The 72089-nt window shown below is 48.4% G+C and overlaps 2 long non-coding RNA genes across 2 annotated transcripts; both read right to left on the bottom strand.

Annotated features, from left to right (window-relative positions):
* Positions 1 to 54331: 54331 nt before the first annotated feature.
* LOC121152149 lies at positions 54332 to 64311 on the bottom strand. The gene is made up of 3 exons (XR_005883244.1): positions 64225 to 64311; positions 55640 to 55774; positions 54332 to 55332 (listed from the first exon to the last, which is right to left on the bottom strand). It is a non-coding gene; the product is annotated as an uncharacterized LOC121152149 (long non-coding RNA).
* Positions 64312 to 64354: 43 nt separating this feature from the next.
* On the bottom strand, positions 64355 to 69969 carry LOC121152148. Its single transcript, XR_005883243.1, has 3 exons — positions 69890 to 69969; positions 67711 to 67773; positions 64355 to 64813 (listed from the first exon to the last, which is right to left on the bottom strand). It is a non-coding gene; the product is annotated as an uncharacterized LOC121152148 (long non-coding RNA).
* Between the last annotated feature and the right edge of the window lie 2120 nt (positions 69970 to 72089).

Raw genomic sequence — 72089 nt, 5'->3', positions numbered from 1 at the left:
AAAAAGTCACAAAATCAAATCCATTGAACATCTATTAGGCGTCACATTCCTCTCCAGACACTTTATTGGTGGCATTATATCCTCAGCATCATGTTACAAAATGAGAACTATTTTTCCTTTTTTTTTTCAATGTGGAGAGCTGATGTTCAGTGGAGTTAAAGAAGCCAGATCAACATGCCTGAGTGTATGTAGTTGGTTTTGTCAGGTTCCCAAGTCACACGGTGTTTTCGTAAGTAACCAATGTTTTCCTCCTTAGGAGTCACGGGCAGTGTGCTGCAGCATGAAGTTGCTGGAATGGACCCGAGGCTTCCCCACTGTCTGCATTTGGGTTTGGTGCTTATTCAATCTGCTCATCCTTCTCCCTGAGAGGTGGACCTTCCGCCCTCTGTAGACAGCCTGGTGACAACAAAGTTACATGGGTTCTCAGTGCAACTGGTAGAACTGCTGCTTCAGGCAGTAGGCTGAGATTGGAGGTCAGGACAAGGAAATGATTCTGCTGACCCACCTCCTGCGGTCTCCTTGACCCAGCTCCATGGCAGATGTTCAGATGTCAGTGGTGTACATCCTGCTCAGCACGATCCATCCTGGAGTACGAACCCTGTGGGAAATTCTCTCTCTTGCGAGTACCCTTACTTGTATAGACCTTACTTGTATCAACTTACTCTGACATCCACTTCAGGTCCTGGTGCCAGCTGCTAAGTCCACCTCCTTCCTGACGCAGATCCTGGGAAGCAGCAGGTGGTGGTTCAGGAAACTGGGTTCTCGCTACCCATGTGGGCGATCTGGATTGAGTTCTAGGCTTCTGGCTTCAGCACCAGCTGTTCATGCATCTGGAGAGTGAGCCAGTGCATTGGAGTTCTGCCACTGTGTCTCACAAATCAAAAAGAAATGGGTTTTAAAATCCACATGTACACAGCAAGAACATAGACACATCGATGACGTTATCGAAGGCCTCCCTCCCACCCTCCCAATTTTCATCAGATTGTACTTCTCTATCTATGTAACTCCCTTCGCCCCAAACCAGAGGGAGAGGTAGTGGCAGCAATACCCCACCTGCTTTGTGATGGAGCATGAAGATAATAAGCTCCTTTCACAAAAACTAATGTCTCTCCGTTTGGCTTATGGAGTACATCAGGCGGTGAAGCCCAATGCATAAGCCTGGCAACCATGCCGACTTTGAAGTTGAGTATTTGTGAGATTTGAGAATTTGAAACAAATTTGAGAATTTGAAACAAATGCTCAAAGAGTTTGTGACTTGACTGAAGGAGCTCGCACAGTAGCAATCAGTCTGTCTGGTCCTGGATCAATATTCTTTCATAAATGCTAAAGCTGAGTGTTGAAGCACACACACACTGAGAACTCTTTTATTATTCTGAGTGAAATTTTCCTTAGTGGAGATTTTGCTGTATCTCAAAAAACAAAAAAAAAAAAACCTGTGTGTGCTTGGCTTAAAGACAACTTGGTCTGCAATGAGTACACCTACTCTGGCTTTGCTTTGATTAGCTATCCCATAATCACACATAATCATTTATTTTTTATATAAACTTATTTGAATAACTAAATGGAGTAATAGTGGAGAAGGGAAAGATAACATATCTTGCACCTACTGGTTCACTCCCTTCAATGCCTGCCACAGTGGTGTGGGACCAGGCTGAAACCAGGAGCCAGGGGACTCCCAGAAGAGTGGCACTTGGGAAATCCTTCTCAGGTGTATTAGCAGGAAGCTTGATTGTGAGCTGAGTCTAACACTCCCAACCCCAGGCACCCTCACAGCAAGTAGGGCCCTGTGCTCCCCAAGGACCCATGCCTGGGATGCTCAAAACACAGCCCTGGGCTGGCAGGACCAGGTCAGGTGTCCAGGAAGAAGCTCTTCTTGTTTCACAGGAGCACTTACCAGGACATGCACGGGGGCAGCTGGGGCATCTTGATCACGAAGGCTGCACGTTGGCAGCCATCCTCCAAGGGTACTGAGGTCTGAAGTGACAGCCATGGCCTCCTCCAGTCATAGCAGCAGCTCTGGGGCCGTGATGAAATTCCACCAGTGTCAGCTCTCTGTAAGTCAGGGTGTGCAATCACAGAGACCAACACCTCTGCAAGGTGGCTGATGTCAAATGCAGCCTTCCAGTAGCCCAGCCTGGTGCTCCTTCTGCTCCTGCCACAGAGCAAGGAGCCTCCTTTCAGTGATGACCTTGAGGGAATGGCAAAACTCTTCAACTTCATGATGACCTGAACCAGAACGAGAGGCCAGTCAGCCATGTGGTCACTGCTAAAGACAGCCCAGGATCCCAGCTCAGTCCCTTTGAGCAGAGGCACGAAGAGGTGAGGTAGCAACCCATGAGGTCCAAGTCACACAGCCTGCGAACCTCCTGAGACAGGCAGCTGGCCCTGGATTAGCACTCATACATGGTTGGTGACTGCCTGCCTCTTGGGCCTTACAGGCACACACTCCCCAGAAAGGTGGGCTACTGACACGCACCCCTCTCGTACCCTGATTTAGCCCTGCAAGCTTCAGCCTCAAACCCCATTCCATGCTCCCAGTCCAGGCCCAGAAAGACTCAGCCCAGCCTGTGAGTCTCCTGACAGTGGTGGTGCCAGGTTGGCATCAAATCCCTCCATTTGCTGATCTGCAGCTGCATGGCACAGAGCTCCTGTTGTAGAAAGTGCCACATGAAAGCCAGGTTGCAGCCACTGACTCCACCATTCACAGAGCTGGTGTCATCGTGGAGGCCCCAAGCAGTAGTCTATAAGCCTGCTATAGGTGTCACAGGTGCCAGCCCAGCTGGAAGGATGAAGTATGGGCCACATGGGAGCATACCCAGAAGCTAAGATCATCTCAGTTCATGGCCGCCCAGAGGAGCCCAGGGCAGGAGTAGGGCCAAGGGGTGGAGTGGTTGGATACCACTCATTGTCTCTGGTACCCTGCCCTCTGTCCTGGTTCTTCAGGGAGCCACTAGGAGACGTGACAGGGAGTATAGTTAGCAAGAGCAACGAGTGCAGGTAGTGGGGAAGATAGGGCAGGGTTAGGATTAGGGATAGTGATAACACGAGGAATAGGGTAAGGTTAGAGTTAGGGCTAGTAATAGCAAAAATGGAAGTGTTTTGTTTTAAAAGACAGATGGATTTGAATGGCTGAGCAAGAGCAAGGGATACTGCAGCAACTGGTGTACTCTCCAGATGGTTCCAGCTGATGGGACTGGGCCAGGCTGAAGCTCTGAGGAGTCTCCTGTTCTGGTGCAGGCACAGGCTCTAGGACCACCTCATGCTGTCTTCCAGGCCATGACAGCAAGCCCCAGGGACACCAATAGGGACATGGCCTCCTGGGATGACTACAACAGGAAAGCTGCTTCCTGGGGTATTATCCAGGTGGGAAGGATCCCAGTCAGGTGAACCACCTCTGGCTTCCCTCCCTGAGCAGTGGTGCAGCTGGGCTAGCTGCCTGAGGTGGGCCTGGCTTGCTTGTCAGACCATCTCCTGTTTCAGAGTGACCTTAAGACCCATGGCAATGGGACTCCCTGCCGTGGATAACAGACCTCAGAGACCCAATGTGTCCACTTTATCTCAGGGCACAACTTCCCCAACACATGATCCCGGCCACACACAGGAAGGAGCAGAAGTTGGTCTGCAGACCTCCTCCTGCCCCAGGCTCAGGTCCTCCAATCGCCTCTCACCCCATGTTCCCGCCTCCAGCCTTTGGGCTGCACAGTCAGCAGTTCCACAGAAAGGTGGGCAAGCTATGTTGTTGGAGCATGGCGCCTTGTCCTTGGGACTCTGCGGTTGTGCACTCGACTACCTGCTACTGGTGTACTGGCTGCTTCCCAACCAGGAAGATGCCTTTCACCGCTGCCTCTTCCTTTATGCTGCTGGGAGCCACCCTGCTGTGCCAAAATGCTAGGTGGGTCCTCCTTCATTCCTTCTCTGCCGGTCTCGCTGGTCCATGCCTGCCCCAAAGCCCGACTTTTGGATGGGTGCCTGTGGCTCTTAGATGTTTGCCATTTGACAGCCATCTTTGCGCTTATGACTTGGTTAGCCCACTCAGTCATACGTGCCAGATACAATTCAGCTTCTGGATTTTAAATTTCACTTATTCAAAGGCAGAGAAGGAGAGAAGGAATCCCCCTTGCTGCTTATCGCCTCAAAGGTCCATCGCAGCTGAGGGTTAAGCCGAAGCCAAGACAGTCTGTTCTCCACAATGTCCTCACATTGGTACCCCCGTAGTGCTGGTCTTAAAGTCCCCACATTGTCCTCTGGTGCTGGTTCCCATAAGGTCCCCACATTGTCCCCTAGTGCTGGTCCCCACAAAGTTCATATATGGTCCTCTAGTGCTGGTCCCCACAAGGTCCCCACAACTTCCTCTGGTGCTATTCCTACAAGGTTCCCCATGGTCCCCCAGTGTTAGTCTCCACATGCCCCCTGGTGCTGGTCCTCACAAGGTTCCCCCATGGTCCCCTGGTACTGGTGCCCACATTGTCCCCTGGTGCTGGTCCACACAAGGTCCCCACATGGTACCCTAGTCCTGGTCCCCACAAAAATCACCACGTTTTCCCCTTGTGTTGGTCCCCACAAGGTTTCCACATGGTGCCCTTGAACTATTCCCTACAAGGTCCCCACATGGTCTTCTAGTGCTGGTCCCCTCATGGTGCCCTGGTGATGGTCCACACAAGGTTCCTCCATGATCCCCTGGTGCTGGAAGCATCACCTGTACCTTGCAGGTGCCTTAGCAGTGAGCTGTTTGGAACAGGGCTGGAATTCCCAGTCACCCTCTGACATGGGGCTGACCTGAATCCCAGCTGGTGAATGTTAAAAGCTTCCTCTTTGTTTCAAAATTTCCCTCCTGAAAAGAAGCTCCCCAAAAGAGCAACTTTCTTTTTCTTTTTAAAATAAGTGTCTCTAATGCAAAATAGAGGCTTAACTAGTTGTACACTAACCCAAGCCCTAAGCCTAATCCTAAACCCTTAGTCTATCCTTAAACCCTTAGTCTAACCCTAAACTGGAAGAAGCCTACTCTAAGCCCTAAGGCTAACCCTAAACCCTAAGAAGCCCAACCCTAAACCTAACCCTGCGCTGTGGGGTTTTAAAGAAGTCAGCCTCTGGGAGCCATGATCTTGGGGATTCCTGAGCTCTTAGAACACTGTAAACCCACTCCCCATGAGGTTTGAAAGCTGTTAGGACCCTGCTCACTCTCGACACTCTCAGTGCTTGCTTTGCAGCACCCCAAGCAGGACATAGTAAGTCATTCAGTGGGGGAGGTAGCCATGGGGCAGAGAGAGAGAATCAGAGACAGAGCAAAGAGAGAGAGCATGAGGACAGAGAGAACAAAGGGAAGAGGCATCTTTCTAGCCTTCAGGTGGGTCTAGCCAGGTCAGGAATTGGCAGATGCAGCTCTCAGTGGACACCAGGGAGAAGTGCCTCGGCAGGTTGGTGGAGTACTGCTCCAACCTGAAGGTCACTGAACTTACTAGGGAAGAGGACTTAACCTGGCCGAGACCTAAGAGATTCACGGTAGTACCCAATGCACAGGTATTCAAGTGGACCAAGAGCCAAGGGACTTAAGGTAATGCTGGATCCAGAGTGGTGGGGTCAGTCTTGGGGTCACTGTTTGAGTCTCTCCTTAAACTCAGGACATGGGACATGAAGGCACAGGGAGTTCCAAAGCTATTGGAATAGTGGAACCCAAACACCATTGCATTCCAGTGCAGGGGGAACCCTGGGCAGAAAACATTACATGAAGTCTGTAATTGCTCAAGACTCAGCCAGTTGCATGCTATGGGATTCCACAGCTGTCCAAACATTTGAGACTAGAACTGTGGGTCTTGAAGAAATCTTCATTATCATGTGTCATGGTGGAGATGGCTTTTGGTCAAGCCTGTTGGGAGTTCTGTGCCCCTCCTGGATGTTGTTTCCCAATTTTTTCTCCTGATTAGGGAAATTTTCCTTTATTATTTTATTAAATACATTTTTCAACTCAGCTTCTCTTTCTGCACCATCTGGTACTCCCATAATTCTTATATTTGGCCTTTTTAATTCTTGATTTTTTTTTTTTTTTAGTTTGACCCAGCTCTGCTTCCAGCTTTTTGATTGTTTCCCTGTTGTGACAAGGACTGTCTGCTAATTCTGAGATTCCTTCTTCTGCCACATTCATTCTAGTGTTGAGAGGCTGTCCACTGAATCTTTAATTTGGTCTGTTGCATCCTGCATTTCCAATAATTTGGCTTAATTTTTTTTCGGTGTTGCTATTTCCTGTATGACATATTACTTAAACTTCTTGAACTCCTTTATTATGTGCTTCTCATTGTTGATAACAAGCTTTATAACAAGTGTTTTGAATTCTGTATTCCCCACTTTCTCGATGTCTTCCTCAGTTAACTCTGAGGTTGGTAAAATCGCTTGCTCCTTTGCAGGGGAGTCTTCAATAATTTTCATTGTGACTTTGTCTCTTCTTTTCCTCTTGGTCATTGTACTTCTGGTTATCAGACTCTCTCCTTGTGGCAGGTTTCCAAATTGTGTCACCCACAGGTCTGCAGTTTGATTTTACTTACTGTGATTGGTACCTGGTTTTTGGTTTACAGTCACTTGTACCACTCCCTCCAGCGAGTTTCAGGTCTGAGTTCTTATGTTAGATTTACACCATGGTCTCTGTAGCCCCAACTCCTGGCTCACCACTCTACCTCCTGTGATACTGTGCCGAGGTTGCACCATTGTCTCTACAACCTTTCTTCCACTTCCAGTGGAGCAGGTCCCAGGATTAGGGAGACACCAGGTGTCCTATATAGATAGGTTGTTGGTGATACTGGGCTTTCCAGAACCTGTTGTTCTAGGATCACACGGACCTATTTTGACCCCTACAATTCCAAAGTTGGTATTATTTTCCCTGCAGGACCTGGGCAATGCAATGAGCTCAGTGAGTTTGCTCCCAGTTCGGCGCATGCACAGCTCACTGTTGTCCCTGCAGTGTTAAAGCCTTTGCCATGCTGTACAAAATGCCTCCTGATGTGCCATTACTAGAGGTCTTGATCTGCTGGCCATCAGGTCACAGGGCTATTCAGACCTACCTTGTGCGGAACCTGTAGGATGCCACATTGTTGCAATTCAGTGAGCCAGAAATGAGTTCACTCCCAGCTCAGTTCATGAACAGTCCTGTCTCTTAGCCATTGTCACTTTAAACAAAATGACACCCAGTTCAGCTCTAGGGGGCAGGCTGGGCTGTGAAATCCACCCTGTTCCCACATTGCCCATCCAGGACTTGCTGCTCTGTCTCTGCTCCTCGTCAAATCAAATAGAGCAACAGGACGAGCAGTTCTTTGTCTGGGTTCACCTCCTGAGCTCCCTGTTAACATTTCTTCCCTCCTTGTTGCTGGTGGAGTTCCAGCTGCTGGTACAATTCATTCACTGAATGCCACTAGTATATCAGATACCACAACACCGACCATTGTGTCCACTGCTTTCCTGTGTCTGTCAGTGTCCAAGTGCCTCTCTGCTGTTGTTCTGTCCTCTCCTATTTCCTGGAATGTACCTTCTCTGCTTCACACTGGCTAATGTTTCTCTGTCTGTTTAAACATGTCCTCACCCTATTCTGCCATCTTGATTCTCCCTCTCTTCATTTCTTAAACCAGTGCAATCAAAGCACTCTTTGGATATCTTTGGGGCCCAATCTCATTCCCACATTCCCCGTGGTGGCTCAGTATGTTGAACTAGGTATCCACCATCACGCCCATCTGCCATACATTTGCTGATAGACTATCCACAGTTGTTACAATCAATGTGTGGTCTAGTAGGTATTTAAAAGTGTGAAATTCTGTTTTGTGTTGCTATGGCAAAATCTCCAAGAAACTGATTTGGCTCATGACTCTGAAGGTGGGGGGCTCACATAACCTGGTGCTAGCCTCTCATAACAGCTCCACAGCTATGGCACAGCAGGGGCAATGACCTCACTCAAAGACAACATTCTCCCTTCATCTGATAATTCTAAGCCTTTGGAATGACGACTTCACTTCTTTTTATTTTGCTTATTATCTTTGAGCACTTAAAGAGCTCTTTCTGCATACATTTGTCTAAATCCGTATGTCTCTCCCACGATTGCCAATTGTGTTGGCAATCTACTTCCTCAGGTGCCTCTGCTGATGGTTGCTCACAATGCTGGGCTCTCATGTGTTCAGAAATTCAGGTGTAGCAGCCTCCTCCTGGAAGCCTTTCCCCTGTGAATACTTGTCTTAGCGGGTTGAGGAGAACCTGTTAACCTTGATCTTCTCAGGACCTAGAGATCCCCAGCCTCACACAGTAATAATGGCTCAGTTTGGATTCTACCTTGCAGTGGATACAGCCCGTTTAGGAACAGGTGCAGACCTGGCACGAGTCTCATCCATGAACCTCCTCTTCTGCCCAGCTGCAAAAAGGCAGCCTGGAATCTGGCTGCAGCTCTGGGGGGGGGTAGTGGGCAGTGTTCTCTCAGCCCCCACCAGCAACTGGCAGCTGCACCAGGCCCGAGCCAGTGGCAGACACCCAGCTTGGACCCCTGCCATGCAGTGTTTCCTCTGTCAGTCCCTGAGGGTCCCCATTATCTCTTTAGCTTCAGCCGTGAGCTCCGCCATTGCTTAGTAAATGTGTCTGGTTCTATGCTGCAGGCAGAGGCTTAGCCTACTACACCATGGTGCTGACCCCTTTAAGGTTTTATACAAGTATGTATATAAAGATAATTATCAATCAATTTAATAACATACAAATTTATCCGTATCTTTGCAAAATGGCAGATTTCCAGATTGGTCTGTGCTGTTTTTCTTTCAGCCTTCTCCACTGGCCTTTGCCATTTTATATGTGATGGGAGGGTGGCATGATGGGACAATTTGCAAATCCTTTTCTTCAAACCAGCAGCACCCTGTATGGGAGCCAGTTGGTATCCACCTGCTGCACTCCCCATCCAGCTCCCTGCTTGTGGCCTGGGAAAGCAGTGGAGGATGGCCCAAAACCTTGGGAGCCTGCACCCAAGTGGAAGACTCAGAAGAAGTTCCTGGCTCCTGGCTTCAGATTAGCTCAGCTCCAGCAGTTGTGGCCATTTGAGGAGTGAACCAATAAATAAAAGATCTTTCTGTCTCCTTCTCTCTGTAAATCTGCCTCTCCAATAAAAATAAAATTAAAAAATTTTTTTAAAATAAACTTGTGATGATGATGATGATGATGACAATGATTTCCTGTATTTTTCAGCATTTGTGTTAATACCTGGGAGTGGGTGGCCAATTCACACTTAATTCTGGGTTCTTTGGAAAGACTGACCCTGCACTGCTCATCCACAGCAGCAGGGGGCAGCATTGGCAAAGGTTTCCTCAAAGTTAATCTACTGGATCCTATTGTCAAGCTAGGATGCTGGGCTGTTTGCCATTATCTGTACCAGCAGCATCAGGACACAAAAAACAAATGATGGACTTATGACTGTTTATGAAGGACTACACTATTGTAATAATATGGGAAACATGGGGAGTGTGTGGGAGAAATTACACAGTCTGTAGAATTGAACCCTTAAGAGTAAAAATAAAATAGAGTAAAAAAATTATTATTTTTTTTTTTTGCTTCTTTAATAAATTTTTTTTTTTTATTGTTGCTTACACTGTATTATGTAGTACAGTTTTATAGGCGCTGGGGATTCCCCCCACCCCTCCCCATACCCCTCCCCCCATGGTGGATTCCTCCACCTTGTTGCATAACCATAGTTCAAGTTCAGTTGAGATTCATTGCTTGAAAACACATGCCTAGCATAAAGTTCAGCGTCTTATTGTCCAGATAAGTTCAGTGGCCTCCTGGGGAGACCTTCTATGGTCTGAAGATAGGTCTAACAGAGTAAAGATCCGGTCGGTTAAAAGCCCCAACAAGGCCTCAGTTTCAATATACAACATTATGGAATTAATTGACATAGTAATGGGTAAACAATATGTTAAGAATAATGCGAGTTCCATTCTTCGAAACATCTGGGTTGAGACAGTATCAATGACAGGTTCAAAAAAATAACAAACAACCAAACAAAAAATTACAGGTTAAATCAAGGCAAACATGTGGTATCTAATCTTTTGGGATTCACTCATTTCCCTTAGCATTATAGTTTCCAGTTGTGCCCATTTAGCCACAAAGAACTGCATTTTGTTTTTTTTAATAGCTGAGTAGTATTCCATGGAGTAGATGAACCAAAGCTTTCTTATCCAATCTTCTGCTGATGGGCATTTCGGTTGCTTCCATGTTTTTGCAATTACTGATTGTGCTGCAATGAACATAGGGATGCATGTTGGTTTGTCGTAAAACAGGTGTTTTGGATATATTCCTAGGAGTGCTATTGCTGGGTCATATGGCATGCAGATTCCGAGTTGTTTGAGTGTTCTCCAGACTGATTTCCATAAAGGCTGTACCAATTTGCAGCTCCACCAGCAGTGGAGTAGGGTTCCCTTTTCCCCGCATCCTCGCCAGCAAGCGTCGTTGGTGTTCTTGTTTATGTGGGCCAATCTTACTGGTGTTAGGTGGTACCTCATCGATGTTTTAATTTGGATTTCCCTTATTGCTAGGGAGCTGGAACATTTTTTCATATGTTTGTTTGCCATTTGGACTTGTTCCTTTGTGAAATGTTTGCCCATTTCCCGTGCCCATTTCTTGAGTGGCTTGTTCGTTTTGGTTTTTTGGTTGTTTTGAAGTTCTTTGTATATCCTGGAAATTAGCCCCCTATCGCCTATATCGTGTGCAAAGATCTTCTCCCACTCTGTGGGTTGCTTTTTTACTTTGTTGATTGTTTCCCTTGCTGTACAGAAGCTTCTTAGTTTGATGAGGTCCCATTTGTTTATTCTGTTCTCAACTGCTATTGCTTTTGGTGTCCTTCTTAGAAAGTCGGAACCTACTCCTAGGTCTTGCAGTGTATTTCCTACATTTTCTTGCAAGAGTTTGAAGGTTTCTGGATGTAGGTTTAGGTCTTTTATCCATGTAGATTGGATCTTAGTGTATGGTGATAGATGTGGGTCTATCCTTTTGTTTCTACAGGCTATCAGCCAGTTGTCCCAACAACATTTACTAAAGAGGCCTTCCCACTTGCTTGAGCTATCATTGGTCTTTTTGTCAAAGATTAATTGGCTGTATTTGTGTGGGTTCCCTTTTGGTGCTTCTATTCTATTCCATTGATCTTCCTTTCTGTCTTTGTGCCAGTACCAGGCTGTTTTGATAACCACTGCTCTATAGTATGTCCAGAGGTCCGGGATTGTGATTCCCCCTGCTAACCTCTTATTTTTCAGGATGGTTCTAGCTATTCGTGGTTTTTTGTGTTTCCAGATGAACTTTTGAATCATTGTATCCAGTTCCGTGAAGAATGTTTTGGGCAATTTGATTGGAATTGCGTTGAAAATGTATATTGCTTGTGGTAGTATAGACATTTTAATGATATTGATTTTGCCTATCCAGGAGCACGGGATGTTATTCCATCTTTTGAGGTCTTGTTCAATTTCCTTTTTAAATAGTTTGTAGTTTTCTTCGAATAGGTCTCCTACGCTTTTGGTTAGATTTATTCCCAAGTACTTCATACTTCTCTCTGCTATTTTGAATGGTATCCTGTTGGTTAGATCTTCTTCCATCTTGGTGTTATTTGCGTACACTATGGCTGTTGATTTTCGTTCGTTAATTTTGTACCCTGCCACTCTGCCAAACTCTCGTATAAGTTCTAGCAGTTTCTGTATTGAGTCTCCTGGTTTTTCTATGTATAGGATTATGTCATCTGCATATAGTGAAAGCTTGACTTCTTCGTTTCCTATACGTATGCCTTTAATTTCTTTTTCTTGTCTTATGGCCTCTGCAAGTACCTCTAGGACTATGTTGAATAGCAGTGGTGATAGCGGGCACCCTTGTCTTGTTCCAGATCTCAGTGGGAAGGGTTCTAGCTTTTCTCCATTCAGTATGATACTGGCGTTGGGTTTTTCATAAATTGCTTTAATTATGTTGTGGATTTTCCCATCTATGCCTACTTTGGCTAGAGTTTTTAGCATGAAGAGGTGTTGGATTTTGTCGAAAGCTTTTTCTGCATCTATTGAAACTATTATGTGGTTCTTGTTTTGCAGTTTTTGGATATGGTTTATAACATTTATGGATTTCCGAATGTTGAACCATCCCTGCATTCCAGGGATGAATCCTACTTGATCCGGATGAATGATCTGTCTGATGATTTTTTGAATTCTATTGGCTAGGATTTTGTTGAGAATTTTAGCATCAATGTTCATCAGAGAGATAGGTCTGTAGTTTTCCTTCTCTGATGGTTCTCTGTCCGGTTTTGGGATTAAGGTGATGTTGGCTTCATAGAATGAGTTTGGGAGGGTTGCTTCCTCCTCTATTGTTTTGAAGAGCTTGTAGAGGATTGGGGTTAGTTCTGTTCGGAATGTTTTGTAGAATTCTGTAGTGAAGCCGTCTGGGCCTGGGCTTTTTTTCGTTGGGAGATCCTTGATGACTGTTTCAATCTCTACCTCGGTTATGGGTTTATTTAATTCTGCAGTTGCCTCCGGACTGAGTTTTGGTACGTGGTGGGAGTCCAAGAACTTTTCTATTTCTTGGTGGTCCTCAAATTTGTGGGAGTACAGTTCTTTGTAGTAATTTCTAATTATTTTCTTAATGATTGCAGTGTCTGTTGTTATGTTGCCTTTTTCATCTTTAATGCTATTGATTCTCACTTTCTCTTGTTTTTTTTTGGTCAATCGGGCCAGTGGAGTGTCTATTTTGTTTATTTTCTCAAAAAACCAACTTTTTGATTTGTTGATTTTATGTATAGTTTTTTTGATTTCTATTTGGTTTATCTCCTCCCTTGTTTTGATGATTTCTTGTTTCCTATTGTGCGTGGGACTCTTCTGCTGCTGTTTTTCCAGATCCTGGAGGTGTGAGGTTAGTTCCTGTATTTGGCGTCTTTCTTGGGCCTTGACATGTGCTCCGATTGCGATGAATCTACCTCGTAGCACTGCTTTGGCGGTGTCCCACAAGTTTTGGAGTGTTGTATCAGAGTTTTCATTGGTTTCCATAAATTTTTTGATCTCATCTTTGATTTCTTCTCTGACCCAATGTTCGTTTAATAGCATATTGTTCAATTTCCAAGAGTGCCTATACTTCCTGGGGAGTTTTGAGTTGTTGATTTCCAGTTTCATCCCATGGTGGTCTGAGAGGGTACATGGTATGATACTAATGTTTTGGAAGTTGTTTAGATTCGCTTTATGTCCTATCATGTGGTCGATTCTGGAGAAGGTGCCATGTACCGCTGAGAAGAATGTATAGTCTGTGGCCTTAGGATAAAAAGTTCTATATATGTCTACTAAGTCCAGTTGTTCTATTGTTTGTGTGAGCTCTGTTGTTTCTTTGTTGAGTTTTTGTTTCGTAGACCGGTCCATTGTTGTTAGAGGTGTGTTGAGATCGCCCACAAGAATTGTCCGGGTGTCTATGTCTTCCCTTAAGTCTGTAAGTAATTGCTTTACGTAACTAGGTGCATTAAGATTCGGTGCATAAACATTAATGATGGTGATTGCTTCTTGATGGATCATTCCCTTCACCAGTATAAAATGGCCTTCCCTGTCTCTTTTGATGTTAGTTAGAATGAAATCTATCTCGTCTGAAATTAGGATAGCTACCCCAGCTTTTTTTCCTCGTCCATTAGCGTGAAATATCTTTTTCCATCCCTTCACTTTCAGTTTCTTTGCATCCTTTCTGGTTAGATGCGTTTCTTGTAGGCAACAGATGGTTGGGTCTTGTTTGATGATCCATTCTATTAATCTCTGTCTTTTGATTGGTGAATTTAGACCATTTGTGTTGAGAGTTAAAATTGAGAGTTTGCAATTTTGCCTTGCCATGTGATTGTGTTGTGTGTGTGTTGTTGCCTATGTAGTTGTCTTGTTTGTGCAGCTTTTAGTTTGGAGACCTTCTTATTTGCCATCTTTGTTTGTGATTTGCCTCCTTTTTGTCCGGGACTAGCGCATTTCTAAGGAGACTTTGCAGAGCTGGTTTTGTGTAGACATATTCTTCTAGTTTTTCTTTGCTATTGAAGTATCTGATCTCGTTCTCATATACAAATGAGATCTTTGCTGGGTAGATTATTTTTGGTTGACAGTTGTTTTGTTTCAGGACTTGGAAGATCTTTGTCCATTCTCTCCTTGCTTGTAGGGTCTCTTCGGAGAAGTCAGCAGTGATTCTGATGGGTTTTCCCCTGTATGTGATCTTTTCTCTACTTCGTACTTGTCTCAGGATTCCTTCTTTGTCTTCATTGGAGTAGAACCTGAGCACCGTGTGTCTGGGTGAAGATCTCTTTGGGTCATGTCTGTTGGGAGTTCTCTGTCCATCCTGTATGCGGGGTGGATTCGTGTTCCAAGTGTTTTGGAAGTTTTCCTGTATAATTTCATCAAGCACTGCTTGCATCCCAGATTCTCTTTCTACTCCCTCAGGGAGGCCGATGATCCGAATATTCAGTTTTCTAAGGTAATCCTTCATCTCTTGCATCATTTTATTAGTTTTGCTGAGGTTTGTCTCCAGCTGTTTAATTCGCTGGGCACTTTCATTTTGTGTGTCTTCTGTTTCAGAGATCCTTTCCTCTGCCGCATTTATTCTGTTGATGAGGCTTTCAATCTTATTCTCTTGGGCATCCAGTTTGGTTTTGATTTGTTGTATTTCGGTGATTATGCGGTTCTGGTAGTCTTCCAGCTTTGTGTCCACGTCTCTGAGAAATTTTAGCATTATTTTCATCAATTCCTTTGCTGGTAACACGTCCATGTCTTCATCTCGCATCGCCGATATTGATAATGGCTTTTGGCCCATGTTTGGTGGGGTGCTGGCTCTTTCATCTGGAGCACAGCTCTTTCTGGTGGTTTTTCCCATTGCGTTGGTGAATTCTGGTGGGGCAAATGAACCCGTGTGTTGAGGGGCTGTCAGATGCTTTCCTGTAGAGATTGGAGCCTGCAGACGTGGTGTTGTCGAGCGTGGTAATTTTCAAGGCACCGTTGGTGCGTTCTCAGGGCCCGGGGCTGTAGAGCACCACCTTGGGGGCCCAGTGGCTTCCAGGCACACTCTGGGCACCTCTTCTACAGGTGTGACACCCCAGGGCGTGGAGGGATGGAGGCGCTCTCTGGGTGTGCCCCCTGCACGGGAATCCGCAGGACTTAGAAGGTTTTATGTGCTTTCTCCCTGCGTTCTCCGTGTCAGGGACTGCCAGGTTTTTCAGAGCCCACCTGGTGCGTCTCCCACACACGGGACTGTGGGTGAGGCACTTTCCAGGCGTGGCTCTTGTGCAGTGAATCCACCACTCGTGGTGTGTGGATGTTCAGAGCCCCTGTTCCTGTGTGGCTCTCTCACACCGGCCCTTAGCGGAGGAGTGGCCCAGGCGCCCTGTTATAATTTCACGGCAGGTTCGCACCGTGTCAGTGTGATGCAGGAGTTTTCAGAGCTCTCCTGGTGGGACGCCCACGCTCAGAACTGCAGGGTGGGGGGCGAGAGGTGAGCAGTTCACCCTATGGGAGTGGTACCTGCGTGTCGGGGACACACAGCACTACACTTCCCAAAGCTGGGCAGAGCTCTTCTGACACCTGACACCTGCGCTGTGGAGGCGGCTGCTGCAGGCGGGGCCGCCTAGTCCGCTCGGCGCAGCCGCTCGGCGCGGCGACCAGGGTCTTCCTGATGTTATCTCACTTCCACCAGGCAGGATGTGGAGGACTCCAGATCCTCGCCAGCAGCCTCTGCGCACCGAGACGCACTGGCCCCCCCAGTGTAGGAACACCTGAGGCGCCCCCCCGGGGCCCCCTCTGCCACCAACACCACTGCACGCAGTTCCCAAGGCACAAACCCAACAGTTTCAGTCCGTCTGCCCCGCGTTCTCAGAGGCTAAAACCTCGGCAGGGGTCTAGGAATGCGGAGGCTGCCACGTCAACCCCCCGGCTCACCAAACGTTCCGCCGCTGCAGTCTGCCTCCACCGCTGCCGAAGGCCTCCCGCCGGTGACGATCCGCCCGATCTCCCCGCCTCCGGGCTGTCCGCGTCTCCCGTCAGGCTGTTTTCAAAAGTGACTCAGCAGGTCTGGAGTGGGATGTCGGTTTCTCTACCTTTGCCCTGCTCCGTTCTCGCTGTTCTTCCGAGTTGTGTGGATCTTTTTGGCTCCACACTGTCCCAGGGAGCCTCACGGACCTCTCCCTGCGATTCCCTGCTGTTCCTCTTTGCTGCTTCTGTGACTTTCTATCCCTCTTTCACTGGAGACTCCCTCACAGCCTTCCTCCTACGTCGGCCATCTTCTTTCCGAGCCCGAGTAAAAAAATTATTCGTAGAAGCCCCTGGATGGAAGAGTGAGTTTCAAAATGTACAACAGAAACACTCAGTGACTGTGTGAGCAGTCACCTGATGACCTGAGAAAGTTCAAACTCTGCTTAAGCATGAAGGAAGTGATTAAAAGCACGAGGGTCAGGCCAAAGCCACCGCTGCAAGGTGGTGGCTGAGTCCTTGGCTTCTCCAGGCCCAGAAACAACCTTCCCTCAGGGTGAGTAGCCATGAGGGAAACTTGGGAGCTGGATTAATGTCCTAAATCCTCCTTGCTGCCAAAAGCTGGTGGCAGGACAAGTCAGGGTGGATTCAGATCTTGGGGCTGGGGGCGGTCTGAAACCCCCCGCAGGGTGGCAGCTGTGGGAGGTGCCCCTGCCAGGCAGAATCCAACTGGGGACTCAGGCCAAAGCCACAGCTGCAAGGCAGTGGCTTAGTCCATGGCTCTGGGAGGCCACTGCACCAAATGGTGCCAGGCTCTGCCTGCTGGCTACCCTGCAGCAAGCTCTAGGTGTTTTATGATATGAAATAGCTTCTTAAGGACACCCATGAATAAGGCCAGCTTTAGTGTAGGTGAGACATGAATTCCTGGTGATTCCCAGGAACAGGGGCATGAAACTTTAGGGCAAGAGTGGGACTGAGACCTGAAGGTTTGGAGGTGAGCGCCCATAAGATCTATTTGAGCCAGACTGAAACACCAGCCAAATTAGGAATCCTGAGAATGGCTATTAGCATAGAGTTCACTGACAGGCACACACCAGTCCACAGCAAAGCTATGGACGGGGGCCTGTCTAGCTGGGCAGCATCACATGACTGGGTGGTGGAACAGGGGACTGGTCACATTAGGCAGGGTCAAGACACTTACCAGCAAGTGACAGAATTTGGTCCGGGAGTAAGTTGTATAGGGAAAATGTGGACCTAACCCTGTGGAAATACAAGTCCTGCAGGTTAGCTCAAAAGCTGGGTGGCAAGGGGCTAAGCTAGGAGTGACCACGGCACCTGCCACCACTTACAGGTAAAGGAGCCAATAGCATTCTGGGCAGGTCAAGGCAGCAACACCCGAAGGAGCATCCTAAAACAGGATGTGGAGTGGGCCAAGCTGCAACTGGAAGGGGACAGACTGGGCAGGGCCAAACAAATTTCACCTCAAAATAAGAAAGATTAGAAATCAGGATGGACACATGTCATTCCAACCCAGGTTCTTACAACATCTGGTCTACAGGAGGCAGGGATACTATGCCACAGCATTGAAGGCAAAGGCTGAGACAGGTGAGGGGAACACCTGTGGGCCTCATGTGAGCTAGATCGGGGAAGGGCCTGGTTGGGCTGACTGTTCCAAATGGTGCAAGCAAAATTAGAGTGGGCAAGTGTTGGTAGGGCTTTACACATCATCAGATGGCAGAGACTGGCACCGGGGGCAAATTCTGTTAAGTCAAATGCCAGAACCACCTGGACAGTGCACAATCCAGAAGTTGGAGTGGCCTAATAGGGAAATAGTGGGCACCTCCCTCATGGGTAAGTACTCCCACTGGAGAGCACGAAAACCAGGACAGGGTCAGGGTTGCTAATCACAAGGGCTCCTGCCAGTATGTGTGTGGGCTGGATAGTGGGCTGGTTGGGTCGAACTAGGCTTCAATGCCCACTGATAAGTACCAGAGCTCAATGGGAGGAGGGACAGACTGAACAAACCTGCAGTACATACTCGCATACATGGGAACTAGGGAAGGGAGCAGGACTGGTGGGGGTTTTGGGAAGTTGCCCCAGCTGGGCTGCAGCTCCCACTGGCTTGCGTGAGGACCGAGTATGAAGTGGGGAGGCTTGAGATGGACCACAATACCCATTGGTCCAAGTGGATGACAAGGCTGGAAACAGAACTGACCCAGCAGAGACCAGTCACATTAAGCAGGGCCATGACATTAACAAATACGCTAGAGAACCATACCTGGGGGAAGATTCTGTGGGGGATGTGTGGGCCAAACCCTATGGAAATTCTAGCCCCACAGGTTACTTCAAGAGATGGAGTCGTAGTGGACTAAGCTAGGTGTGACCAGGGAGCCTGCCATTGACCACAGATTGGAGAACTAACGGCAGTCTGGACTAGTTGGGGCAGAGGCGCTTGAGTGTGCATTCTGAGGGTGGTGTGTGGTGGGTCGGACTGCAATGTTCACCAGTTGATGCAAAGCCAAGGGGAGGGTTGGACTGCACTGGGCACTGGCCTAAAGCCCAGTGGCATGTATGAGAACTGGGTCTAGAGGGGATCAGGGGAAGAAACTTGGGAAGCTCCCCTGGTGAGTTATAGTTCAAACTGGTGAATAGGTGGTCCGGACCTGGGGATTGGACAGGCTGGCCCATGTAGCACCAATGGCTCATCAACGTATGAAAAGGTGATGGAACAGGTGCACGGGGCAGTACTGAGCAAACCTTAGCCCACAAGAAAGATTAGAAACCAGAGTGGAGCACAGGACATACCCAGCTAGGTTTTTGCACCAACTGGTCTGCATGAGCCACAGATACTAAGCTACAGTGTCTAAGGCAGGAGTTGCGACAGGTGAGGGGCTGTACCAAGCTGAGTAAGAGCAACCACTGGCATGTGTGCAATCTATGGCTGGGAGCAGGCCTGGTTGGGGAGCTAAGGGGACACCCTAGCTGGGTGGAGGTTCCCACCAAGGGGCACATGAGTTGGAATGGGGCTGCGTTCTGGTCAGGATACAGTTGTAGTCTCCCTTGGCACAAGTGTGGACTGGGACAACACGCACCAGCCTGGGCCAGACTGCAACACCTTCTGGTGTTCTGGAATACCCGGGTAGATGTGATATGGACTAGGCTAGGTCTCAGTCCTTTACTGAGCCATATGTGAGCTGTATGTGGGCATGGACGAGCCATGGCTGGGGTGAAACATACTACAGCAAGAACCATAATGGGTTGAAGGCCAGTTAGTTAAAGCCACTGTTCTTGCTAGGACAGGAGGCAAACTGATATGCACAAAAAGCTGGCACTTGGAGAGGTTCTGATGGAGGAGCCCAGGCAACTCCTCTGGCAGGACACAGACCCTGCAGGTAAGAAGCATGGAAGGAAACAGCCAAGAGGTCAAGGAAAGTGTCCCACTGACATACATTTGGCAGGGGTCAGGGGCAGACAAGGCTGAATCAGTTCACGTCATCCACTGGCAAATCAAAAAAAAAAAAGCAGTACACAACATGGAATGCCATGGTGAGGTTGCCTGAGCCAGATGTGACCACAGCACCCAACCAGCACATGCAAGAACCAGGAATGGAGGGGGCAGAACCAGCAGAGGAATAGGGGTGGTTCCCTAGCTGAACAGCTACTCCCACTGGAGAACATGAGCTGGGATTGGGGCAGAACAGACTAGGCAGGGCTACAACACCTGTGTGCCTCATGTGGACTAGATCAGAGAAAACCAGGCTGGGTTAATTATTCCTACTGGTGCAATCTACGATTAGAGTGGGTGAGGGTTGTTGGGCTGAGCCAAAACATCAGCTGGCAGAAGCTGGCACTGAGGGCTAGTTCTGTCAAGTTAAACCACAGAACCACTTGGAGAGTGCATAATCTGGGAATGGCCTGGGAGGGAAATAGTGGGCTCCTCCCTCTTGGGTTGCCACTCCCCACGCGAGGGCAAGGAAACTAGGACAGAGGCTGAGGTGGCTAAAGAGACACCCAACAACATCCATGAAGGCTGGACCGTTGGGCTGGTTAGAAGGCACAATGTTTTAATACCCATTGACATGTATGAGAGTAGAAGGGAATGTGGGACAGACTGGACTAGTCTGCTACACACACTAGCAAACCAGGGTAGGGGGCGGGCCTGGTTGGGGTTATTGTGGGTCGCTCTGGCTAGGCTGCAACTCCCACTGGTTTATGTGAGGGCCGAGTGTGTGCTGGGCAGAACCAGGCTGGACTGTGACACCCATTGGTTCCAGTGGAAGACAGGGATGGAAACAGAACCAACCCAGCAACTGCAACCACCAGCTGATTGAGGTGATGGACTGTGCTGGGCCCTGTGCTTGCTAGCACATACAAGAATCTGGTCTGGGAACACCTCAGACAGTTTCTTTGGGGATACCCCCAGCCGAGATTTCGGACTCAGATTGCTAACCATCAAACTACGGAGGACAGAAAAAGTCAATCAACCACCTCAGCTATATGTTGGCAAAGAAAATACTGGGCAAACGGAGATGCTATGATGGACTATGTCGATCAGTGGAATCTCCAACAAACGCATCGTGCTTGGAGTGGTGAGGGTGGCAGCAATTCAGAACTGTTGAATTATCAGAACCACTTGAGCAAGACCCTCAGACCATGCCCCACATCTGGGACCTGGAGTGGGTGGAGGCTGGGTGGGGCTTCACCCTTAAAATCTCCTTTTACATCAGATATATTAAGGAAACAATATGGAACTAATTGTCTTACCCATCTTCCTATAGTGCTTGAACCTTTTTACCCTGAGTATGTCAAGATTGTAAAAAGTAATAAATTAATTTTAAATTGGGGAAAATAGCATGAGGGTTGTATGGGAGAAGCGTGTTTCCTGGTGAGTGACATCTGAGTTCCTGGCAGAGGTTATGGGGAGGGAGATGGGCTGGGCAGCTGCTCTGCCTCCTGCACAGCTGCTCTTCAGTAATGCCGAGAGCAGAAGGAGACATTGGTCAGAAGCTGTTGCCTTGGTTTTCTTTCAGACACTGCTCACCATCATAGTCACCTCAATTCCTTTTTTAGTTGTTTTTAATAAGAGAACATTTTCATTCATTTGAAAGAGAGTGAGATGAAGAGAGAAGGTGAGACAGAGAGAAAGAAATCTTCCATCTGCTGGTTTCACCCCCAAATGACTTGCAATAGCGTGAAGCTGGGTTAGACTGAGGTCAGGAGCCAGAAACTCCATCAGAGTTTTTCATGTAGATGGCAGGTGCCTAAAAAAAAAAGCAGATCAGAATGGATTTGAAGCCATGCTTACAGCGGGATGCTGGTGTCATAGGAGTGGCTTAACCTGTGGTGCCACAGTGCACTGATTTGTCTCTTTGGCCTGGCCTGGGACTGCACTAATGATCAGAACTGTGCACCTGCAAAGACACATTAATTCCCAGTGTCACCTTTCTGTCTACTGCCAACTGTCTGCCCTGAATCAACAAAAGGACATCTCCTGTTACTCATGTGGTTGCTGCACCAGTCAGGCCTTACTTGATAGGCACACCTGCCCTTGGCCGACACTTGCATCCACCACAGGGGCAGATGGTCCTTGGCTGTGGGGAGCTAATACACTTGAAACAGTCTTGTTCAAGTTCAATGTATAGATGACCTCTGTGATGTCATCCAGGTTCCAGGGTTCTCGCATACTGCCCGAACCCCACTGAATACCACTTAAAAGTGGCCAGTTGTCGCCCCCATCCTTTCCTGCTTTATCTCTGCTGTTAGGCTTCTCCTTCAGCCAGCGATTTGCTCATGAATCTCCTCTCGTGTTGCATTTCAGCAGACCTTGTGCAAGACTCCTGGTGTGAACAAAGTGGGCATTGAACACACCAGGCCCCACCTGTCAACCTTCCTCAGATGGTAATGACTGGATCTCTGCCAATACCGGTAGGAGCACGTGTTTGCATCACCAGCCTCAGCAGAAAGTAAATGAGGCAAAAAGTATGTTTAAGCTGATGTTGTGCATGTACTCCACGAGCTTGAGGTCCTGAATGGTGAGACTCAGCAGAGAATATTCATGAACTGGATGAGAAGGTGAACGCTGACACTGGAATGCCTGCTTTCTTCACCACCCAGGGCCACATTTTAGCAGGAGGAAAATTTCAAAGCTCATCTTGCTGAGACCTCAAAAACATACTGGCAACGTCAGCCTACAGAGCATTGCTGGCTTCCAGCCTCAGGCATGCAGGACCCAGGGCACCCACAGGTGGATGGTCCAAGATCTTAGCTCCTCCCACTCAAATCCTTTCCTCTCTAGGCCATCGCAGCCCTACAGATTTCTCTCTTTACACCTCTGCTTTCTCCAACCAATACCACGTCCCCCAAGAAACCTGGCCTGGGATGACTTCAGACTTGAGTCTAACATGCCAAGAGTATCTTTCTCAAGTGGGTTTTCTCAAGATAGTATCTTCCCTTCCAAAAATGACAAAATAGTTCTGAGTGTGGATCTAGGTTTGGAATCTTTGGAAAGTTAAAGACCAGCATGCTAATCTCACGTAACTGTGGTATTACAGTTGTAAACTCATCCTGGCGAGATTCAGAATCAGTAAAGCAGCCAAGCTATCTCATAAATGGACTTGAACTATGGATAACTTTCCACTCAGAAAGCTGCCACTTCACGAAGTTTGTAGGAATGCTGCCCTCCCGCCTCCCCATTCAACAGTCCTTCCACACAATACTTTGTACGGGGTTGACGTCTCATGCAGGAGAGCTGGCTCTCTCTGAGGATGAGTTGACCAGTTGGCAGTTTTCCTCTGCAGTTTCTGGTCCTGTCTTCTGAATTTCTGCTTCTTTATGTGTGTATTAAATAAGTTTCCATGGTTCCTCTCTGGATTCCACCTGATGCAGTATCCCACCCGAAGCACTAGGTGGCACTGGTGGCTATTGAAAAAGGACATGATTGGGCTACTTCCCCCAGATTAGTGAAGCCTTCTGGCTTGCTGTGTAAGACCATAGAGACCCAGTCCTTCTAGGAAGCCGCTTTTACTCTGTTGTTCACTGTTAACAGAGGAATGATCCAAATAGATAACTGTAGGGGCTGCCCAAGATGGTCCTGGGAGAACATTTCTTGAATTCAAATGTTGTACAACATTGTCAGGTGCCAGACACAGTCAACTAAGTGAAGAGAACAGGTTACCTGTCTGCTTCTGCCTGCTGCTTACTGCAACTCTTGCATGAAATTGATGCTCAAGCCTTAGCCCTTCTTTCTCAACGAGGCCTCACATGGCTGGACAGTATCCATGAGCACGGCTAGGGAAGCTAGCTGAGCTGTGAGATCCTAACCATCCCTGCAATGAACGAGAACAGAATTCCCTGATTCAACAATCCTCAGAGTCACTGTAAGAATATGCTTAGTGTGTGTTAGTCAGTGAGCAGATTCCAGGTTAGACAGCCAGCGGGTTTCCTCAATGTTGGGGAACACGGTCTCACTCAGTTTTCACAAGCACTCTGATCACAGGAAGATTGTGACTATACAGTATTTCTGCATGTTTGTAACCATCATAAGTTTCATAATCTCCACTCTTGGCCATTTGGGGAACAGCTTTAACCCTTGCCTCATTATCAGTCACATACTTGGGAGAAAAGCAGCCAGCAGCTAGAGGGCACTCTGGGACTGATTAACGCCAAATGTGTTAGCTGTGCCAGTGTGCCAGCATGGTTGCCTACTCTATTTAAGTTTTTGAGATGCGGGGAAGGTGGGAAACACTTGTCTGGACACACTACCCCAGACCCCAGGAGGGGATGCTGCAGATTGCCCAGGGAACAGGGTCTGGGGACACATTGGAGTAGGAGTGGCTGAGACAATGTTTGACAGGGAAGGAATGACTTCTGGGGCCTCCTGCTAACTGTGCCACTGCACTTGTAGGTGAGGTGAGGAAGCTGAGACAGAGTGATCTAGAGAGGAAACGGGAGGGCATGTCTGGGTGAAGTTAAGGCACCTGCCCATGTGGGATATCTGGGTTTAGCTAGACAGCATTGCTTGCTGCCCATGGTGAAAGCTGGGGCTGGGGGAGTTTCCTGGCCACAGTACCTGCCCATGTCAGAGTAGTGGAAGTGCCATGTTTGGTAGGCTGGGTCCTAGCACTCACCAGAACATGAGAGAACTGACTATGGGGGCAGATTCTGTAGGGGAGCTGTGGGCTTGCCTCTGTGGAGCTGCAGCACCACTGGTTTGCATGGAAAGCTTAGAGTGATGACAGGTTGAACCAAGCTGGACCTCAGAGCTCACTTGATACTTGGGGAGCCAAGGCTAGGAGGGGTTTGGGCTGGGCCAGGCTGCAGCACCCACCAGTGCATGCAAAGGCCAGGACAGACCTTGCCAAGCATAGCTACAGCACCTGAAGTGGCATGCATGAGTTTCAGGGCTAGGAGCGAGCCTGATGTAGAAACTTGGGAAATTGATCCTGAGACTCAGGGAAGGTTATCTAATACTGGGTCACAACATATGCTGGTGCACACAAGACCTGGGGCTGGGAGCAGGCCTGGCTAGGGAAACTCTGAAGACTCACTCCCTTGCTGGGCTGTTGCTTCCACTAACGAGCATGAGAGCTGGGACTGGCAGAAGGCTGGTCTGGGGGTGAATCAGGCTGTGCTGGGCTGTCACACCCACTGGCAAGTACCAGGACCAGTATATGAGGCTAGATCACAGCACCTCCTGGCAAACATATGATCTGGGATTGGGAGTGGGTCTGGTGGGGGCACTGTGGACACAACCTTGCAGCTTATACTGTGGTAAAAACAAGAACCAGGACTAGAGATGGCCTGGGCTAGCTGAGGGAGTAGCACTTCTTAGCATGCATGGGGGCCAGAGCTGAGCTAAGCTGTAGCACCCATGCAAGTGCAGGAAAGTCAGCTGGGATGGGAGACAGACTGGCTTAAGACACAGAACATGACAACATATGCAAAAACCATGCTGGAGGTGAGCCTGGAGGTCATTATTGGGGGTCACACAGCCTAGGCTGCAGCACCTGCTGTTGTGCATGAAGACCAGGCCTGTGGAAGGCTGGAGTGGGTGAGGCTGCAGAACCTACCAGTTCCCATGAGAGATGGGGCTGCAGGGAACTGGCCAGGCAGTGCATTTATTGGTATGTGCATTGGTTGGAGCAAGGGATTGGTGCCAAGAGTCAAGTCTGAGGTCACCCACCCCAAGTGAGTTTTCTTGGGGGACTCCCCAAACGGAACACTGAACTCAGACCCTGGCCAAGGGGAGAATTCACAGGGTGTTTGACCAACGTTGGAATGCATGTATCAGGACTGGGCCTCCTCAGTTGCTGATGCCTGTGAAGTGGACAGTATGCTTAGATGCACAAGGGGGACATGAAAGCCAGCTCATCTAGAGCAGCAGGGGACGCTGAGTGCCTTGTCAGAGGATGGAAAACAGACAGGGTTGAGCCACTCTAACTGGACCAGCTTTGCTGCATGTTCCTGGGTCTGTGGATGCACTAAAGTGGACTTTGTCAAGCAGGAGACCTTTGAAAGATTTTCTCAACCCTGGATCAATTAAATCAACAATGCCTCAGAGCTATCAAAACCTTCGAATTCCTTCCCCACATCGGTGTCTTAAAGCATCATCAAAAGACTGCCCCCATCCCTGGATGCTGATGAAACTTGACAGCAAGGAGTGTCCCTCCTCCCCTCCTTCCCTCCTCCCTCAGCCATAATCAGAGATGGACAAAGGCATGCATCCTTCTCAATTATGTAAATGATATTGAAATAAATGAACATTCTACCAAGTGAGACTGGAGCACTGGAGTCCGTGGCTTGCAGGTCTTTTTTTCATCTTCTTTGTTTCATTTCCACTCATTCCTGACACAGACTGGCTACAGTGCACGAGCATAGGTTGACCTTTAGGATGAACCAATGACAGAATTAGGATCCAGCTCCTTGACCTGAAAAATGCCATTCTCTTTAATTCTTTATCGGAAATATTTGCTGTCACAACCCAAAGGACAAGGCAAGTAGACAAAGTTTGTATCATTCTTTTATCTGTGTTACTCTGCAGCTGTCATTTAGAATTCACTGCCTTCTCTATTTTAGAGGCTCATAGAACTCAATGCACTTTCAGTACACATTTCTTTGCATTCAGAAGCACAAAGAGGCAGTTTGTAAGAAGCAGATATTGTGCATTGCATTAGACTCTCAAATACAGGTGTATGCTCTGTTTGCCCCTCAGTATGAAGAAATAGTGGATCCCTAATATGCTTGCATGCAGTTTCTTGTGCTTGGCCACTTAGAGTGGTTCAACCCTGTCTGTTTTCCATCCTCTGACAAGGCACTCAGCGTCCCCTGCTGCTCTAGTTGAGCTGACTTTCATGTCCTCCTTGTGCATCTGGGAATGCTGTCCACCCCACCAGCATCAGCAACTGAGGAGGCCCAGTCCTGACACATGCATTCCAAGGTCAGTCAAACACCCTGTGAATTCTCCCCATGGCCAGGGTCTGAGTTCAGTGTTCCTTTTGGGGAGTCCCCCAAGAAACCTTAAGAATCATCACCTAGATGAAACACTCTGTCCATTTTTTTCTGTTCTATGTATCACAGCAGCAAGAATGCATCTAAAACAAATGGTTGATCCTCAGGCATCGAGCATTTAATCTATCAGTTTAATTTATAACTGTTTTTATATTATTACTATTGCGTTGGAATTAATGGCTAGTACTAATTAAGTTGGTATCAATCTAGGTGGCTCATTTGTACCTGTGTCCTCTATCAATGGTAATTTACATAGACTCTGCCCCACGAAGGGAATGGCTGTGCTTTCTATTTGTTTTGATGACTCTGTTACATTATTGTGTAAACAGAACAAAAGTTATTGCCTTATGCTCCAATACTGAGAGTTATTTCTGCATTTCCAGTTTTTGCCACAAAACACAGCCTGACACAATTACACATAAATCCTTACTATACCACTGTCAGGCCATTTCCACAGTGTTCCCAATTTGGGTAATGGATTCTTAAAGATCTGTTTCATTTATTTAAAAGGCAGAGTAACAGAATGAAAGTTCTTCCATCATCTGCTTCACTCCCCAAATGGGCTGCAAAGGCCAAGATTCTACCCAGACCAGGAGCCCTTAACTTATCTGTGTTCCCCACCTTGGTGGTAGGGACCCAAATATTTGGTCCATTTGGTGCTGCCATACAGGTACAGCATCAGGAAACACGACCAACATTGGAGCAACCAGACCTTGATCTGGTACTCATATGGATGCCAGCACCACAGTGTACTTAACCCACTGCGCCATGATGCTGGCTCTCAGTGATGGCTTCTTTTATAAGTTAGAGGACACACAAAAATACTAGAATCATCTTTCCACTGCTATCTGCAAGTGTTTCCCTCCCACATTCCCTGTTTCATCACAGCCTGGAGAGCAAATAAATTAGTAGAAATTGTGTAAGGCAGTTGTAGAAAATTGCTTCACTCCAAGATCAGCCTTTAATGACCAGTGATGGATTATGTAAATCACCCACAACTCATCAGCAGGAGATTGGGCCTGGCGCAGTGGGCTAGCAACTAAAGTCCTCAGGTTGAACGTGCCACCAACACTTCCCATCCAGCTCCCTGCCTGTGGCCTGGGAAAGCAGTCAAGGACAGCCCAAAGCCTTGGGATGCTGCACCTGCGTGAGAATCCTGTAGGAGATTCCTGGCTCCTGGCTTCAAATCAGCATAGCACTGGCCAATGCGGTCACTTGGGAAGTGAATCATTGGACGGGAGATCTCCCTCTCTGTCTCTCCTCCTCTCTATATATCTGACTTTGTAATAAAAATAATGCTTTTTAAAAAGCAAGAGATGAAATTTGCACATGTAGCAGAAGTACATTGGCATTCTTCTTGTCAAGAATGGGGAGTTGAAGCTGAGAGAAACTTGAAGCCTTGTTAAATGACCTGTGCTCTTTCTAGTTCCTTCTCTAGCAGGCTGATTTCCCTAGGCCAAGCCCTTTACCCAATCACATTTTCATAATTTGCTACTCTTTAGTCGATTCACTCTCAACAGTACTTCAAAAGCTCATGGAAAACATTGAATTAAAGATGTGTAAAGATTTCTCAAATCCTTGCATAGAGTTTTCATAATTTTTCCATGAACGTTTTGAAATACCCTTGTATAATTACATAACTATTCTAATCACATCTTTGAACTTTTATTTCCTGTAAAAGTCTTTATTGCCACATAAAACTTATATTAAATAAATGTGTGAGCTTTCAAAAGAAAAAAAAAAAAGAAAATTGCTTGAGTCCTATGGATTTCCTGTGCCAGAAGGAGCCCTCTTTCAGTGAGAGATTGTTGCTCCCCATTTCAGTGCTTCTTGTGCACATTGATAACACTCTGCACAAGGTGATGCTTCTGGCCTCTAACATTCCAAGGGAGAAAGTTTGGGAGCTTTTCACTTAATTTGTTTGGTCCAGTGATATCCCTGAGGACATCAGCTCCCATGTTGTAGTGCTGGATCCACAAAGATATGGTTTGGAGTTATAAAAGGGCATGAGCTTCTACTACAGGCCAATCAAAGGGTAACCCCCTGCCACTGGATGAAAGAGTGTGGGACTAATGTCATACGTGGTTCTGTTATCCTCAGCAAAGCTATCCCAAAGGTACTACATCAACTTATTCACCCAGGGCACATTCACAAAGGACTTCTGAGTTCTCAGAGAAGGTGCTTTAGGAGACTTGATTAGAATTCTCCTCCACATGGTCCATTCTATCCATCAACCAAGGCACCCCAACACTGGCTTCAGGCTGTCTGAGTGCATGCTGCCCAGCCTTTTACTCTCCCTGCACACTACCGCCCACTATCACTGCCTTGGCATGAAAAGTGGCAGAGTCTAGCATCCATTGTCAAGACACATCCAGCAGTTTCACTGGGGGTTCATCCTCGATCCGGAAGTAGAGATGCACACTGCACTATTTCCTCACATCTGGACATGAAAGTCTCCACTATGCAGTCACTATCATCTGTCCCCTCCCCTCAAATGAAAAGCCACAAAACAAAACCAATAACAGGGGGAAAGAAAAAAAAAGAAATTTACAATGCCATGAAGTTAAACAACATGACACTGGATATGATAGTCTCCATGACACAGTTACTATACATCCCTTAAATTAAAAACCGCAATACAAAATCAACAACACGAAGAGAAAAAAAGAAATTTGCAATACTATTAAGTTAAATAACAAGCTGCTGAATGACTAATGTGTCACTGAAGAAATGAAAAAGAAAATCAAGAACCTTCTTGAAGGAAATCATGCTACTGTATGGTCTATTAGTGAAGAATTTAACGAGGAAGAAAATGTTTTGAAGAGATGAAACCAAATTAAAAATCAAAATCTTTGAGATACAGTTTCTGCTGGTTTTTGTTGTTGAGATGTATCTGCTGTGGGAATAAATATATGGGTTTTGTTTTTAATCCCGTCTACTGACCTATGGCATTTGATTGATGAGTTTAAGCCATTTACATTCAGGGTTAATATGTATGGGTGGTAATTTGGTCCTGTCATTTAGCAATGGGTTGTTCATTGATTTAGTCTTCTGTTGTTATTTTACTGGGATATTCTTCACATTTACCTTTGGTTTTGGTGTGTGTTATTCCTCTTCTCTGTCAAAAGAACAACTTTAAGTATCATTTGTAGGGCAGGTTTGGAAGAGGCAAATTCTTTTACCTTTCCTCTATTGTGGAAGAGTTTTATTTCATTTTCAAAGACAAAGTAAATCTTTCCTGGGTGTGTTAACCTGGACTGACAAGTTTTTACTTTTAGAATCTAGAGTTTCCTGTGAGGGGTCTCCTGTGAGAGTTTTTTTTTTTTTAAGATTTATTTATTTATTGGAAAGTCAGATATACAGAGAGGAGAGACAGAGAGGAAGATCTTCCATCCGATGATTCACTCCCCAAGTGAGCGCAATGGCCAATGCTATTCCTATCTGAAGCCGGGATCCAGGAACTTCATCTGGGTCTTGCACAAAGGTGCAGGGTACCAAGGCTTTGGGCCGTCCTCAACTGCTTTCCTAGGCCACAAGCAGGGAGCTGGATGGGAAGTGGAGCTGCCGGGATTAGAACCGGCACCCATATGGGATCCCAGTGCGTTTAAAGGCAAGGATTTTAGCTGCTAGGCCACACCGCCAGGCCCTCCTGAAAGTTTAATTGGCATTCCTCTATATGTCAATTAATTTTTTTCACGGGCACATTTAAGGATCTTATCCTTATGCTTGAGTGAAGAAAGCTTGATTATCATGTGTTGTGGTGGAGATGGTTTTTGGTCTAGTATGTTGGGAGTTTTGTGCCCCTGCTGGATGTTGTTTCCCAATTCTTTCTTCTGGCTAGGGAAATTTTCCCTTATTATTTCACTGTTTGAATGAATACACCTTTAATCCTAGTTTCTCTTTCTGCTCTTTTGCAGACTCCCATAACTCTTATATTTGGCCTTTTAATAGTGTCTTTTAATTCTTGAATAGTTTTTTTTTTTGTTTGTTTTGTTTTTTTTTTTTAGTTTGACCCAGCTCTGCTTCCAGCTTTTTGATTGTTTTCCTATTGTGACAAGGACTGTCTGCTAATTCTGAGATTCCTTCTTCTGCCACATTCATTCTAGTGTTGAGAGGCTTTCCACTGAATCTTTAATTTGGTCTGTTGCATTCTGCATTTGCAACAAGTTGGCTTGATTTTGTTTCAGTGTTGCTATTTCCTGTATGACATATTACTTAAACTTCTTGAACTCCTGTATTATGTGCTTCTCATTGTTAAGAAGCTTTATAACAAGTGTTTTGAATTCTGCATCTCCCATTTTCTCGACGTGTTCCTCAGTTAACTCCGAGGTTGGCAAAAGCTTTTGTTCCTTTGTAGGGGAGTCTTCAATAATTTTCATTGTGACTTTGTCTCTTGTTTTGCTCTTGGTCATTGTACTTCTGGTTAGTAGATTCTTCTCCTTCTGTCACCCACAGATCTAGAGTTTGACTTAACTTATTGTGGTTGGTACCCAGTTCTTTGTTCACTTGTGCCACTCCCTCCAGTGAGTTTCAGATATGAGCTCTTACATTAAATCTCCATCACAGTTTCTGAAGCCCCACCTCCTGGCTCAGCTCTCTCCACCTCCTGTGATCTCCAACCCCAGATCTTTCTACAGTACTAGTCTCAGGCCATGTGTCCACACCTACGGTCAGTTTGGTGTCTTTCTTTCTGAAATTCTCTGGGGAGACAGACCCTAGAGATTCTTGGTGCCTCCCCAAGCGAGGGTGCACAGGAGTAGGGCTGAGTTGGGTGGGGGATCAATGACAAGTTAAGGGAGCAGGACTTGGTCTGTGTTGACAGAATAGGGGCTGACCATGAGTAATTGTAGAACCTATTCTGCAGACAATGATAGAAGTAGATTTTGAACATTGAGACAATGTGTTCTGTGTCTGTACTGAGAGTAACCAGTAAAATTAATGAAATAAAAATATTTAGTAAATTGAAAGTGTACATTGCATAACTCTGTATGTAAGACCCATATATTCCAAGTATCCCACTTCATAATTTCCCAACTTCAGAATGGTGGAGGAAAAAATGTTAGTGACATAAATGTGTCTTTCTTTCTATAGGTGTATACATATATCACACACACACACACAATGGAATATGTGTGCTGTGTGTTTCTGACATAATTGATGGGTCTCTATGATGAAGTGGCTGCCGTATTTTCTAACATGCAAAATAGACAGTTAAATAACATTTTCAGTTCTTGTTAAAATATGTAATTATCATGAATAAAGACACTTATTTGTGTATGCAGTGTTGTCATCATCATAATTTCATTTTTCTAATGTTAATGGAGAGAATGGCCTCAGACTAATTGTACAACTGCATATAATCAATAATTCCAAGAAAGGGATTTCTGTAGTTACTATAGAGTTCCACTTACCACCTACTCTCCCTGGCTTTCACCAGGAACTCTACCATAAAAGAAGTATTTCAGAGTATTTGTAACACTGAGCATTGGAGGCCTATCCCCAAGTCTAGAAATCTTGCTTTGAAACACATCCAGGTCATAATTGCAGACATGTTTTATGTCTATACATTAAACCTCATATATTTATATGATCCTTAGATGCCATATTTCACAAAAATAACCCCCTTTACCCCCAATGTGGGACAGCAGAATCCATTCTTTGTCCCAACCCTCCTTGGGGGCTCATCTCCACGTTTCTGCATAGACACAGGCAATAGCAACCCTCAGGGTTTATAAATCACACAGAGCTTTGGGTCCATACACCAGAGCACACCCTCAGAAGCAGAAGCTGTATGATCCTTTACAAGCACAGAGGAGATATGGAAGGCCCTGAGAGGTACAAGGAGTGGTCCAAGAACAAAGGCCTGGATGTAGGAAGGAAGGGCTGGGTGTGACACCAAATCTATTACCTCCTAGCCGGGGAACAGAAGTTCCAGGCCTGCACGGGGAGCTGGGGTGTGCTGCTGGCACCTGTGAGAGCAGGAAAGGAGGAGCCCACAGGCCTCAGGGGTGAGGGTTTGTCTGAAGAAGGGCCTCAGCCTGAGGAAGTGACTTCACATCCTTGACAATGGTTGGGACTGAACTTGGAATGCCAGTAAACCGGGGATAAAACACAGGCACTGGCACTTTAACTCTCTGTCCCAACTAGGGCCCTCCCTGCTGTCGAGTGATCCTATGCCAAGCCCGAGCCCTAAGCACTATCCTTAGCCAGTAAGATTTCACACCTTCCCGGTGACCCTGCACCCCAGCCCGGGCCCTCCACCCTTGGCAGGAGCCCTCAGCCTCAGCACGGTGACTCACTGTCCCACTTAGGGCCCTACACCCTGTCCAGTGACGCTCTACAGAGCCTGAGACCTAAGCACTATCCCTACCCAGTAAACCTTCACCCCTTCCCAGTGACCCTCTGCCGAGCCCGGCCCTCCACACTAGGCAGGAGATCTCTGCCTCAGCTCAGTGACTCTCTGTCTCACCTAGGGCCCTCTCCAAAGTACAGTGTACCTCTGCCATGCCAGAGCCATAAACACTATCCCTACGCAATAAGCCTTCTCCCGTCCCAGTGACCCTTTGTCCATCCCTAGCACGCCAACCTAGGCAGGAGCCCTTTGCCTCAGCATAGTGATTCTCTGTCCCACTTAGAGCACTCTCCAAAGTCCAGTGTCCCTCTGATATGCCAGAGTCGTAAGCACTATCCCTACCCAAAAAGAATTCTCCAGTCCAGGGGACGCTTTGTCCATCCCAGGCACTCCACCCTAGGCAGGAGCCCTCTGCCTCAGCATCGTGACACTCTGTCCCACCTAAGGCCCTCCCCCCTGTCCAGTGACCCTCTGCTGAGCCCGAGCCAAAAGCACTATCCCTACCCAGTAACAGTTCACCCTTTCCCAGTGACCCTGCACCCAAGCCTGCTGCATCTACCCTAGGCAGGAGCCATCTACCTCAGCACGGTGAATCTCTGTTCCACCTAGCAATCTCCCCCCTGTTCAGTGGCACTCTGCAGAGATTAAGTCCTAAGAAATCTCCCTATCCAGTAACCCCTCACCCCTTCCTGGTGACCCTCTGCCCAGCCCGGGTACTCCACCCTAGGCAGGAGGCTTCTGCCTAGCATGGTGACTTTAAGTACTACCTAGGGCCCTCCTCCATGTCCAGTGACGCTCTGCTGAGCCCTAGCCCTAAGCACTATCCCTACCCAGTAACCTGTTCAACCCTTAGCAGAGACCCACTGCCCAGCAGGGGCCCTCCACCCTAGGCAGGTGCCCTCTGCCTCAGCACGGTGACCCACTGTCACACCTAGGGCCCTCCCACATGTCCAATGACCCTATGCCGAGCCCTAGCCCTAAGCACAATCCCTACCCAGTAACCCTTCACCACTTCCCAGTGACCCTGTACAAATGCCCAGGCCCTCCACCCTAGGCAGGAGCCCACTGCCTCATCATGGTGACTCTCTGTCCCACCTAAGGGGCTACCTACTGTCCAGTGACCCTATGCCGAGCTCCAGCACTAAGCACTCTACAACCTGGTGACCCTCTACCCCTTCCCGGTGACCCTCTGCTCAGCCCGGGCCCTCCACCCTAAGCAGGAGTCCCCTGTCCAGTGACCCTCCGTCCTGCCCGAGGTCTAAGCACAATCCCTACCCGGGTCCCTTCACCCGTTCCCGGTGACCCTTTGTCCAGTCTGGGCACTCCACAGTATGCAGGACACCTCTGCCTCAGCACGGTGACTCTCTGACCCACCTAGGTCCATTTCCACTGTCCAGTGACCATCTGCCAAGATCAGGCCGGAGTCCTAAGTACAATGACTACCCAGTAACCCTTCACCCCTTCCCAGTGACACTGCACCCAAGCCCGGGCCCTCTGCCCCAGGCAGGAGCCCTCTGCCTCAGCATGGTGACTCTTTTTCCCACCTAGGGCCATCCCCACTGTTCAGTGACCGTCTGCAGAGCCCAAGCCATAAGAACTATTGCTACAAAGTAATCCTTCGAACATTCCGAGTGACCCTGCACCCAAGCCTGGGCCCTCCACCCTAGGCAGGAGGCCTCAGCCTCAGCACGGTGACTCACTGTCCCACCTGTGGAACGACCCCTGTCCAGTGACCGTCTGAGGACCCGAGCTCTAAGCACAATCCCTACCCAGTAACCCTTAACCACTTACCAGTGACCCTGTACCACTTCAGGTACAGACGGCTTCTCAGTGACTCTCTGTAAGACCTAAGGGGCTACCTACTGTCCAGTGAACCACTCCCGAACTCATCCCTAAGCACTCTCCCTGTCCAGTGACTCTCGATCCCTTCCCAGTGACCCTCTTCCCAGCCTGGCCCCTCCACCCTAAGGAGGAGGCCTCTGCTTTAGCACGGTGACTCTCTGTCCCACCTAAGGAACGATCCCTGTCCAATGACCATTTTTCAAGCCCGAGCCGTAAGCACTATCCCTACCCAGTAAATCTTCAGCCCTTCCCAGTGACAATGCAACCCAGCCCGGGCCCTCCACCCCTGGCAGGAGATCTCTTCCTCAGCACGGTGACTCTCAGTCCCCACTAGAGCCCTCCCCCATGCCCAGTAACCCTCTGTCCTGCCCGAGTTCTAAGCACAATCAACACCCGGGACCCTTCAACCATTCCCGGTGACGCTCTGTCCAGTCTGGGCACTCCACAGTAGGCAGGACACCTCTGCCTCAGAACGGTGACTCTATGACACACCTAGGGCCATTCCCCCTGTCCAGTGACCCTCTGTCTTGCCCAAGCCAGAGCCCTAATTACAATGAGTACCCAGTAACCCGTCTCCTCTTCCTGGTGACCCTCTGCCCAGCCCAGCTCTCCACCCTAGGCAGGAGCCCTCTGCCTCAGCATGGTGACACTCTGTCAAACCTAGGACCCTCCCCCTGTCCAGTGACCCTCTGCCTAGTCCGAACTCTAGGCACTATCCTTATCCAATAACCCTTCACACCTTCCCAGTGACCCTCTGTCCATCCTGGGCCCTCCACCCTAGTCAAGAGCCCTCTGCCTCAGCACGGTAACACTCTGTCCCACATAAGGGGCTCCCCCATGTCAAGTGACCCTCTGCCGAGCTCCAGCTCTAAGCACTATCCCTATTGTGAAACCCTCTACTCCGTCCCTCTAACCCTATGTCCATCCCAGGCCCTCCACCCTAGGCAGGAGACCTCTGCCTCAGTACGGCAGCTCTCTGTCCCACCTAGGGCCCCCCCCATGTCCAGTGACACTCTGCCGAGCGTGAGCCCTAAGAACTATCCCTTCACCCCGTCCCAATCACACTGCACCCCAGCCCATGCCCTCCACCCTTGGCAGGAGCCCTCTGCCTCAACACGGTGACTCTCTGTCCCACCTAGGGCCCTCTTACCTGTCCAGTGATCCTCAGCCAAGCCCAAGAGAGAGCCCTATGGACAATCCCTACCCAGTAACCCTTCACCCCTTCCCAGAGAACCTGCACCCCAGCCAGGGTGCTACACCCAAGGTAGAAGCATTCTGCCTCAGCACGGTGACCCTCCTTCCCACCTAGTTCCCTCCCTGTCCAGTGACCCTTTGTGGAGCACGAGCCCGTGCCCTAACACTATCCCTACCCAGTAATCCTTCTCCCCTTCCCTGTGACACTCTGCCGAGCTCGGGCCCTCCACCCTAGGCAGGAGATCTCTGCCTCAGCACCGTGACTCTCTGGCTCACCTTGTGCCCTCCCCACTGTTCAGTGACCCTCTGTCGATGCGAAACCCTAAGCACTAGCCCTACGCTATAACCCTTAACCCTTTCCGGAAAACCTCTATTTAGCCCCGGCCCTCCACCGTAGGCAGGAGCCCACTGCCTCAGCATCGTGACATTCTGTCCCACCTAGGACCCTCCCCCCTGCCCAGAGACCCTCTGCTGAGCCCGAGCCAAAAGCACTATCCCTACCCAGTAACTGTTCACTCTTTACCAGTGACCCTGCACCCAAGCCCGGGCCCTCCACCCTAGACAGGAGCCCTCTGCCTCAGCACGGTGAATCTCTGTCCCTCCTAGCAATCTCCCCCCTGTTCAGAGACCCTCTGCAGAGATTAAGCCCAAAGCAATCTCCCTATCCAGTAACCCCTCACCCCTTCCTGGTGACCCACTGCCCAGCCCGAGCACTCCACCCTAGGCAGGAGGCTTCTGCCTGGCACGGTGACTTCAAGTACCACCTAGGGCCTTCCCACATGTCCAGTGACCCTCTGCTGAGCCCTAGACCTAAGCACTATCCCTACCCAGTAACTTGTTCACCCCTTAGCGGTGACCCACTCCCAGCAGGGGCCCTCCACCCTGGCAGGGTCCCTCTGCCTCAGCATGGTTACCCACTGTCACACCTAGGGCCCTCCCACCTGTCCAATGACCCTATGCCGAGCCCTAGCCCTAAGCACTATCCCTACCCAGTAACCCTTCACCCCGTCCCGGTGACTCCGTGCCCAGCCGGGCCCTCCATCCTAGGCAGGATCCTTTTGCCTCAGCAAGGCTACACTCTGTTCAACCAAGGGCCATCCCCACTGTCCAGTGACCATCTGTGCTGCCCGAGCCCTAAGCACAATCCCCACCCAGTAACCCTTCATCACTTACCAGTGACCCTGCACCCAAGCCCGGGCCCTCCACCCTAGGCAGGAGACCTCTGCCTCAGCATGGTGACTCACTGTTAGACCTAGGGAACTTCTGCCTGTCCAGTGACTTTCTGCGGACACGAGCCTTAAGCACAATCCCTACCCAGTAACCCTTCACCACTTCCCAGTGACCCTGTACAAATGCCCGGGCCCTCCACCCCATGCAGGAGACCTCTGCCTCAGCACGGTGACTCTCTGACCCACCTAGGGAACTACCTCTATCCAGTGACCTTGTGCAGACCAGAGCGCTAAGCACAATCCCTACCCTGTAACACTTCACCACTTCCCAATGACCCTGTACCAATGCCCTCGCCCTCCACCTCAGGCAGGAGCCCACTGCCTCATCACGGTGACTCTATGTCCCACCTTGAAGCTACCTCCTTCCAGTGTCTCTCTGCCAAGCTCCAGCCCTAAGCACTTTCACTACCTGGTGACCCTCTACCCAGCCCGGGACCTCCACCCTAAGCAGGAACCTTCTGCCTTAGCAAGGTGACCCTCCGTCCCACATAGGGCCCTCCTCATAGTACAGTGACCCTCTGCCAAGCACGAGCCCTAAGCACTATCCCTAACGAGTAAGCCTTCACCCATTCCCAGTGACAATGCAACCCAGCCCGGGCCCTCCACCCTTGGCAGGAGATCTCTGCCTCAGCATGGAGACTGTCCTTCCTACCTAGTGCCCTCCTCCCTATCCAAGGACCCTCTGCTGAGCCCGAGCTCTAAGCACTATCCCTACCCAGTATACCCTCACTCCTTTCCAGTCATCCTAAGTCTAGTCTGGGCTCTCCGAGTAGTCAGGAGACCTCTGCTTCAGCACGGTTACTCTCCATCCCACTTAGGGCCTTTGCCCCTGTCCAATGACCATTTGCAAAGCCGGAGCCCTAAGCACTATCCCTACCCAGTAAGCCTTCAGCCCTTCCCGGTGACAATGCATCCCACCTGGGCCCTGCACCCTTGGCAGGAGATATCTGCCTCAGCACGGTGACTCTCAATCCCATGTAGGGCCTTCCCCCCTGTCCAGGGACCTTCTGCAAAGGATGAGCCCTAAGCACTATCCCTACACAATAACCCTTCACCCCATCCCAGTGACCCTGCACCCCAGCCCGTGCCCTCCACCCCTGGTAGGAGCCCTCTGCCTCAACACGGTGACTCTCTGTCCCACCTAGGGCCCTCATATCTGTCCAGTGACCCTCAGCCAAGCCCAAGAGAGAGCCCTATGGACAATCCCTATTCAGTAACCCTTCACCCCTTCCGGAGACCTAGTACCGCAGCCTGGGCCCTACACCCTAGGCAGGAGCCTTCTGCCTCAGCACGGTGACTCTCTGTCCCACCTAGGTCCCTGCCCTGTCCAGTGACCCTTTGTGGAGCCCGAGGCCGAGCCCTAACCACTATCCCTACCCAGGAAATCTTCACCCCTTCCCCTGACTCTGCCTCGGAGTCTGGGCCTTCCACCCTAGGCAGGAGCCCTCTGCCTCAGCACGGTGACTCTCTGTCATACCTAGGGCCCTCCCACCTCTCCAGTGACCCTCTGCGGAGCCTGAGCCATAAGCACTATCCCTACACAGTCACCCTTCACCCCCTCCCGGTGACCCTGCACCCGTAGCCAAGCCCTTCAGCCTTGGCAGGAGACTTCTCCTTCAGCACGGTGACTCTCTGTCCCACCTAGGGCCCTCCACCCCGTCCTGGGACACTCTGCCAAGCCAGAACCCTAAGCACTATCCCTACACAGTAATCCTTCAACCCTTTCCAGTGACAATGCACCAAAGCCCGGGCCTTCCACCCTAGGTAGGATTCCTCTGCCTCAGCATGGAGACTGTCCTTCCTACCTAGCGCCCTCACCTGGTCAAGTGACCCTCTGCAGAACCCAAGCCCTTAGCACTATCCCTACCCAGTAACTCTTCACCCCTTTGCAGTGACCCTGTAGCCATCTGGGCCCTCCACCCCAGGCAGGAGATCTCTGCCTCAGCACGGTGACTCTCTGACCCACCTAGGGCCATTCCCCCTGTCCAGTGACCCTCTGCCAAGCCCAAGCCGGAGCCCTAAGTACAATGACTATGCAGTAACCCTTAATCCATTCCAGTAAGCCTCTACCCAGACCTGCCCTCCACCCTAGGCAGGAGCCCTCTGCCTCAGCATGGTGAGTCTCTGTTCCACATAGGACCCTCCCTCCTCTCCAGTGACCCTCTGCCGAGCCCGAGTCCTAAGCCCTATCACTATTGGGTAACCCTTCACACCTTCCTGATTACCCTCAACCCAGCCCGGGCCCTTCACCCTAGGCAGGAGATCTCTGCCTCAGCATGGAGACTCTTTGTCCCACCTACGTGCCTCCCCCATGGCCAGTAACCCTCTGCCGTGCTCCAGCTCTAAGCCCTATCCCTATTGTGTAACCCTCCATCCTATGTGTTCCCGGTAATCCTATGTGTATCCCGGGCCCTGCACCCTAGGCAAGAGCCCTCAGCCTCAGCATGGTGACTCTCTGTCCCAACTAAGGCCCTCCCCTGGTCCAGTGACCCTCTGCAGAGCCTGATCCCTAACACTATCCCTACCCAGTAACCCTTCACTGCTTCCCGGTGACCCTTTGCCCAGCCCGGCACTCCACCCTAGGCAGGAGCCCTCTGCCTCAACACAGTGACTCTCTGTCCTACCTAGGGCCGTTCCCCCCTGTTCTGTGACCCTCTGCCCAGCATGAGCCCTAAGCACTATCCCTACCCAATAACCCTTCACCCCATCCCGGTGACCATCTGCCCAACCCGGGTTCTTCACTAGACGCAGGAGCCCTCTGCCTCAGCAAGGTGACTCTCCGTTCCACTTAGGGCCCACCCCTTGGTCCAGTGACACTCTGCCAAGTCTGACCCCTCAGCACTATCCTGTAACCCTTCACCCCTTACTGGTGGCACTCTCCCCAGCCCAAGCCCTACACCTCAGGCAGGAGATCTCTGCCTCAGCATGACGACTCTCTGTCCCACCTAGGGCCCTCCCCATAGTACAGTGACGCTCTGCCGAGCCCGAGCTCTAAGCACTATCCCTACCCAGTAACCCTTCTCCTGCCCTGGTGACCCTCTACCCTGCCCGGGCCCTGCAGCCTAGGCAGGAGCACTCTGCCTCAGCACAGTAACTCTCTGCACCACCTAGGGCCCGCCCACGTTCAGTAAACCTCTGCGTAGCCTGAGCCCTAAGCAAACCCCACCATGTGACCCTAGACCCCTCCTGGTGACCCTATGAGCAGCCCAGGCCCTGTACCCTAGGAAGGAGCCCTCTGCCTCAGCATGGTGACTGTCCATCCCACCAAGGCCCTCCAACTGGTCCAGTGACCCTTCGTGGACCCTAGCCCTAGGCACTATCTCTACCCAGTAACTCTTCATCCCTTCCCATTGACGCTGCACCCAAGTCCGGGCCCTCCACCCTAGGCAGGAGATCTCTGCCTCAACATGGTGACTCTCAGTCCCACCTAGGGCTCTCCCCCCGTTCAGTGACCCTCTGCCAAGCCCGAGCCCTAAGCAATATCCATATCGGGTGACCAACGACCCCTTCTAGGTGACCCTCTGCCCAGCACGCCCCCTCGACCCTACGCAGAAGCCCTCTGCATCACCACGGTTTCTCTCTGTCACACCTAGGGACCCACCTCCTGTCCAGTGACCCTCTGCCAAGCCCGAGCTCTAAACACTATCCCTATCGGGTAATCCTTCACACTTTCCCGGTGACCCCCTGCCAAGCCCGGGTTCTTCACTCGATGCAGGAGCCCTCTGCCTCAGCAAGGTGACTCGCTGTCCCACTTAAGGGGCTCCCCCCTGTTTAATGACCCTCTGCTTAGTCAGAGCCCTAAGCACTATCCCTACCCTGTGACCCTCAACCCCTTCCTGGTGACCTGTACCCATTCCGGGCACTCCACCCTAGGAAGGAGCCCACTACCTCAACACGGTGACATTTTGTCCCACCTAGGGCCTTCGCCCCTGTCCAGTGACCCTCTGCGCTGCCTGAGCCCTAAGCACTATCCCTACCCTGTAACCCTTCAGCCCTTCCTAGTGACCCTGCACCAAGCTAGGGCCCTCCACCCTAGGCAGGAGCCCTCTGACTCAACACGGTGACTCTCTGTCCCACCTAAGGGTCTAGCCACTGTCCAGTGACTCTCTGCCGAGCCCGAGCTCTAAGCACTATCCCTATTCAGTGTCCCTCGACCCCTTCCCAGTGACCTAGCCTGGGCCCTCTACCCTAGGCAGGATCCCTCTGCCTCCGCAAGGTGACTCTCTGTCCCACCTAGGGCACTACCTTCTGTCCAGTGACCCTCTTTGGAGACTGACCCCTAAGCACTATCCTTACCCATTAACCCTTCACCCCTTCCGGGTGATCCTCTGCCTTTCCACGGCCCTCCACCCTTGGCAGTAGCACTCTGCCTCAGCAGAGTGACTCTCTGTCCCACCTAGGGCCCTCCCCGCTCTCTGTCCAGTGACCCTCAGCTGAGACCAAGCCCTAAGCACTCTCTCTACCCATTAAACCTTTCACCCCTTCCCGGTGACCCTCTGCCCAGCCAGGACCCTCCAGCCAATGCAGGAACTCTCTGCATCAGCACGGTGACTCTCTTTCTCACCTAGGGCCCTTCCCCCTGTCCAGTGACCCTCTGCCAAGCCCGAGCCCTAAGCATGATCGCTACCCAGTAAATCTTCACCCCTTCCCGGTAACCCTGCACCTGCGGTCTGGGCCCTCCACCCAAGGCAGGAGCCCTCTGCCTCAGCACGGTGACTCTCATTCCGTCCTAGCGCCCTCCCCCCGTCCAGTGACCCTCTGCGGAGCCCGAGCCCGAGCCCTAAGCACTATCCCTATCGGGTAATCCTTCACTCCTTCCCGGTGACCCTCTGCCTTTCCCGGGGCCTCATACTAAGTATCCTGCCCTCGGCTTACCTGAGCTTCTTCCGTGGACAGCTCTCCTCGGCTTCCTGGCTTCCACTGCTCTGTAAGTGACCTTACGGCAGCGTGACCCCAGCGTTGCGTGACCCCAGCGTGTGCGTGACCCCGTCGTAATCGCTTCGACGTCATCTACGTGACCCCTGTGTGCTCAGTAATGGCGGACTTCCAGGTCGGCCAGCCGGGAGAAGAGAGGCGCGGAAACCCGTAGGTAAATTACAGAGCAGCTTTTTCTCTGTTTATCGAAATGTCTAACAAAAATAAAGTGTTAAAGAAAAGGAGGTGATCTAGATCCACCGCACTGGTAGGGGCCGCTCGGAAGGCCCCTGCCACCTCAAAGGGTAGGGCGTGGTGGAGCCTTCCCAGTACTGTGTCAGAAACACTCAGGAGGGTGCTCGGCCTCTTGGACTGGTAGGGTGTGGGAGTACCTTCACTGGTCCGTGTCGGGGGGCACCTTCCCCGGCTGTGATCAGGGGACACTCAGAACGGTAGGGGTTGGGGTACCTTCCGTGGCCTATTCCGGGGGCCCCTAGGTGGACCCCCAGAGTCTTGGAAGGGTAGGAAATAAGGCGCCTTTCCCGGCCTGGGTTGGAATGGCAGAGGGATTCACATTGCCTGGAAGTATAGTGGTTGGGGGCACATCCCTTTGCCCGTTTCGGGGACCCCTATGAGGGCCTAGGCACCTGGAATGATAGGTCTTTTCTGGCCTGAGGCAGGGGTAAGGGTTCAGGGGTGCCTTTTCTGGCCCGGGTCAGCGTCCACTCTAGCGGGCCCCTGGACACCTAGAAGGGTTGTGGTGGGGTCGTCTTTCCCTGCTGAGTAGTGGGAGCCTTCCCTGGGCTGGGTGTCAGGGCCTCTTACAAGGTTCTCCGGCCATCTAGAAGGGTAGGGGGTGAGACCAATAAATCTTATCCTTGCATGTACCGGGATCCCATATGGGAAGCAGTTCAAGTCCAGGCCGTTCCACTTTAGACCCAATTCCCTGCCTGTGGCCTGAGATAGCAGTAGAGAAAGGCCCAAAATTTGGACCCTGCACCCGTGAGGGAGACCCAGAAGAAACTCCTGGCTTTGAATGGACTCAACTGGGGCCATTCTGGCCAAAATCTGGGGAGTGAACCACCAAATGTAAAATCTCTCTCTGTCTCTCATTCTCTCTGTGAATCTGTTTTTCCAATAAAAATATTTAAAAATATTAAAAAAATAAAGAAAGGGAAAGACAAGGGGAGAAGGGGTGGGTAAAGGCAAGAAACCAGGACAAGGAATAAAACATTTATGTATATGTGTGTGTGAATGTAGGTGTATATACGTATGTATATAGTATAAAGGCATATATTATAAAGGTATGTATGTAATTATGTGTGTGAATGTAGGCATTGTGAGTTTTTACTTGTGTATTCACTTGTTTAGATATGGGCATAGGTGTGGTTGTGTGAGGGAGTGTGGGTATAGAGGGGACATGGGGGACAGGAGAGGAGGGATGAAGAAGCCGGAGAGAGGAAGACAGGGAAGGAGAGACAAGGGGAGACGGGGTGGGGAAAGGCAGGGAACCAGGGCAAAGAATGGGATATTCATGTATATGTATGTGTGTGGATATGTGTATATTATAAGGGTATATATTTATGTAATTGTGTGAATAGAGCCATGTATAAGGCTATATTTGTATTTGTGTATTCATGTGTTTAGATACAGGGGAAGGGAAGTGGGTGTGTGAGGGGGCTCAATTATCGAGGTGACATCTAGGACAGGGAGAGAAGGCAGGAAGAATGGGAGAGAGGGTGATGCGAAAGGGGAAGACAAGGGGAAAAGAGGTATGGAAAGGCAGGGAACCTGGGCAAGGAATGGGGTATTGTATGTGTGTGTGTGAATATAGGTGTATATATGTATGTATATAGTATAAAGGCATATATTATAAAGGTATGTATGTAATTATGTGTGTGAATGTAGCCATGAATGAGTTTATATAGGTATATATTTATGTATTCATGTGTTTAGATAATGGAGAAGGGATGTGGGTGTGTGAGGGGGTGGGGGAAAAGAGGGAGATTTATGGGCACAGGGAGAGGAAGGATGAGGAATTGGGGGAGAGATGGGGAACAGAGTCAGGGGAAATGGGTGTGGAGAAAGAGAACCAGGGCAAGAAATGGGGGTGTGTATATGTGTGTGTGCTTAAGTATATAGACAGGTGCTTATAAAGGTATATGTAATTATATATATGTGTGTGTATGCTTATGAGCGTGTGTATGATTTTACATAATTATATGTGTATGTATGTATGAATGTGTTTAGATATGTGTATACATGTATACCTATGCATGTATTTATGTATGTATTTACATGTATTTGGTTAAGATTTATATACATATTTACCTAGGTATTTGTGTTTATGTGTAGCTATTTCTGTAATCAACAAATGGTTACATGTGTGTGCACACATGCATTGATGTAGGTATATGTATGCATGAATATTAATTATGTGTATATGATGCATTTTCATGCATATTTAGGCATTATATGTTTACTTGAGTATGCATGAATATAGCTGTGTATATGTACTTAGTTTTATATTGGCACTTAGTTATATATTTATGTATGATGTGTGTTTGCGTATTTATTGAAACATAACAGAGTCGGGCAGAGGGTGTATATAAGTTCTTCCATCCACTGGTTCTCTCTCTGCAAGTGGACTATGCCTAAGCCAGGGTGCCAGTTCTCCATGTGGGTATCCCCTGTGGGTCGCAGGGACCCGAGGATTTCGGCAATCTCATGTCACTCCTGAGGGGATGGTATGATTCCTGGGTGAGGCCCTACAGGAGGAGGAGAAGCGCAGAGGACAGCGCCAGGGAAGAAGCAGGCAGGAGCCAAACGAAGCCATCAAGAAAACCCCATGCTCACTGGCAATCAAGGGAACAGGATGGATGGCTATTCCTCCCAAATTTCACACTGAAATTCCAACCTTGAAGTGATGACATGGGATGGTAGTGTCCTGGGGGCCTGTGAGGTCAGAAGAGGGGAGACTTGATTCATAAGGTTCATGTCTTTACACCACAGGCCTTCCGGGGAGGGAGGGCCCAGCAGCAGGGGCTACTTGGCAACCAGACACCCACGGGGGTCTCCATCACAGACTTGCAGCATGCAAAACTCTAGGCAACAAAGTTGTTTGTGAGCAGCCCGGTGCATACTGTTGTCTTGCAGTGATTCAACTGGACTGCAGCAATGGTGTTCCATGGCATAAAGTATTTCTTCCTAGCCAGAGCTCACAAGGGTCCATCAGTGAGAAACCCAAAACTCTGCCGAGTTCTCTGCATCCAAAGTCCCCTCTGGCCTCCTCTTCCACCTCCTGCACTGGCCTCAAGTTAACCCCCTGTAGAGTACACCTGCTCCCTTCCTGGCCACAGAAGGTGACAGTCTCCCAGCAATATCTCCCTAAGCATGCCTCATTCAGAGAGAAGATCTAGCCAACTGCATGACAGGGCCTGACCACAGTGTTTGTAGAAGACACTGAATGAATGCCATCAAGTACCCAGACAAAAAACCACCAACAACCTAGAACCCCACACTCAGCAAAACTGGTTTCACTTATTTATTTGAAAGGCAGAGTTACAGAGAGATTTTCCATCTGTTAGTTTACTCCCCAGGTGACTGCAAAATCCAGGAACGGGGCAGGCCAAAGGCAGAAGAAGCTCCATCTGGGTCTCCCACATGAGTTTAGAGGTCCAAGTTGGGGGAGTCATCCTCTGATACTTTCCTGTCATCAGCAAGGAGCAGAGTCAGAGGTGAAGCAGTTGGGAATCAAACCAGAACCCGTATGGGATGCTAGCACTGCAGGCAGCAGCTTAAAATACTGAGCCACAATGCTGGCTGACAGCAACACTGTTTAAGAATCATGATGAAATGAAGACAGTATCAGGGGCTGGTAGGCTCCGCAAGTTAAACCACCACTTGTGATGCCAGCATTCCATATCAGAGTGCCAGTTTGAGTTCCAGTTGCTCTGTTTCCAATCCAGCATCTGCTAATGCACCTGGAAGGTTGCAAAAAAAAAATGGCCCAAGAATTTGAGCCCTTGACACCACCCGACAGGAGACCAGGATGGCTACTGTCTGAGACCTGGCCTGACCACAACTGTTGAGACCATATGGGGAGTGAACCAGCAGATGAAAAACCAATCTCTCAATTTCTCCCCATCACTCTGCATTTCAAATGATTAAATCTTCTTAAAAAGAAATGAAAGCAGCACCATATAAACAAAAACTGACAGTCACACAGATCTCCCTCAGCACTGTGTGAAGGAAAAGGACCTCAACAACAAGCCCCAAAAGTTAGATAGATACCTGGAAGGTTAGAGTGGGGTTCAGCAACGAGGGACAGTCTGGTCTATTTCACACTCCACAAGGATATTTTGAATGAACAACCATTCTGCTCCCTCCCCCATCCATTAAAAACCAACAGCAGTTGGGCTGGTCCAGCCTCATGGGCCTCAGCACTCTCACCTGCACCAGTCCCACCAGCTTAGCCCTTAGGGAGAAACTCAGCGGCTGTGACTCCAGCCAGAGCTGTCTTTACACCTTGCATGGGCCAAGGAGGTGGCTGGACAGCCAGAACTGGAGTGGTCGCCTGGCGCAAGGAGCCACAGCCAGAGGTGTGGCTCTGAGAGGCTGTGGCTCTGGAGAGATCCTCCTGGAACATGTACAGGAACTCTCTGCCTGGCTCCAGTCTGGCTCCGTCAGCCTCATCATCCCCTCCTCCCAGCTACCTTCCAAGTGCTAGCAGTGAGGTCACAGCCTGCTCAGGGCTGCTCAGAAACTGCTTCCCATGATGGGGCACAGGGCAGGACAGCCACTGTCCTGTGGGGGCAAACAGAACAGTGAATGTCTGGTTTCCTTTCTGTGTCGAATCCTGCCTTTCTGTTAAATCAATACAACTTAAAAATAAGAAAAAGACTAAAAGTACTCTTCTAATAAACATAAATGTGGGAATGTAGGAATTTGTGTGTGTATACTTTACTTGGCATAGTACACACACATTTCACACACGAGTCCTCAGACAGGAGCCTGTGTAATGTATGCTTATGGACATATGTGGGGACATAAATATGAACAATATCTTGCTGCCTGAGACCCCTGCTTTCTCTGGCACTCAGGAAACTCACCACACATAAGTCGGACAATGATTGGTTCTCCCTGCCCCAAGGTGCCACACTCGCACACTGATGTCATCCCCAGGATCCTGGAGTCCAAGCACCAACCAAGGTCATTCTCAGAGCAGTGCAAGGAGGTGGCTGAACCTATTTCCCAGTTGGCCTGGGTCCCTGGCTCCAAGTTCATGATCACAGCTCTGATGCCAGCTACAAGTGAGAAGTTTTCTGTGCCTTTAACCAGCCCATCTCTTGAAGGTGTGGCTGCCTCCAGGACCCCCTGGAGTCTTTAGGCCAGCCTGGGCCTGGGACTAGACCTGGGCCTGGCATCTGGCTTCTCCTAGCATCTGGTTGCTCAGCCCTCCTTGCGGCTAGGCTGTTTGAGACAGAATGGCTCCAAAACGCACAGGCCTGTACTCAGGCAGTCCAACAGAGTCTCTTCCATAAGGCCACAATGCTCAGCATTGATATCTGCAAAATGTAGCAGCCCTTCTGTCACGAACTGGCCTGGCTCTGCAGAAACAGAGGCAGGGTATGGCCTGGGCAGACCCCTGCTGCTGACTGCTACGTCAGCTCAGCCCCCTGAGTCCAGCTCCTATGATGGGGGTGCATACTCACCAATCATGGAGATGGGAGGTGATGGCCAGGTACACAAAGCAGGGTCTGGCACCCAACACAGACTGACTCAGTGGCATGTTGGTTTTAGAAAGCTTGATTCCTTCTCTGGAGGCTGCTAACATGACCTAAAAACAACTTTTGGGGAATCTCACCACCAGCAGGTAGAGTGACATGCCAGATTCAGAAGCGCTTTATGCATTGGAGCCCTCTCTGCCTGCAGGGTCCCTCATTATAATCACATCTCTCACGCCAGGGACTGCAGTCTCCAAACTTTTGTGATCAGCCCTGTTCTCTGCCCGGTGGGTTTCCTCTGAGAATATAGCTCCCTGGGTACTGAAATAAAGCTTGAAAAGAAATAAAGAAAGAAATAAAAGCTTGACATCAACAAGAACTGGACACTCACAAATACCTGAGAGTCAAATGATATGCTACTAAATGAGCAACTGGTCATTGAACAATTTGAAAGGACATGAAAAACTTTCTTCAAATAAATGAAAATGAAAATACAACACAGCAAAATCAGTGGGATACAGCTAAATCAGAATTAAGAGGGAGACTGATGGTATTAAGTGCGAACACAAAAAGAGCAATATCTCAAATTCAAAGTTACAACTATCTACCTCCAAGATATAGAAAAGGAACAAACCAAAGCCCAAATCAAGAAGAAGAAAAATAAGAGACATTACCTGCTTGGTGTAAGCCTGTAGTAAGTTAAGCCATGCCAGCATCCCATACGGGCAAGAGTTAAAAACTCAGCTGCCCGACCTCTGATCCAGCTCCCTGCTTAAAACACCAAGGAACTCAGTGGGTGATGGCTCAGCGAGGGCCTGGGCATTACCTCCATTTCCCTCTCTCAGCAACTCTTCCTTTCAAACACATAAATAATCACTAAATAAAATATAAAAGGGTAGATTAAAACAGACATCATTGAAATACAAAGGGTCATAGGAAAATGGAATGAAGAAAATAGAAAATCCTGGAGAAATGGATACATTCCTAAATATATATACATATATGTATAAAACCTACCAAGATTAAATCAAGAAAACCCAGAAAATATAAGCAGGCCCTTCAAATGCTCTGTCCCCACAATTCTCCTTTCCTGCCACTTTGCCCAAGGTTTTCCCCCCGATTCCATGGCAAGGCTAACACTCCTGGGCCTTCACTGCTCTAACAACCACACCCTTCACCTGTTATAACCTTTTCTCTCTCCCCTCAGGAGACACACACATTACCTGCTCTCAGCTTCCAATACCCAAGCATCTCCTGTGCCCCTGGCTCTTCCATGGCACCCAATCCCCCAAGGGTTCCCTCCAAACTCTTCACACTGAGCACTGCACACCAATCCCACTCTTTCTCCCCCAAACTCTAAATCCAGACCTCCTGTTTTTCCCTCAGCCAAAAACACATTTTTCCTCCCAGGTCTACCCACCAGGTTTTGACACACAATCCACTCCCTGGCTCTTAACTACCTGCAGCCAGCTAGAGGTACCAGCCCCATGCCTGGAGGGCTGCACTGTTTGCCTCATAACTCACAGGAGAGTGAATCACATATACTAATGTATATTTGTATATTATATTATATATATATATTACTAATACTAGTATATAGTAGATCTACTAATATCCACTAATAGTAGATATTGACCAAAAGAAGCCAATATCAGTAGATATACTTAGAATGATTAGTATCATCTACTGTTTCTTCATTGACAGTGCATTATCATTTTCAGACTGATCTCTTCCTCTCCATCTTCTCAGCCTGAGAGGTCACCCTCAACAGACTGCTTACCAGTGGGCTCTGTAGGGCTGAGTCTGTTCTGATGGCCACCTGCAGCACCAGCCCACAGAAACTGAATCCCCCACACCCCAGAGCATGCACACACTGCCTTGCCTGCAGGTCCAGGGCCAAAAGAGTTCTTGTGTGACCCCTCCTGCACTCTCAACCCTGCTCCCTCAGTGAGCTGTAGGCCCACAAGGCGCTGTAGTGCTGGTGCTTTCCTATGCAAAACTTGCAGCACCAGCCCACAGGACCTGAATCTCCTGCCCCACAACATACCCATGCTGCCCATCTGCCTGGCAATAAGGGCCAAAGTGGTTCTGGCAGGACCTTCCACATTCCGGGCTGTCTACCAGCCTCTCCAAAGCCACAAGAGCTCAGCTGGCATTCCACCAGCCTCAGGCCACAGCCTCCCATATCCACTGCAGTAGTGCAAAGTGGGCTTCTCAAGCAACCCACACCTACCCAGCTCCCACAGACATCTGCTGCCTGCTCCAGGGCCAGTCTGGCTTGCCAGTGCCCCTGAGCATCGTGCAAGCCCACCACATGCCCCACTTGCTGCCACAGGGCCATACCTTCTTTGGCAGCAGCTACCACATCCCCAGACTTCCTGTCCTACAGTGCCAGGCCAGCTTGACCAACAGGCCCCAGACATGAAGCACACCTGCCTGCCATCTGACTTGGTGCTCCAGGTTCAGGCTTGGTGAGCTGTTCGCAGGAACACCTCTAGCTGGGATGCCACTCTGCTGCTTCCCCAGGGCAGTTGGTGTTGGCCAGCCACCCTACCCCCTCAGCTGACTGCTTGGCTGCATGCCTCTCTAGGGCCAGGACACTTCTGATGACCCTACAGTCCCAGCTGGCATGCCTGACCACTCTGCATGGCACTCCAGGGCCGGGTTCACTTGCCTAGGGCCAACCACATCTCTAGCACTCCCACTGTGGCCACTCAAGAGGCACAGGCCAGCTCGGCCAATAAGCCCTGACTCTCCAAGCCCATCTACCTGGACGCCCTCAGGCTGCTCCATGGCCAGGTATGCTCAGCCAGACACTCCACACCACAGCATGGCATCCCACATCCTGCTGCCCGACTGTTGCTTCATAGCCACACAGGCTTCGGTGGCATCTCCTACATACAAGGCCACATGCCCGCTGATCTAGGGCCAGTAGAATTCATCTGCCTGGCACCAGGGACTCGGGTGCACCCATTCCATTGCCCTTTACACTGCTCCAGGGCCAGGCGGCTCAGCAAGTGACCTCTCCCTCACATGGCCGATTGCAAACCAGCCTCTCTGGGGACAGTCCCATTTTCCTGGGTCTCTGGGGCCCCAGACAGTATACCCTGATGCCCTGCTTGCCACTCACTCCAGGGTCAACCTTGATTGGCAAGCACCAGACATGCTTTAGCCTGCCAGTTCCAACACCCTGCCCCTGCTACTGCTTAAGGGATAGCTGACTTTGGCAATTAACCTAGTTCCCTCAGCAAGCCTCTTGCTGTGTGTGCCACTCTAGGGCTGGGCCCATTCTACTGACAACCCTGAGGCCCCAGCCAGCATGAACCTCCAACCCCCCAGCATCTCAGGGCCAGGCTAATGGGGCCCTGGGCCCTCAGTGCCTCTAGCACTCTGGCGTGCCCACTGCAGCAGGCACAGCTCCCTCAGCAAATGACCCCTACGCCTCTAGCTCACCCATCCAGCTGCCTCACCAGCAGCTCAAGGCCCAGGTGGCCTCAGCCAGTGCCTTCCACACTCCCGAGCCCCACAACACCCCCATTCTCCCACCCAGCCTGCTTCTGCAGGGCCATTCAGGTTCAGCCCGTACCCCCACCTCCCGCAGTCCACTCCTGGGTCAGGCCAAGTCACTGACACCCCTTGCTTTCCCAGCCTAACTGCAAGCCGCTCCAGGACCAGGGGGGTTTAGCTGGCCCCACACACTTCTAGTCAGCACACAACACTCTAACTGCTGTTCCTGGACCAGGTAGGCTCAGCTCATGCCCCACGATGCTGCCCTATCTGTTATTCCAGGAACAGGTAGACTCAGCCTCTGCCCCACTCCCTTAGTGGGTTCCGGAGCAGCCAGCTGCTATAAGGTAAGACATGCTATTATGGCAACCCTGAGGCACCAGCCTACAAGACCTGAATCCTCTGCTCCATAGCATTCCTGACTTTCCCCCTCACTCCCCCATCTGATGTTAAAGGACCAAAACAGTTCTGGAAGGGCCTCCCACTACCTCAGCTAGCCTACCCCTCTCTCCAGGGCCACTAGGGTTGGGCTTGCTTGCTGTCACATGTGCCTCAGCCCACCTGACCCATCTCTACTGCTTCAGAAAAAGGTGTGCTCCTCCAGGACCCACAGCCACCCGTGACTCTGCCTGCTCCAGGACCATGCCAGCTCAGCCAGCACCAATCAGATCCAGCACACCCTTCCTGTTGATGAGCCAGGTGCATTTGAAGGCAACCTGTGGCACCAGCCCACATGAACTGAATTCCCCTGCCCAGAGCATGCCCACCCAGATGCCCTGCCTACTGTCCCAGTGCCAGAATGACTCAGGTGTGGCCTCCACACACTCAGCCGGTCTACCAGCCACTCCATGCCAAACCAGGCTCCAACAGTGTCCATGCCCATAGATGCCCACCATCTACCACCTGCTCCAAGGCCATGCCTGCTTGGAAAGTGTGCCTGCACATCCAACATGTCCACCCCATCAGCTCCCTCGCTACTGCAGGGCCATACCAGCTTGGGCACTATTTACCACAACATGGCCACTTGGGCTCAGTCAGCACCCCATGCGTCATTAAGACAGACACCCCAGTCCCACACACCGCTCCAGGGGCAGGCAGCTCTGCCAACAACTTCCACACACAAAGCAGGCCCACCAGCCATCGCACTGGTCACTCCAGTGACAGGTTCTATTTGCCATCACCAGGCCCTCCCCTGTACTGGCAGCCTTGCCATCCCATGCAGTGCTCCAGAGCCAGTGGGGCTCAGCCAGCAATCCTACTCACTCAACAGACCACTCAGCTGCCTGCTATTTAGAGCCAGCTCATTCTGCCAGTGACTCTGTGGCCCCAGTTGGCACACCCTGTCACTCAGTTTGGCACTCCAGGGCCAGGCTCACGAACACTGGGCCCTCTGTGCCTCCAGGACACTGCACTGCTCCACACCAACTACTTTAGGACCAGATCCCTGCACTTCTAACCCACAGGCTGCTCCAAGCCCAGGCAGGCACAGATGGCGTGTCTACTGTTCCTAGATCCTGCCTGCCTGGCTGCCCTGCAGGGTGCTCCAGGACAAGGCAGGCTCAGAAGGTTCTACCCACCCTCCGGTACCCCAAGCCTGTCCACCATGCACTCTGGTGCCAGGCCAGCTGGCTGACACCCCTTCAGGTCCCAGTCTGCCACCTGGACTCTAGCCCACCTGCACCACTGCCCCTGCCCCACCAACTGTTCCAGGTACACAGACTCAGCCACCCACCTGCTTCCTCAGTAGGCAGCTTGGCTGCCCACTGATCTAGGGCTGGGCCCATATGACAGCAATCTGTAGCACCAGCCCCTAGGATCTGAATCCCCTGCCCCAGAGCATGCCCACCTCACTACCATGCTTACCTGTTTCAGCAATAAAAAAAAAAAGGCTCATGTGTGACCTCCCACATTCCTAGCCCACCTACCAGCCCCTCTATGGTCAGCCGAACTTGGCTGACGCCTCATGCACCTCAAGCTGCTGGCCCCTGCTGCTCTTGGGGAAAGCATGCTATTCCATCAGCAACCCTCCCCACCACACTTCTTGCCTACAGATACCTGCCATCCACTCCAGGGCCACATCAGCTAGCTAGCACCCAGCCACATCCAGCATGCCCACCATGCCACCATGTCCACCCTGCCACCCTACCTGTTGCTGCAAAGCCACGCTGGCTAGGACAGCATCCATCACATCCCCAGCCCACCTGTTCATTGCAACACCTCAAGGCCAGCTCCACTGAAGCCTGCCCACACAAAGCAGGTTTGCGTACTGTCCCATTTGCTGCTGCAGGTCCTGCTTCCCTTCACTAGGTATGAACCCTAGCCTGCCAGCACCACAGCTCATCTGCTACTCCAGGGCAGGAGGGGATCACCCAATGATAAAGTTCCCTCAGCAGGCAGCACTACCACCTGCTGCTCTAGCACCTGGCCCATTTTGTCAGAGACTCTGGGCCCCAGGCTGACATGCTCTGTCATTCCTCCTGGCATTTCAGGACCAGGCTCACTCCCACAAGGACTGCCATGCTTCTAATATTCTAGGCAGCCAGGCACAGGACAACTGGACTGGAAACCCCTTTGCCTTTAGCCTACCCACCCAGTTGTGCCATGAGCTGCTCCAAGACCAGGTGGGCTCTGCCAATACTTGCCAAGTTCCTAATGTCCACCTGCCCCACCACCACTCCCAGGTGCTTGAGGACCATTCCACGTTGGCCAGTGTATCTGGCACCCTCCATCCTCCCCATGATCAAGCTGGCCCACAGAACACCCCTCTCTTTCCCAGGTTGCCTCTAAACTGCTACAGGGCCAGGCAGGCTCAGCTGTTGCCCACCATGACTCTAGCTTACCCATGCCACTCTCCCACCCACTGCTCCAGTGACTAGCAGGAAGTTCACCTAGCTCCAGGGCCAGGGGTGCTCGGCCAGAGAGCCCAACACCCAAGCCATCTGCTGGCTGCTCCAGAGCGAGGCCCAGGATGTCGGATCACCCTGTGTCCCAAGCCCACCCACTACCTGCTTCATTGCCAAGCAGGCTCCTCTGATACCCCAGCACCCACAGCACTATCATTGTCCATTTCATGGGCCAACCGGACTCTCCCAGGCCCCCTCCCCACCGCACTCCTACCTTGTCCACCCTGCTACCCTGCCAGCTGCTCCAGGATCAGGTAGGCTAGCCCAGTGACCCAGCATCCTCAGCAGGCCACTCACTGACCTGCCCCTCCAGCACCAGGACCACTTGTCCTGTGTCCACTGCACACCTTGCACATCCATTCCACAGCACCTTTCCCACTCCGGGGACAGGCCAGTTCAGTCGGTGACCCCGTGTCCACAGTGCAATAACCCTTGTCCCCAGGACCAGGCTCCCAAGCCCAGGGTCCCCAGCTCATCTAGCCAGCATGCCCTGCTACCGCACCCACTGTTCCAGGGCTAGGCTGGCTGGTTCTGGTAGTACCTCCTGAGTCCCCAGCTGGCCTGCTAACCATTAGTGCCAGGCAGGCGCAGCCAGTGCCCACAGTCACCACCTGGCAGCTGGCTGCTCCAGAACCACGTTGACTTGGCTGGAACATCCAGCTCGTAGGCCTTCCATAGCCAGGCTGGCTCTGCCTGTGCCTCCTGTGCCCACAGCCTTATCACCATCCTCTCCAGAACCAATTTGCCAGCCTCCTCATACCCAAACCATCTTGCCTGCCACTCCAGGTCCAGGAGGGCTCAACCAGTTCCCCCAGCACCCATAGTTGCTGGCTGCCCATGGCTCCATCTTCCAAGAGTTGGTCTTGCTCCCCTCCCCGCAGTGTAGCACTTAAGTGTTCCAGAGTTGGTTCCTGGTTCCTCTGGATTGGGCTTCAGTCTTCATACAGCAAAACTAGGACTTGAGACAATATCATTGTTCTTCATAGAGTCATCAAAGGATGCTGTTACTTGGAAGCGTAACTGTGTCAGAGCTTTGTCCATTCACATTCCATCCTTCTGACTCCGGCAACTTTGGCTTGAAAATCTTATGTTTTTCTACATGTCTGTGCTGCATCTCTTGCAAGACTGTGCGTTTCTCTTCAGCCTGGGCTCTAAGGGGGCATGAAGGAGAGTGGTACGTGACATAGTGCCACTATAGGTTCCACGTGCAGAGAGGCGTCCCTGGAAAAGTTATTTGACAAATGAGAAGATAACATTACATAAGTGGGAAAAGTGTGGCATCTCTATGTCCAAATCAAAGATGGACTCCCAATCAAACTGTTGGACATATCTAGACAATGGTATGCTGAATTGTCTGAGATTGTATGTACCGGCGATGTTGGGACACACTTAACTAATGGACTGAGAAAAGTTATTATCGCTTAAATCTTCAAACACGACACAAATGGCCTCCCATTACCAGTCAACTATTCTCCAATAGTCAATGAAACCAAAACTCTCTGGGAGAATGGCTTATGGGCATTGATACCTGAGATTTGAGACGTCTTGTTCTCTTCAGCCAATGATTCATCCTGGCGCCAGCATCTGGGGAAGTTTGGGTATCAGTGAGAAGAATGTCAGGTTCCACTTTTTCCTCAAGATCTCAATTAGGCATCTGCACACCCTAAAAGACCAGAGCAAAGAAAGTTTCCTGAGAAAAATCAGGTTTGACAAACCGTGAGAACAACACATTCCCAATAAGCCTCCTAAAACTTCATGAAACCACATGACAATTCCACTACAAATTCATCTACAGATAAAAGGCCATCCCTATGAAAATTCAGAATTTTTTATTTGGTAGAAATTCAAACATCATTATGAAATTATGTGGAAATATGAATGGCTGGGAAACTTGGGGGGATTAAAAAAGGACTTCTACTACCAGATACCACAGTTATTTAAAGCTACACTATTCAAACTAGTGTTTCTGAGATTTGTCATACACATATAGTAGAACCACAACACAGAGAGAGTAGGTATTCTAAGACCACCGATGGAGGTTTAAAATTGAGGAAAAGTACAGTTTTTTTTTCTACAAAAGTTTGGTTTATATATTAGGTAGAGCATGAGAATAAAAATACTGAAATCAAATAATCACAATAGCACACTATGATAAGAGGTGAATGTAGTCATTAACCTAAACAAATCCTATTTTAATTCCACTTTTCCTATGAGAGAAAACACATTATGACTTCTCTTTAGCATATCCCAATTGCCAACATCATTGCTGTTGTATTTTGGGATCATTTTTGTAAAATATAAAAATATCTGAGGAGTAGGCTTGTTGCTATTGTTCAGTGGCAAATTTCCTCACTTTGCATGTGTCAGGAGTCCATGTGGACACTGGTTTGTGTCCCATTTGCTTCACTTCCCATCCAGCTCCCTGTTTGCAACTTGACAAAGCCTTTGGAACCTGCACCCATGTGGGAGACCTGGAAGAGGCTCCTGCTTCTGGGCTTTGGATCGGTTCAGCTGCAGCCACTGTGGCCACACAGGAAGTGAACCCAGAACAAAAGACATTTCTCTGTGTCTCTACTACTCTGCCTCCAATAAATCAGTAAATAAATAAAAATCTAAAAAAAGAAGAAGGAAAGCATATCTGGTTACCAGCATTGGGATGCCATGAAAGCCAGTAAGATAATTAAGATGGATATTAAACAGGTGCAAAAGAATAAATTCCATTCCAGACAGGACGGAGGGCCACACAAGTGAGATTTCATCACACTTATCAGAATACCACACAACTAAAAAGTTACAAACTGCTTACTACTAGAATTTTCCATGCAATTTTAATGCAATTGGCTGTAGGTAATCAAAACCACAGAACAATGTATGAAACCATGGACTGACTTAGGATTGCAACAAAACAGTTCAGAAACAACACAGTACATTTATGCTCAACTGATTCTCAATACAGTTAGCCTAGTTAAATCAATTGAACAATACTGTTTTAAACAAATAGTGCTCATCAAAACTGAATATTCATATGCCCTCCATCCCAAATAACTAACCTGCCTATGTACCTGATATGTTATACACACACACAAATAAACAGTTCAAGATGCACCATGAACCTAAACGTAAAAGCCAATTCTTACAACCCCACTTGTGAGTCCCACATCCCACACACCAGTGCCTGAGTTCAAGTCCCAACACCATTCCTAACTCAGCTTCCTGCCTGGCAGACAACAGATGACTATGTAATATTCGATTCCCTCCCACCCACAAGAGAAATCTGAATTGACTTCCTGGCTTTACCCTGGCAGGAGTGAACCAGCAGATAGAAGCTTTATCCCTTCTCTCTTTCAAATAAAATGAAAATAAGGGAATAAATGAACTCAAAAAGAAATGCTCTGTAACAAAAGCTAAAACCACAGAACTTACACATGGAGAAAAAAAAATGACTACAGCACAGATAAGGAAAATACTTCCTAAATGATACGAAAACTAAAACCCATCAAAGGAAAACAGGAACCTGCAAACCACTCTTTAAGCAGATACTATCAAAAAACGAAACCATAAATTACACACAAGAATAAAGTTTTTCTAAATCAGGTGCCTGACTAAGGACTTGCATTTAGTATAACAAACTCTTACGAGTATATAAAGCCAACCCATCAAACACTGCACTGAGGAAGATGCACAAAAGGCTAACATGAACAGAAAACAATGCAAATCATCAGTAGCCTTTAGGAAAATGCAAATGAAAACTACAAGGAAATACCAGTACACACCTAATAAAATGGCCAGAACCAAAGCAAGAGACAACACGTGTTTGCCAGGACATGGAAAAACCAGAAGCCTCTACATTGCTGGGAGGGATATAAAATGGTTCGGCCACTTTGAAAAACATTCTGACAGTTTTAAAAACAAATATATATATATATATGTAATATAATAACTAGCAGTTTCACTCTATTAAGAGAAACGAACACATATGTCCACATGAAACGTTATACCTAAACAGGCATATTATTATTGCTAACGGCCAAAAACTGCAACAATCCACTCTTCAACTAGTAGACAAGTAAAAAGGTACATAAATCCAATGGAGTATTTTCACCAATAAAAACAAATGAAGTGGGGCCCAGCACAGTAGTCTAGCAGTTAATCCTCAACTGGCATGCTCCGGGATCCCACATGGGCACCATTCAGTCCCTAGCTGCTCCAGCTTCCCACCCAGCTCTCTGCTTGTAGCCTGGCAAATCAGTCAAGAATGGCCCAAAGCCTTGGGACCCTACAGTCACGTGGGAGTCCCAGAAGAAGCTCCTGGCTCCTGGCTTTAGACTGCCTCAGCTCTGGACACTGCAGCCACTTGGGGAGTGAACCAGTGGATGTAAGATCTCTCTCTTTCTCTCTTGCTCTCTCTCAACTTGTTTTTCCAACATAAAATAATTTTAAAACATTCTCCCCCCAAAAAGTTTTATTTTTGTTGGAAAGGCAGATTTACAGAGAGAAAGATTGTTTTCATCCACTACTTCACCCCTCAAGTGGCCACAACAGCCGCAGATGAGCTGCCAGAAAGCAGGAGTTCCTTCCTGGTCTCCCGTGGGTGCAGGGTCCCAAGGCTTTGAGCCATCCTCAAATGCTCTCCCAGGCCACAGGCAGGGAGCTGGATGGGAAGTGGAGAAGCCGGGATACAAACCACAGCCCAAATGGGATCCTGGCACATGCAAGGTAGGGATTTTGGCCACTAGGCTACCACAGCAGGCCCAATTTACGCACTTCTAAGAAAAATGCTGCAACTCACCATAATACTGACATCAGACTGGAACAGCTCATATGGGCAGAGAATTCTTTCATAGTGAGAATTCAAGTGACACCCAGTGGGCAGATATTCCAAGCAGATATCAACTTTAGTCAACTTCTTTTCTTTGGTGGCCATTTCAAAACCTCCTTTGCTACCAACAATCTGAATTAAAAAAAAAAAAAGTAAAAACTAGTATTTAAGTAGAGTCAAACATTCTCTGCTAACACATAAATTACTCTGGGCTTCAATTTTAGATTTCAACAAATAAATGACAACAGTGACAACTGTAATATTTACAGGCAAACAAAAATGGATAATGATTATTAAGGCTTCTTTGTGGTTTTTCTTGTTAAGATTTGTTTATTGGGCCCAGCATGGTGGCCTAGTGGCTAAAATCCTAGACTTTTATGAGCTGCTATACCATATGGGTGTATGTTCATATCCCATCAGCCCTGCTTCCTATCCAACTCCCTAAATGTGGCCTGGAAAAGCAGTCGAGGATGGCCCAAAGACTTGGGATCCTGTACCCGTGTCAGAAACCTGGAAGAGGCTCAGAGCCATGGGCTTTGGATCACGTAGCACCAGGCTTTGCAGTCACGTGGGGAGTGAACCATCAGGCAGAAGAAGTTCTCTGTCTCTCATCCTCTGTGCATATCTGACTTTGTAATAAAAATAAATAAATCTTGGGTTAAAAGATTTATTTATTTTTGGGCCAAGAGTGACAACCTAGTGGGTAAAGTGCTCGACTTCCATACGCCAGGATTCTATATGAGCACTGATTCATGCCCTGGCTGCTCCACATCCCATCCAGCTCCCTGCCTCTGGCCTGAGAAAGCAGTCAAAGACAGCCCAAACCCTTGTGAGAGACATGTAAGAATTTCCTAGCATCAGACTGGCTCAGTTCTGGCCACTTGTGGAGTGATCCAGCAGAGAGAATATCTTTCGCTCCATCTCTCCTTCCCTCTGTATATCTGACTTTCCAAAAGTAATTTAATTTATTAAAAAAAAAAAAAACTTTATTTCTTGGAAAAGCAGATCAGATTTACAGAGAAATAGAGGCAAAAAGATGTTCTTCCACTGAATCATTACCCAAATGGCCATAATGGCCACAGCTGAGGTGAGCCAGAAGTTTCTTCTCACTCTCCCACAGGGGGATAAGGTCCCAAAGTTTGAGCCACCCTCTTCCTCTTTCTCAGACCGCAAGCGGGGACCTGTATGAGAAGTGGAGCCACTAGGACACACACTCAACCACAAGGGATCCTGGCACATCCAGGTGAGCATTTAGTCATTGAGCCCTCGTGCCAGTCCCTCTCACGGAGTTTTTCTTGTTTGTTTGTTTGTTAAGGCTTATTTATTTTTATTGCAAAGTCAGATTTACAGAGAGGAGAAGAGACAGAGAAGATCTTCCGTCCTTTGATTCACTCTCCAAGAGACTGCCACGGCTAGAACTGAGCCAATTATCCAAAGCTAGCAGCCAGAAGCCTCCTCCGGGTCTCCCATGTGGGTGCAGGGTCCCAAAACTTTGGCCTATCTTTAACTGCTTTCCCAGGCCATAAGCAGAGAGGATGGGAAGCAGGGCTAACAGGATTAGAACCGACACCCATGTGGAATCCTGGCACATTCAAGGCAAAGACTTTAGCCACTAGGCTACCATACTGAACCCTCTCTCAAAAGTTTTAAACTCTAAAGTTTAATTCACATTAGAGTGCCTACACTGAAACTAGACATTTAACAGATTTACTCTATGTGTACCTCTTGTCTGGTTTGAACACCAGACGAATTTCTGTCTCTAACTAAATTATTCATACTGTACAAAATAAAAGGCAGCCGATGAGGTTCAGCTGCCAGGTTCCATTCACATGGAAACCCAGACTGAGTTCCTGACTCCTGGATGTGGCTGGGCCCTGCGCTAGGAACTGCAGACGTGTGGACAGTGATCAGTGGAAGGAGGTCTCCCTGTTGGATTCTCTGCCACTCAAATAAATTACAAATAAGTCACAATGGGTTAACACAGCAACACTCTCAGCAGCAATCATGGAAACGAAGAAACAAACTTTCACATCATTTTACTGAACTAAAATGATTCATAATTTAATTTTTTAAATCTATACTCTTATTCAAAAGTGAAATGAGAAGAGCTCTTCCATCCACAGGAGCTTCACCCAGGTCTTCCATATAGACGACAAGGGCTCAAGAACCTGTGCCATCTTCTGGTGATTGTCCCAGGCCATCAGCAGGGGTTGGATGGAGTAGAACAGCCAGGACCTGAACAACGGGGTGGCGGCTGTGCAGGCAGCAGCTCTACTTATCACGAAACCAACTCAGTCTCACACCATTACAAAAGCTCTCCACAAAAGCAAGATTCTTTTTACTAAATATGCATGTATGTGTACATTTTAAAACTAAAAGCAACAAACATGGAAGAGACAGACACGTTTCTTCCATCCAGTGGTCCACTCCCCAGATGGCCACAATGGCCAGACTAAAGCCAGAAGCTGGAACTCCATCTGGGCCTCCGCATGGGTGCAGGGATCTAAGGAACTGGACCATCTTCAACTTTTCCCCTCAGGTCATTCTCAGACAGCTGGATGAAGGCAGAGCAGTCAGGACTCACACTGGCAACAAAGGCAGCAATTTCATCCACAACAACACACAGGCCTCAAGAAGCAAGTTTCTACTTCACTTCCCACTGACCTTCTTCCTCATTATACTAGAACATATGATCCATCAAAATCATAAGGAAAACAAAGACCTGCAACACAGGATGAAGCAAAAGGAAAGCCTCAGGTACTAGCTAACCTTAAAACAGCTGGTCTCGAGTGAGCAGCAAAGATAACTGAGGAAACAGCAGCATGGCCATTTGGGATGTCGGCACTACAGAAGGTAGATTAGCGCACTGCGCCACAACAGTAGCCCTCACATACACTTTAACCAGAATATTACCAGAAACTCTTTTTACTACTTTTATCTAGAAAACCACTCATCCAGAAAATGAAAAAGAGAATGAAATTTTCAGGGAAAACAAATCACTGGAATAAGTGACTTAAACAAAAACTCAACTAAAACATGATGATTTGGTGGCCAGCACCATGGCACAGTAGGCTAAGCTTCCACCTGTGCCGCTGGCATCCCAAACAGGTGCCAGCTGGTGTCCTGGCTGCTCCACCGCCCATCCAGCTCCTGGCTTGTGGCTGCAAAGGCAATAAAGGATGGATCAAGTCCTTGGTCCCCTGCATTCATGCTGGAGACTCAGAAGGACTGGCTCAGCCCCAGCTATTATGGTCATTTGGCAAATTGGATGACGGATGGAGGATCTCTGTCTCTCCTTCTCTCTGTGCTACTCTTTCCAATAAAAATAAGTGAATCTTAAATATAGAGAGAGATCCAGGGCCTGGTACAATGGCTCATTGGCTAAATCCTCATCTTGCAAGCACTAGGATCCCATAGAGCTGACAGTTTCAGGTTCCAGCTGCTATACTTGGCATCCAATTTCCTGCTTCTCTTTCCCTCCCTTTCTCTCCTTACAAGAGATTGGTAAGTTGCCGTAAAAGCAATTAAAAATACCAAGCATGAGCTTACTCAAAAGCAGAGAAACAAACTCATGGAAGCCCAAGAATGGGGACGGGGCCTCCTCAGGTGCTGAGGCCTGTGCAATGTTTGGAGAGTGTACCCCACTGCACAGTTCATCTGGGCCAGCTGGGGACATCAAGTGCCACATCAGGAAATGGAAAGCAGAACAGATCAGACCATTCTCCTGACCAAGCTTGCACCAAGTACTCGGGTCTGTGGATGCACTAAGGTGGGCTTGGGCAGCCAGCGAAACTGGAAAAGATCTTCTCAACCATGAGGCAATAAAGCTAACAATGTGTCAGAACTGTCCAAATCACTCAAGCAACAGTCTGGGAATGTTCTTCCTCACATCGGGGTCTCTAAGGTGTCATCAAAGAGCCATCTCCTATCCCTGGGAGCTGATGCAGTTTGACAGCAAGGAGCGGTCCCCTCCCCTCCGACACCTCACTCCCATCAGTGGACAGATCAACAAAACAGAAAATCAGCCAAGAAACAACAGAGCTAATCTATACTGTGGACTAACAGAACTTCATTGCCATCTGAGAGAACTCATTTCACACCTCCAGAAAACATCCTTTTCATCAGTACGTGGAATTTTTTCAGCATGCTTCACTGCTAAGATATAAAGCAAAAGTCTCAATAAATTTTTAAAAAATGAAACCATATCATTTCTCTTTTCTTATCACAATCTAATTCAGTGAGAAATTAACAACCTACAAATACCTGAAATTTATGTAAACTCACAAATGACTTAACAACTTGCTCCTAAGCAAAGAGCCACAGAAGAAATCAAGGAGAGTCAAAAGCTTCCTGTAAACAAATGGAGATAGCACAATGCATCAGAATTGAAGGGACACAACAACAGCAGTGCTAACAGGGACTTTTATGGCAGCCAGCGCTTACACTAAGAAACTGAACGGTATCAGATAAATGGCATCAAGATAAAAGATAAACAACAAGAACCACAAAATTAGTAGGAGGAATGAAATTAGAGAATAAACAAAATAGAAAAGCGATAAAAGATCAATGAAGAACAGATTTATTGAAAAATAAGTAACACTGATACACCACTAACTAAAATAAGAAAAAAAGGAAAGAGAGAGAGAGGTGCCCACAGGTGCCCACTATACCCAGAGACGACACTGAGTGCCAGGCCCCAGCTTCCCTCTCATCTCTGCACCAAAGACTCCAGCCCTCCCAGAAAACAACACACAAAGTGCAAAGCCGCAGCCTGCCCTCATGGCCCCCATGCTGATGGTGAAGCAACCACCTGCACTTCCCCATCCAGGACAGAGGACTAAACTGCCACCTGCGCTTCTGGAACCCATGCCGAGGGCCAAGAAACCTCATGCCTTTCATGGACCATGCCAATGACCAAGCTGCCACCAGCCCTCCCAGACAATGCACAAAGGGCCAAGATACTGCCTGCCCTCCAGGAACACTCACCAAGGACCAAGCCACCACCTGCCTCCTGGACCCTGCACTTAGGGACAAGCCACCTGGCCTCCTAGACCCCATGCAGACTGCCAAGCTGCAACCTCGCCTCCTGGAACCCTCACTGATTACTAAGCCACGGCCCGTCCTCCTAAGCCCCGCAGGAAGGCAAGCAGCCACCTCCACTCCTGCACCATTGTGATTGAGATGGCCAAACTACCCATGCTCTTGGGGACAAGCTGCCACCTGCACTCCCACACAGGTGCTAAGGCCAAGCTGCCACCTCCCCTTCCTGGACCCCTGGACCTTGGGGGTCTTACCTTGTAGGTGTCCTTGTTTTCAGTAACAGGTCGGATGGTGCTGATGAAGCCCAGTGGGTCTATGAAGTCCTCCAGCGAGGCTCAAAGACCAGGCATTCTGGGACCAGGCACCAACTCGCACACAGCCGGCCCCATGTCCACCATGGCAGCCACTGAGAGACCCTCCCCAGGTGGGGGGCAGGTGGACAGCAGGCAGGATGATTTTCAGCTGGAGTCCATGAGCCCTTACGTCCTCTCCCGGAGCCGGAACCCGCAGAGCATCTCTTGCAAGAGAACAGTTCTCTGGAGAACCCAGTGACTTGTCCTCTTTCTCCACTGGCTCTTCACTGACTGAGGGTGCAGGGCCGCAGCATCTCACAGGAAGTGACCATGCGGCCAATCCCTCCGCGTCAGCACCACGCAGGATTCCTCCGCTGGACGCCCCACCTTTGGGGACCCTTTTCTTCCTCCTCCTGGACACCAGGGCGCCCTGCTGTGCTTCCTCTCCTCACCCTGGGAAGTTCTGTGTGGCCGGAAGGGGCTGTGGGGCTCCTTGTTGCACTGGGCTCTGGAGGCCCACTTACAGACATGCAATTTTAGGTTTTCATTGCTGTACAAATAAAATGTGTTCTATCAGTTTTGACATATTTCATATCGGTTTTGAAAAACTGTACACTACATTTGCTTTTTAAAAAACTTCTTCCATGTCTCTTATTGTTTTGTTTATTCATTCAACAAAAATCTTTCAGAATTTTTCTTCGGATCGAGAACCCTATGTGGCAGCCAAAGCACAGACGCTTTGAAAATAATTAATTTTTAAGGAGTTCAGGTGAAAGCCTAATTTTTTAAATGGATGAACTATTAAAAATGAAATAGAGTTATTGCCATGTTGGTGCAAGGAGATTAGATGATCATGTGAAAATTACCTGAAAATGAGTTGAACAGTTATGCTATCTTGTGAATTATTTCAACATGTTTAAAAGTAAATTCTAGTTTTTAAATTTATTGTAAATGGAGAGGCAGAGAAGGAGAGAAAGAGAGACTGAGCGTGAGCCAAATTCTAAATAACATTCCAAATACCTACACTACCACAGGCTATATCAGTCAAACACCAGGAGCCAGGAGCTCAAGTCCATTTTCCCATGTGGGTGGCATTGAATAGGCTATGTGAGCTATAACCTGTAGGCTTCTGTGTTGAGCATTATCAGAAAGCCAGGTTTGGGAATAGAGCCAGGCACTCCACCATGGCATGGAGGTGTCCAAGGCAGTATCTTCACCATTTGACTAATGTCTACCTCCCTGAAAGAATTACTATCATGCGAAGAAATGGTAGGTCCCAATTAAAACCAAAAGAGATTCCTTGAGAATTTAGAGTGAGAGGAAGAAGCAGTAAGTAGTGAATGGATTTTGACAAAAGAACCAGCAAAGACTTGAAAATGGTTTTGGGAAGATGGGAGAAATTAAGGTTGATGACAACAGCTGTCCAAACTAGCATTATTACAGAAATAATTAAGAGGAAATAGTTGGAAATATTTAATATGTAGAAATGCATGGATATATGCATTGGTGCATGAAAGCAAGGGAAAAATTAAAAGCATTATTATTTCATATCAGGTTACACACTATGGTGCAGAAATTCATTATAGTTCATAGAAAAAAACGAGAATCTGTTTTGATTATTGTGTCAGGGGGGTGTTAGCAATGGTGAAGTTTGACATTCTGGCGGCATAATAGTGGAGACTATGATAGGATTAAATGGGGACCAAGAGAGCAGTCTAGATTCCAGATATGGATTGTGGAGTCATCAACTGCTATCACAACTAAATTTGAAAAATAATAGAGGGAGCAGATGCTAAGTCAAAAAAAAAAAATCCTTATCAAAGAAATGATCATCTGGAGGAGAAAAATGTTCTTTAGAATAGGTGAGCTCTTAGTTGACAGTGAAAAAAATTGTTTTGAATAGAAAATTACGGAGGATAACACAACAATATTGCATTATGAAGAACAGGCTTAAAAACACTCAATGCTTTCAAGGCTATGTAAAATCAAATAACACAGTGGCCAAAGATTTGCCCGTCATTATGGAATGTGAGAGGAAAGTAACTGTGTCTCCTGGAGTAGATTCAGTGGAGTCATGCACATAGTCAAAGGCAATTTATACTACATAGAACTGGGCCCGGATGATAGAGTAATGGTTAAGGTCCCCACCTTGAACCCATTGGGATCTCATATGGGTGCCAGTTCTAATCCCAGCAGCTTTGCTTCCCATCCAGCTCCCTGCTGGTGGCCTGGGAAAGCAGTCAAGGATGGCCCAAAGTCTTGGGACCCTGCACCTGCTCCTGGCTTCAGATCAGTACAGCACCAGCCGTTGCCGCCACTTGGGGAGTGAATGATCGACAGAAAGATCTCCCTCTCTGTCTCTCCTCTCTGTACATCTGCCTTTCCAACAAAATAAATAAATCTTGAAAAACAATACATAGAACTTAGGGGAAGATTAACAAGGGAAAGCATGAATATAAGTATGTATTTTTAAAATACAGAGAGAAAAGGGGAGACAAAACCAAAGATGACTTCTCTTCACTTCTGGCTCATTTACTGTCCAAATGAAACATGCGTTTTTTTCTGGATTACCCACACAGGTGCCAGGGATCCAGGCTCCCCTGCTGGCAGCCTGAAGGGAAGTGAGGCAGCTGGGACTCAAACTGGCACTGGTATGAATGCTGGTGGTGTAAGCCATGGTTTCACCTACTGCACCACAGCAGCACTCCTATGCTGCACGAGTTCTAACTGCCACACAAACCAAAGGAAATGCTTAGGTACAACCATCCACATCTAAAGCAATCTTCATAGCTGTGCAGATCATAGTAACAAATATCTCAAAACTATCCAACTACAACACAGTAAATGACATCTCTGTGATGAATCATGCTACTTTCAAACATTTGTGAAATGTGGAATAATGTGGGAAAACTCTGCTTGGTTTAATAATTCACATTTCTGTGAACTTACTGCAGACTTCTCATACACACTGACTTCAGCTTTTTTGGACAAAACTGTAGTTATTTTTCAATTCTTTTTATTCCTGAACTTTTACAAAAGATGTATTTATTTTCTGGAAAGGCAGATGTGTGCAGAGAAGGAGAGACAGAAAGGAAGATGTTTCATTTGATGATTCACTCCCCAAGCAGCTACAATGGCCAGAGTTGCACCAATCCAAACCCAGGGGCCTTGGCCTCCTCTTGGTCACCCACGCAGGTGCAAGATTTGAAGGCTTTGGGCCGTCCTTGACTGCTTTCCCAGGCCACAAGCAGGGAGCTGGATGGGAAGCAGGGCCGTAGGATTAGAACCGGCGCCCATATGCAATCCTGGTGGGTTTAAAGTGAGGACATTAACCACTACACCCAAAAATAAATCAACGTTAACAAAAAGCTTCTACCCTTCCCTTCAAAGACATGCAACTAAAGGAATAAACTCAATCACCAATTCATTGCCATTGTTCATGCATACCTTAGAGATGTGTCCAGATGTTGCCTGTCTCTGTGTGTATTCTGAAATGCTCTTTAAACACGGCTGGATGGAAGGCAAGTCAAGGAATTTAGCCACTAGACTACCACGGTGGGCCCATGGTTTACTTCTTAAAAAAACTTTTCAGAAATGTGGAGGGGGCTTATCTTCCCCATTTGCGGGTTCATACTGCAAATGTCCCTAAAAACTCCCAGGTCACAAGCAGGGAGTTATATGGGAAGTGAGGCCGTCTAGACGCTGGGATTAGAACCAGCACCCATACTGGATCCTTATATGTGCAAGGGGAGTACTTTAGCCACTAGCCTACTGTGCTGGGTCTCAGTTTGGTTTTTGAAGTATGAAACTATTCACTGTCTGCCTTTGTGCTAATCCTCCTGAAATAGTGATCAACACAATGGACTGACTCATTATTTTACCTTGTTTCTTATAAATTATCAAACATCAGTGAAATTCTAGACTCTAATTGGATCCATGAATGCTCACCTTGCAAAGTGTATCCACGTTCACATTATTTTTCATCCCTTGGTCCAATGTACAGTAGTCTTAAATCAAGTGGTCTCAGTTACTTTTAGTATCTTTGTAAATGTAAAACCTAAATTAAGTGTCCATGTACTAAGACTCTTGGTTTCTGGGCAGGCATTGGGCCTAACAACTGAGATGCTGCTTAACCTGCATCCCAGATGGAGAGCCTGGTTGAGGTCATGGATCCTCACCATCCTGCTGATGCAGACTCTGGGATCCAGCAGGTGATGGCACAAGGGTGAAATTAGTGTCACTCATGTGGGAGATTGGGACTGAGTCCTTGGCTCCTGGCTTTAGCCTGGCCCAGCCTTGGCCACTGCAGGCATTTGGGCTAACAGAAGGGAGCTCTTGAGCTCTCTCACTAGAGGGCATCTGACTAAGAGGCTCCTGTGCAGACAGCAATGTGAATAGTTACACATACACCAAGTTAGCTTCTCAAGAGCTATTGGAGTCAGGCAGGGGAAACAATGCCTCCCCTTGTTATATGCCTATCATGACACAGGCATGCAAATCAGGGAAAAGGTCCCAACATAAGAAGTCATCAACAAACATGAGCCTTTCTGCTCCCGAGAACATCATCTCCAGCATACACAGCATTACAGCCTCTGCCCTCTCAGTGTCCTGATGCTGCACATGCAGCATTCACTCTTTGCTCTTGTCATTTCGTTCTAATTTCTTCCTGAACTTTATAATCATGACAGCTCAAAGATTCTCCTTCGCACCTCAAATTCAAAAAGTTGGTATACCTTCCATCATTCCCATCTCCAACTTTCAAGTTTTAATGAACTCTAGGAAGATTCTACCTCTGGAAACAGCACTCCTTCTCATCCCCATGGAAGTTTATTCAAACATTAACACTTTCACCTGTTTTGACCTACTCCAGGACATTTCAGTAGTATTAATTGACTTTCTAGATGAGAGGTTCCCGATTCTTTGAACTTTGCCTTCATTTTCATGTCTGAAATTAGTTTGTTCAGAGTCTCAAATTTGAATTTTAAAATTTGCTTCTGAAAAAATTCTCCCTCCAATGAATCCCAAGGTTTATAAACTTTTCCAGTGGGAAGAAAATCAAGGGTATCAGAAAATAATGAAAGGCTGCATGTCTGGGTTTGTGTATACCCAGACTCAGTTTCCAGTTCTTCTTGCCTGCCTTGCACTGCCAAGTGACTACTTATAAAGATGTGAAGGAGGAAAAAATATATAAGCTTGTGTTTCATACATGATGACATATTCATTTGGGAAGCATACCCATGGTGTAGTGATGAACTGCTATAAATTTTAATACACATACATTAAATCTAAATGTTAATGTTAATGCTCACAATTATATTTACAGTGCTAACTAGGGCCTTCTCATTTTCTAAATGAAAAATAACATGCTTAAGAGACAACAAAATGCCTTTTTTCCTGTATAGCTCTGGCAGATTTTGAAGAAGATTCAATGACCTGATTGAATTCCCAGCTTTCTTCCTTCTCATGTTCTGTTTCTATTATCCTTGTCCACTATATAATTGACTTCCTGGGCTTGTACACACATTTCATAAAATATTAGAAAACAAATAATTGAATTAGAAAGGCATAGCAAAACCAGAAGAAAAAAAAATCACAACAGGAAACAAGAAGAGATGTCATCACTCACCAAGAAGGGTCTCCATTCTGCATCTGGAGATCTGCAGCTTCAGATGCTTCTGCAGCCCTGAGTCTCAGATTCAAGTCAAGGAATTCACCAGCCAGGGCCTGAAGCTGGTTGCTACCCAGTTTGCACACACCAAGAGCTGTGTGACATCCAAGGCTCCAGAAAGGCATAGTAGAGTAGATTATAGCAGTTAGCCAAGTGGCTGCTCTTGCAGAAGTCTCGGCCAGTGGTACCAGTGTCACATATTGGTGTCCTTTCATGTCTCAGGTACTCCATGTTGGATCCAGTTCCTGGACAGAAGAGCAGAGGAATGCCAAGTCCTTCAACCCCGACAACCACAAGGGAGAACAGGAGATAGCTTCTACTTCTTGGCTTCAGACTGTCTCAGCCACAGCCATTGTGGCCAAATGCAGAGTGGAACAAATTTAGACCTCTCTCCTCCTCAGTTGATCTGTCTGTCATATAAAACAAAAGAATGAATAAATAACCACATAAATAGGATGAATAGTTAAAAATACACACCTCACAGATCTTGTAGATAGCAGAATACAGGTACCCAGCAAAAAATCCATGAACTCAGGGAAGCCACCATGGCACCTCAATCTAATCCTTGGTCCCTTCGGTAATGGCATCCATTAGCAGCACTGGTTTGTAACATAGATGCTCCACTTCTGATCCAGCATTCTGCTCTGGCCTGGGAAAGGGATGGAGCATGACCCAAGTCCTTGAGACCCTGCTAGATCAATGTGAAACACCTGGGAGAAACTACTGGCACCCAGCTTCAAATTGGCTTTGATCTGGCCAACACAGCCCTATGTGCAGTGAACCAGCACATGGAAGATCACCCTGTCTCTCCTTCTCTATGCAACATCTGCCTTTCAAGAAAAAAAAATGAATGAATGAATTTTTAAACATTTAATGCAGAAAAACAAAGATGTTGCACTAAAGCATAAACTATGAACAATATGAAGAAATGAGATGGGAAATATTACAACTCTATGATACATGCCGGACAATCCCAATTGGCTACCACGATGTTAATGAAGTTCCAGAAGAGAAAGAAAAATGAATAGAAACGAGAACACAACATTTTAGAATTAATGCCTAAAACTGCCACTATAGGCAAAAAGAAAGCAACATGAATCTCAAGACTCAGAACTCAATTCCCACCTCTATAGTAAATATCTCCATGCTAGATCTCACTTTGAGCTTTTGCTCAAGAACCCTACGCCCTGATCAAATGAAGCAATCACGATCCACTAACATGCCCCAGGCTGACAGGTGCTCAATCTGTCAGCACAGCATCCTCAGAAACACTGGCTTTCTGAATGCTGACAAAATGAAACCCATAACCACTGAAGGCCAACCAGAGACGACACACAGCTGAAGGCACCCTGCTCAACTAGTGTTGATCTAAAAACCTAACCTCTATGGGAGTCTGAGAAATGAGATATATCTGTCTGTTTAAGTTATTTATTTTGATTGAAATGCAGATATACAAAGAGGAGAGACAGAGAGGAATATACAGTGTCCGATGGTTCATTACCCAAGTGAGTGCGACGGCCGGAGCTGAGCCAATCTGAAGCCAGGAGACAGGAGCTCTTCTGGGTCTCCCACATGAGTGCAGAAAGCAAGGCTTAAGGCTTTCCTCAACTGCTTTCCCAGGTCACAAGCTGGGAGAAACGGGCCCCCCGGAATTAGACCTGGCGACAATATGCGATCGCAGGCATGCAAGGCGAGGACTTTAACCACTAAAATATGATGCTGGGCCCAGCTATATCTGTCTTTCTGCTAAATACATAATACCATCCTAGTGCTCATGACTGTCTTGCTGTGCATCAGATGAGTTTCTAACACAAGGACACATAACAAAATGTTCAGTTTAGATTGAACTGAAAAGCAATGGCAGTAGTTGGAACACACCATGTAAAACACATGTTAGTTCAAAACAACACATCCTACAATCACACCTCTCCATGAAAGTCACTTCAAATCGAATGGTGTATAGGAAGGTTATAAAACAGACACGGCAAGCAAAATCTTCTGAAACAACAACCACATGTCCATGTTCATATCAGAAAATCTAAATTGCAGAGCAAATAAAACTGCTAGAAGAAAAGATGAACTTTACACAACAAAGACAGGGAAAATTCACCATGAAGAGTAAAATCCTGAATACACATTTTCCTGACAACAGATCCGT

This window comes from Ochotona curzoniae, unplaced genomic scaffold (assembly GCF_017591425.1).
Source record: "Ochotona curzoniae isolate NIBS_2020 unplaced genomic scaffold, NIBS_Ocur_1.0 contig_2384, whole genome shotgun sequence".
In the NCBI taxonomy this organism is placed as follows: Eukaryota; Metazoa; Chordata; class Mammalia; order Lagomorpha; family Ochotonidae; genus Ochotona; species Ochotona curzoniae.
The sequence above is the reverse complement of the archived record's forward strand: the minus strand, read 5'-3'. Positions and strand labels throughout refer to the sequence as shown.